Here is a 67,081-nt window from a genome sequence, read left to right as displayed (position 1 = left end):
TTATAGATTTTTTAAAATTAATAAAATAGTAAAACATCAAATAACGTGCATTTTTATTATAAAAGGCGAAGTTAGTGCCACATAGCATTATCTCCCAGTCAATCGTTGGGAAATTAGAGTAAGCAGTGCTTAAAGGTGATGAAGTTTTTCCTATGACGTAAGGAATATAGAATCAATTTTAGATGCATAAAATCGTAAAATACAAGATAATGTTTTTAATACATGTTCTTTTTAACTAAATTACAATAATTTACAAATACCTACTTTATGTAAATATTGCATAATATTCTCTTTAAGTGCCTGTAGTCACTACAGTGTAGTGGCGTCTATAAGCCCATAAGTCTGCAGGCCGGGCTAACTCGATTTGCGCCCTCCAGCCACATGCCTGATGCGCGTTGTCCCCGCGGCCGTACGCTGTTTTTAATTAACGAATGCAAACTCTTTAACTGTTCTTGGGTTGTGTAATGTGCGATAAAACCTACTTAGCCATAGCAAGTGTCTATAACTTCAGCACCAGAAGAACGACTCAAGATATTTCAATTTAGTGATTGCCTTGTCTTAGGAATACTCTCAACAAAAAATATCAACCTGCAAGAGTTGGATTAATAAATTCAATTGGCTCGTTGTTTGCAATAAAGCGGACATTAGGATCTTAATTTGAGAATTGTATAGTCGACACCACTAACCAATAATTCCAAGACCAATTTTTAAGAAATGGAAGAGATGATCTTAAGCTACCTTTACTACACTTTATGAAAATGTCGTATTTTGAAAGCTCATAAAAATTAAACAATGACAATTTACTAGATGTACGTATATTTCTTAACTGCCTTATTGTCGAGCCTTTGCAGCCTCCAGCATCAGATTGGCTTTTAAAAGGCTCTTAATTTTCCTGTCTTTATCATAAGTATTTTAATATTTTTATACATTAACCCTAAAATGAATATCAGAATTTATTCTCGGTTATGCTCTACAATATAATTTTTGGTCTGAGTTTTTAGAGCGATCAAATCACAGAACATCTACATCGCAAATGGCGTGTTATTTACAAAAAGTGCGTGTTTATCACGAAACAAGCAAAAGTTGCGAGTGGCAAAAAGTAGATTGTCCAAGGCGAAAGTGGATCCGCGGCAGTTTGATTGCAGGTCGCTAAGTGATCACATATTTTACCGCGGCGACTCTTGTTTTTCACGGGGACATTCGCGCAATCAGCGTCGTAGGCACTCGGATATGTCTCTACATATTTTAGTTGGCTCCAAGAACGTTGAATAGTTAAAAGGATAGAAGAAAATGTTGGATTATTTTTATAACTAATGCTGACAAAATTATTATGACTTTAACTTTGTTCAATTCAGTTTATTATTCGTATTATCATATTACATGCTACAGTCGAATCTATGGAATAGACTGGTACACCTGCATTTTATTTCGTAGCTTAACTATGTGTGAATTAAACATTTTATAAGATTTTGTTCAAACAGATTTGCAATTTGTAGTGATAACTTACGAAGATGAAAAGTGGAACATAACAGTAAAGTTGGTCCACGAACTACACATCTTTCAGGAAAGGTCGATGCTTGAGATCTTCTTGCGATAGAATAAAATCCGAAATAAGGTCATTCGATGGAAGATCGGATGACATCCCATCCATGAAAGTATAAATCGACATGAGCTCATTTTTTTTATTTAGTTACGTGGTATTGATGCATTTAAATATGTTATGGGATTCATTTACAATTTATAACCAAATAACAAAATTATACCTACTTACTCCCTGGACCTCTAAAATATCATTATTTATATATTTTTAATACGAAAGTATACAGCGAAACCTATATAAGATTTGGCTCAACACGAAAACCATCAAGCAATTAAGGCAGCTCTTTCGTAACTGCTGTAGTTGTAGTCTTTTTGCCTAGACGAGGGCAGAGACCAGAGGGACGCGGGGCGGGCCCGCACCTGAGCCCGATGATTGATGAGCTCACCCATCGCCATGATTGCTGACGCCTCCATTAGCGGCCCCACCTCGCCTGCAGACGTCACGGCACGTATACGTGGAAACTGTAATTATAAAAGTTGCCAACTTACGCTAATGTAGGTAGTCATTAAGACGCCTCGTGTAATTTGTTCGAGTTTACAGCGGAGTTAACAATTTGCTTAGATTGTTGTGTTTTAATGAAAGTTTATTGGTGGTACTTTTTTTCTTTTAAATGTTTAAACACATAGGTATCAATTAAAAAAAAGTAGTTCAAAGGCTATTTTCATTTAGTTGTCAAAAGACTTCGACGACATAGGTATAATGCGCAAAGATCATCCTACTGAAACAAATTTAGTTTCAAGAACAGCTTGACCTGGTTGGAGGTGTACGTCACCGCGGGGCTACTCCGTTTGCTTTGCGAATTCGCATTTCGCAGAAGAAAAACGTCGTTAATAAGTTTAATAATGCCTGACTGGTTCTACTAGTTATCTACTCGTAACTATATCTCAAATATCAACTATCTTCACATCTTTACTGAGCTATACTAACACTAAACAACAAACAGGTTGATCGTATATACCAGGGCATCTTTACACATAAAGTGTAAACATCAGACCGCGTGTTTGCAATCCGCCTTCCCGATAGCTCTTTATAGTTAGCGCTAGCGCAGTGAAGGGGAAGATCGGTCGGAGGACGGAGGACAGGACCTCGCTTGTCAAAGTGGCCGCCGGCTTGTTTGAACAACTAATGAGCGGGCCCAGGAGACGCGGTGTTTGCCCCCGACGCCCCGAGCGCTCCTCGCCTCGCTTTTTGGCGTTCCGCTGAACATCATGTGATCCTGGTGTAGTTTTTGTCGGGAATAATCGTATTATCTAATGTTAAAGCTGAAAATTATCATGGATTTGTCTAGGGTTCCCATTTTCATCGTTTATTTTCGAGTAGCTATTATTTAATTCTTTCGTACCTAAATGATATATTTATTACGTCTCTTTTGTGTCCCAAACTGAAAAACTTACCTATTTTCATGACTTGATTATTTGAATTTACCTATCTACCTACATTTTGTGTGAAAGATCATGAAAAAGCTTTTCAGTTACTCTAAATCTACAGATTTCGAGGTAGGTAGAGTTTTCATAGAGAAGATACTTACGAATTTCTTGAAGATATTAAGAAAGTATTTTTTAACGTAAATCATCTAATAAAATATACTTTACTAGCTCAAAAGATAATAAACGAAGGAAATGGCCAATAAATAGGCTGATTTTAATTTGCAGTCCGATGACGAGGGTTCCCACCAAGGTTATAAGTTGTGCTATTCATATCTGTGCTCAATTTAAAACTAATTAATTAATCCGTTAAATAAAAAACCTTTTATTATCTAGCTGAACCCGAAATTCGTTAACATATAAGGACTTGTCGATTTTCCCCGCAAAAGCGACGTTACCCGTGGTGCCCGCACCTCTGTTTACACGGCCCTTGGTGTCGTATCGGACTTTCAAGTGTAAATTAGAAAATTGTGGACGACTCAGACAGCGGATACCTACGAGTAGGCGTTGAGCCATGCGTATTGCGTACCTTATGTACACATCCATCAAATACCTCCTACCTCATTAAATATTCGGTATCTCAGATCTCAGATGGTATAATAATATGATGTAGTATACGGGTGGTAAACAAAATGCTTTATTAGATTTTTTTTATCCACTACGAGGAAGCTCTTGGCCTGTATCTCACCTGATGGTAAGTGATGATCAGCCGATCAGGCCGAAGGTGAAAGCGAGCTTCACCCGTTATCCTCAACCACGGAGGAACTGGCTATCTTCTCTAACTGCCTGAACACAACAATGCTGTTAACACTGTTTTTATGACGACAGACTTAGGTAAGATGGTGGTAGCTAGCCAGGCGGGCTTAGAACAAGCCCTACCACCAACCAAACCTAACAGAAAAATCTGCCCCCACTGGGAATCGAACCCGGGACCTCTGCGTCTGAACCACCACTAGACCACAGAGTCGGTAGATGTTTTAGATAAGTTTCTGCACATACAAACTTGTTTAATTCGATATCAAAAATCCTTTCATAAAAACTGCATAAATGTAAAATTTCTTGATCTAAACGAGATGAATTTAAACCCATTTCATTTTCTATTTAACCTCTTCAAGTTTTGTTTGAACGACAAAAGGTAGCCTAGGCTATGTTCTCATAATTATCATGCCTCACAGGTCTAAGCTACACCAAAATATGTCACCAATATAAAAGGCATCAAAGCATTAACTACATTGAACTTGAATTACATGAAGTTACACAATTATTACAATCTCATGCTCTACATCATACTCGTGCATAAAAATATGATCGAGTGATTTTCCAATATAAAATAATCATAATTATATTTCTCAATTACTTTTACCAAATTAGCGGAGCACTTGAACCTGCTCTCATTATTACAGGTTGACCATCAAACTGCGTCGTTTACTTTATATCTAAAACTAACAAAACAACAATTAAATATTTTCTAGATATCTCAAATTTTCCCGCAGTTCACATGCAAATGTTCATAATTCAGATACGGCCAGTGACATCTATCGCCACGCTACGAAATGTCCACCTCAAAAACAGTTGGAGCTTTCCGTAGCGCGATCGCTACGAGACGACAGGCGTGCGACGCAACTTTTTGGGTGCAGGGAACTAGTACCGAAAGCTTCGGCAGATGTCACTAGCAGTGAAAGCTCTCTTTAAACTTTTTATTGAATTCGGTATGTAGGTATGATGAAATGTTATTATAATTATTTAGTAAGACAAATAAAAAAAGTAAAGTAAAAAAACAGATTTAGGTGTTTTATGTTGTGATTAAAAGATTGCGTAAATGGCAATTTAAAATAAGTTTTTCTATATCATAACTTTCCAAATAAATTCACAACTATGTAGTACTTATTTCAGAGTCTTGTGAAAATCAATTACTACATGCTTACTTTATTACAACCCTCATATTTGACCACGTATTTCTGTTGCAATATAGCACGTATGACGACGAGATAAGATGCTAGTGATTAGCTTTACGTGCTATCGTATAAACCTTCATTTCTATTAAGAAAAGTAGTCATAAAATATTGCTACTAGCATTTACATCGTGTAATTTATGATATGGTTGTACTATTATGTATAGGTCAACACTATTAAATTGCAAGTACATTATTAGTAACTGCTCCATTGTAGAGATACCTAGGTAGTTTAACGTGGTTTAACTTAAACGTCTGTAGAAAGTTGTAATTTTAATAGCTTTTGCCCCCGGCTTCGCCCGCGTGACATTCAATTTGTCACAGATCCTTATACCTATAATTGTTATTCTATGTAAATGTTATTCTGATGTATGAACGATTGTATATTTTTCAAGTTTCATCAAAATCCATTTAATAGTTTCAGCGTGAAAGAGCAACAAACATACTTCCAGAGTTCCATAGACATCCTAGAATATTAGTAGGAATACCTACGCCGCTGCTGAGGTATCACTTTTCAGACAAAAATACTTTTAATTGTAAATTAATTTAATAATTAATTATGCTTTACGATACTTGTAGGTATGTTCCATTGTTTTATACTTACATTTATGGAAATGCTATAAAAAAGTTATAAATCCTTATTTAATTAATTCAAATTGATGCATGAGTCTGTGTATGAGACGTGGTCGTAGCGCTCTTGGGAATTAATATCAGAATCGAGAACTAAGCTTTATAAAGAAAATGGAAATACTTACGAGGATCAACACCATATTTATACATATACAGGTTGTCCCAAAAAGTAGTGTCAAGCCGAAGCCCAGAGGTAAAGCATTACTAGGGCTACCGGAATCACCGCGATTTTTGACAGTTTTCGAGTTATGATTTTTTTTTACAACATTATAGGATTTTTTGTTTTACACATGTTATGGATGTAAATACTTCTGAATCAGATAGGTCAGTCTTTCCCAAAGTGGGCGATAAGAGACCCAGAAAAAAAAATCGGGACGTTGTGTAGAGGCTTGGGAGGCGTCATTTACTAGGAGGACTCTTAGACACCGACTGAGCACTCGACACTCGACTACAAATGGGGGCGCTAAAAATATTTAATTCTCAAAGTGGGCAGTAGACAAAATAAGTTTGGGAACCTCTGAGAAATTTAAAACAATCATAACTCGAAAACTATCAAAAATCGCGGAACATACATGGAGGCCGTGATTCGGATAGCCCCAGTGATGTCTACCTCTGGGCTTCGGCTTGACACTACTTTTTGGGACATCCTGTATTTGAATTTCTAAAAGAAATGACGTTCCTTTTTATAAAAACGCTCAAAATTCGAATGAATGTCAGTCAAAGATTCTGTCATGTGATTGAAACACTTTAAGGTGTTACGATGAATAGGTATAAAAACAAAATATTTTAGGATTTTTAATTAAATTTATTTTTTTATCAATACCAGTATGTACATTGATATCATTATACAAAAGGGCCATCTTTTAGAGTGCTAATAACCTAAACGTCTAAACAATTTATAAAATTGATTAGTGATAACATGAATTTCAAAACAAACATTTTTGTCCCTATTTCGAAAGGTGTCGCTATTCTAAGCTTAAAACTCTTTTTACAGCGTGCAAAGTTACAAAATGTCAATAAACTGTGCTTAAGATTTTAAAAAAATCGTAACGATGGGTCCAATTAAACAATTCCAGTCGGTAAAATCATAAATTTTGTTACCTATTAAAAATAACGGTTATGAGTTGGTTTGATAAGAATAATTTAAATATTTCGAGGCAATATTAACATTTTTGTGACCCTTTTTCTCATATGATACGCTAACAATGTTACGTTACACGCTGATCACTCCACAAGCACTAATTAAAGTGGCGTACACACTTAGATATATGTGAAAGTCCCTTCCACGTTGTAAGAGAATTAAGAGAGAAACTTCAAAGCTCGACTTTTAATTTATTCTAATTAGTTTAATTAACATCGCGTAACGCCCGTCGCGGCTCGCTACTTTGACTTACACAATATTTACGATTACAATAATATTAATAATGAGTATTTTCTCTCCTAGTTCACGTTACAACGCCGGCATGGTCGTCTTTTGTTTTATTTACAATACATACCGCGTGATGTTAAAGTAATGAGTATTTTGTAGTACTTTATACTAGCAACACAAACTATCTATATCTATGTTATATTTATTTGAACTCTGCAATCAATCATGTTATTTCATCAGGGTAAACGTTTTTTCATAACTTTTAAATTTAACACATCAATCAATTTATCGATTGGAAAGTCCAAATAATAGAATAGACCACTAAACTTAGCTATTACATATAATTATCTTAATAACATCAAAGTTTGGTCGAAAACAGGAATGTGTAAAACATCTGACTAGAATTTACTAAAACTTAACATACACCTAAATAAATATAACATACATCAACACGTTCATTTGGAACCAGAAAAATTGAACATCAAAATTTACTACATTGAGATCTTACAAATTAATTACACGCAAAACACTCAAAGGATTTTAAATACAATATACACAGTAATTGGCATTTTTTGGAAACCAGAAATGCGTTAAATACGATGCCATGATGTATAATGAATGAGCGGTGATAAAAACCTTCAGATTTCATACATTAATAAAATTTTTGGAATGAACATTTAATTTATTTCGTGAGCATTCAGTCTTACCTAACGATTTGGAATTACGAGAGATCAAATTAATCTAAAACATCTTCAAACTATGATACAGTGTTTTAACAACTCTTAATAAATAAACATAACTCTATACTAGACCATTATTTTTACATAAATAATAATTTGAGATCAATGAACAATTCATCTACACAATATTAGTGAACATATTCCAACGACATGTATTCTATAGCCACCTACCTAACATTTTTTAGATATATCCTCCGTTTCTTTTCTCGTACCCAGGTGTGCGACAAAAAAAGATAGCAGCAACAATGAATTTCTTCACAATCCACAGTTTTACGTACAATACCAGTGAGATCGATTGATTCTGTTTGCTTAGGCGGATCTTTGTGCAAGGAAAAAAACTGTACCTAATAAATAAGACACGTGTGTTTCTTTACGACCGGGAGCTCGGATTCTACCCATGACCGTAGAGCAAAAAGCCTTTCAGGCGTCCCACAACTGGATCATTGAAATCAAGTTATCATTACAATGATGGGCATATCTCTCAAGGTCATCGCGCTAGCTAAATGATTTCATGAGCCCAAAATTGTTAAAGGCCCCGTTTTGATCCAGGAGCATCAAAGAAAAGTGCCTAAAGCCCGGAGCCATCTAAGTCTGATTGGATATCAAAGGATGTTGATTAGAAATGTATATCTTGAACGTCAGTGGGGGTGTCAGGTAGTTGTGTGTGTTCAGGGGTGGACTGTTTATGGGGCTGGACATGCCTGGCGCGCGGCTCCTGCGGCTGCGTCTCTCTCGCCAGCACACGCTCCACGTGGCGGGCAACCAGCTCCGCGGCGGCGGCGGGCGTCCGAGTCAACGCGCAGAGATCGTTAATGGACATGCGCACGCGCAACCCCCGAGCTGCGGCTGAGATGCAAGCCACTGCGACCAAAGACGGCGGCACCAGGAGAAACTCAGTCTCTGTGGACAAAAGAAATAAGCTTTAATAACCATTTGCAAACGACCCAATTGTCATTAGGCCGACCTTGTTCAGGTAACTTTCTCATTGTCAATAAAGACCACGTGCTATTTTTAATTTTACATCGAAAACTTTGTATTACTAAACCTGTTTCAAACAGTATCTGACGCGTTCGAGTCTTTTGTTCTATACGATCAACGCGAGAGGTAGTTTTTGTTGGCTGTCATTGGGAACGTAAAAGTTATGCTAAAACAATATTGTTTACATGCACCGGCCGCGTGGTTCGAGTAGATGCGTGCTGCAAGGATGTGCGCGGGCGCAGGTAGGATGCATCTGTTTTGAGATAATTGCCGCGGACAGGTGGCTCGCCCACCTTGCGCCCGAGTGTCCTTGGAGCCACATCCTTTAATATCTCTAGCTGTTTTTATTAAAACAATATAATCTGAAGCTACGTTATAGAGACACTAATGATCGCGATGGGCATAAACTGTCTCAAGTTCGTGACAAAGTTTAAAGATTATACTCGGTCGACTTGAAGGGCCTAAAAAACTTTGCGTAACATTTTGCACAATAAGCCTCGTCTATTGTTGACGGACGAGGAAGGAGAGCGAACAGCTGCCAGATTTGTGCATTTCGTCCCCGTCTACATCTTTGTGTGCCTGCCTCGGGACAATAGAGGCAAAATAATGGTAATTTACATCTTAAGTCGTCTAACTTAGGGCGCAGCTGCGATTTTGCCGTGAAGGAAGGGACTCAGTTTTCGTACACTTCGATCGATCGATTCAATCAATAAGCCCTCAAGTTCCGTTACCTTTAGCTCGGGCGTGACCCCAATAAATCGCGGACCTACTCAGATTTTGCACAATTTATGTTCAATTAAACGCACTCGTTAAATTTTTCATTGTACCTAATGTGTGCGACAAGGGCGTTTATATTTATTATTGCATAGTTTAATTTTACTGTCATCGTTTCTAACGGTGGAGGTATTGAAGCGAAACAGCTTAAGTGTAAGTCGCGATGGGTGTAGGCACGAAGGCAGCGCGGCAGCCAAGAAGCGGCAGATGTGAGGACACCTGGCGCGACCCTTCCGTGCCCACAGCGGGTCACTGCCCACCTACACCCTTCTTACACGATAACGACCTTCTAGTCTCCATACGCTTTTTGCTAAGGAAAAAACATTATCGCAACACGCGAATGCGTCATAATTTTAATCAGAAAAACTGCCCAAGCGGTCATTAATTAACGTTCTGTTGAGCTTGCCCAGTAGTTCTTATAAATGAAGGTCAATGAAACGGCAAGATAGGGTGAGCTTTAAAAAGATATGAAGGCATAGCAATCGTCTAAGGTTGAGTACCCATGAAGGTACTTACAATCAGAACCAAGGGTATATAGCGTAGCTTCTTAAGGCTTCGCAACATCTGATCATTCCTAACAAAACGGAATAAGGTTCAATTTTTCATTGAATACCAATGTTTTGTAAACATGATACGTATCACTGCTTAAGGTAGATACTAATTGAACATCTGATCGTAAGTCTATGATTTCAAATAAATCTTGTTTTCATTAAAGTCTAAAAGAATTCAGAATAAATGGAGTTATAGAGGGAACAAAAACACCAAATGAGAATTAGCTATGCCTCATTATTTTATCAAAACACGAACACGTCTCATTGAATCACAAACAAAGCTTTTGCAATCGAAAGTTCCATAACCTGTCGGCGACATACGTGTATCAGGGTTGGGTTAATTATGAAATCAAAAACGATCGCGGGTGGCTTATCGGCGATCTGCAGCGCGCAGCGGACCGTCGCGATCCGTTGCGCGACAGGTTGCGCGGCAGTTGGCCGACATCTGCGCACGCGCCGGCCGCCTCAAGACACCCCCGCGTCTTACGCCCTACCCCACTAATTGCCGCAATGCAACTCTAATGACTCGCCCAACAGTCGCACGAAACCGTTAAGTTCCGTTTACTAAACCTGTCCAACCCCAACACTCCTAATACATACAGACAAAAGTGCAAGGGTTGCAAATATCAATGTCTAATCGTGCGAAACTAGTTGCGATATCAAAGCTATCCCTTGTTTAGTTTTTATGTCTTATTTAAACGTGCATAAAAAAAGATCTTTATGGTGCTTCTTTTTTATGGTTAAAACATGAAGTGTTCGTAGATTATAAAGCTATAATGGATTATATTTCAGGCTATAAAATATTAGAACCGTTTGAAATTGCGCAATAGACTCGGCCGATTTTCAAAAGCTCAGTAAAAATCTTTAGGTAAAGTCTGTTTAGGCACTGTCTTCTACTGTGAGGACAAATCAAGTTACAAAAACGGTACCTATATTGTTATGATAAAACGACATACAATAATTTATGAGATAAAAAGACGTTATCACAAAGACTCGGAAGCTCTAAGGGCGGAAGCGCGAGATCACGCGAAATCGGAACATATCATAATCGTTGAGATTTGAGAAGTTTCGTGCGTTGTGTCGGGTTAGATAGGGTGGCCGCCAGGTGCGCGCCGAGACGGCATTATGGGGCTCCTTTGTCGCGGGACAGGCCTGGAGCGGTCGGGATTTCGGAGACGGAGGTACAATGGCCGCGGGACGTCTTCGCGCATTGTCGCGAGTCAGCTGTCGCGGTCGCTCCCCTGCGCTCGACGGCCCTGACACGAATGACTTGATTTTTGGGACTAACTCTACAACAAATCATAAGCCGTGCCTAACGTTTATTGCCTTTGATATCAAATACATCATATTGAAATTACGACTAATTCTGTCCACGAATGCCATTACGTAAATCTTTCCTATTAATATAAATGAATGTCCGTAACAAAACCCCCGTGTTGGTGGTTGAATTACAAAAACGAAGTGTGTAATCAAACGCACAATTTACTACTGTACAATTAATACACTTTGAGAAGAAACTCAAACAGAAAAGACGTACCCTATGTTTAGGATGAAGGAAGTTTAGGGGTCAAGAAGTGTTATTAACCCTTTCACACCTCGAGTAATGCACGATCAGTTACCAGCAATTATACCATTTCCGGCGAAGGCGCAGCATGGACATGCTACTTGAATCCCGCACGCTCCTAACTAAACATTTCACTTAGCGTAAGTAGTTATAGCAAGTGAGTAAAATGTAATGTATTTGCATACATTAACCGTATGACATACCTACCTAAAACAGTGCCTGAATTCGTGTAATTAGATTTTTTTTCAGTATATCGCTATGAGTGTTAACTGGAAATTCATTTACTCATTTAGATAAAACGTTTCTATTAGCATTGCCTCAAACCAAACGAAGGGCACATCTGACAGCCATAAATAACACTTATCGGGATTCGATGGACCATACGGGCAAAACAGGGTTAAGTTTCATCCGATTACGAGCCCTTCTCATATTGGAAAAAACATAGATTACTTTATTAATTAGTTGAGATGAAGCCAACATTATTTTGTTCCATCTTTTTAATAGCTCTGATATGATATGATTGTATTATGTCTGTTTCGGAGTATCCTAATTAAATTAGGTCCGAATTTGCTAATAGGCGATTAGGTCTAAGCTGTCTCATTAAGCATCAACAGTTAACACGTGACTTTTAGCTGTGCTTTTAGTGAAAACAGCAACAACACATTTTCAAAGCTCTGTTTAAGTTTATTTACTACTGTTGGTGAACCATGACCTTAATTAACCGTCAGTTGGTAAACCCTGGGCTTAGACTTTGCTTCTTAACCGTCATGCTTTTTCTACGGTGTTTATTATCATACCTAGCATATTTAATGTTCAGCGGTCAGTAAATACAACCCTTGCACGGCTTATTAGGGGTCAACTCTGGTCAGTGGCAATTACTGCATCACATTACGTGACCAGGCGAAGTGTGAACCTTAAATGTTCAGTGATATTTGGATCTACACACGTAAATACCATTTATATTAATAAAAAATATATACCCTATTGAATTTTTGAATAAATTTGATAACGTTTATGTAAATTATTGGATAAGTATCTTATGTATATAATCATGCAACATATGCTAAAGAAAGCTCTTACATAGTTTATATCTTTATTAATAATAATAATATGTATAGCACATATTTTCATTTTCTTGTTAATCTTCCACTGACGGTAAAATGCTATTTTTACGATGACAGACGTCCGTCTAATAAAGTGCAGCAGGTTATTGTTGTAACTGTAACGTTAAACACGAGCCCACTCTATTACACTCACTCTACAAGATTTACTACTAAACTGGTTTATTTCAATTGTTATCTATCCACTTTGTACATTTACGGCTCGAATATGTCTTTAGCCAGTATTAAGTGTTAGATAAATACAAAATAGGTAGTAGAATACAACGTGCTCCTTTTGTTTTCCGGAAATTTTAGGGGTATATTCTATAAATAAAAACTAGTTAAAGAGTCTTAGGAATATGTGTTTGTAAAAGCATATTTTTGAAGATATTGTGGATTCTAGATTTAGAAGATAAGTACCTAGTTGATTTAGATTATAGTATCATCAATCTAGTTTTTATTTTTCAAAATTGTCACCTAGTCTTTTTGTGCAGACTTTTTATTGATAAGTGTATGTAAATTATGAATTATTTTAGTGAAAAATTAAGTTTTTAAATAATTTCGTATGAAAAAATAAGTCGAAAAAAATTTTTGAATTTAACAAAAAATGTAATGCCATTCCATTCTTTGAAGTGGTCTTATGAATACCCTAGAGTTCCAGGAAATCAAAAAGAACACGTTGTATAAAATCCAGCGATTTTTAATAATCATAAGAATTTCCATGTATTGTCTAGTTTTATTTATCGTTGAATTCGTGCATGTTGTGTAATTTAACATTGGAAATTGTTAGGGTCAGTGGCTGAGGGGTGGTCAGGCGCAAGGTGTGTGATATCAGTGCGCGAGCGCGGCATGTGCGCGCCGATACACGCGACACCCCTGCGAGCTGCGCACTCCGCCCTAAACCAAACAATGGGAGGCCCAACACTCGCCCATTAAAATAACAATTCACTAAGTATACGAATTAGAGAGGAATAATTGACGCTAACACACTATCGATTAACGATAATTAACATAAGGAGGAAGAATCAACCCGCATGTATCACGAGCTTCGCAAATTGATAACGAGGTGTCAACGACTGAAAAAAAACTGTTTTATCAAACTTGTTCTTACCTGTATAGCAGATTGAGGTGAGCGTGAGGGCGTGAGCGCGGACGAGGCGGTTGGTGCGGCCCCAGGGCACTCGCGCCAAGAAGGGCTCCACGAAGTCGAAAGCGGTTGCGATTGACAGTTGCCAGTTGAGCCGCTGAAGGAGCATCACTTCCCATTGCTACAACAAAAAAACATTCATACAATATACCAGCTATCCCTTACACGCAAATTGCAGAATGCTTGCTGCAAATTCGTCGCCAGCACAAAAGGGCGCGACCCCGTGTGAAAAAAGATTCACGCACATGCATTGATTGCTTTAATTTATATGTAGAGCAGACCCTTGTTTGAAATGTCTTGAAAGGGACAAATATGTTCTCAACAGTTGAGTCGTAACCGTCATACTCGATGGGTCAGGCGGAAACCGCAAAAAGTAGCGAATCACGTCACAAAAGAAAATAGAAATTCTGTAAGTTTAAAGACAAAAGGGTTCCTAAGGGCCAAATATTTGCGAAAGGGCACGCTTGATAATATGAAAATAACAAAGATAAAAACTACAATTTCATTTACAAAACTCATTAGGTTAACGAGTTAACATTCATGATTTCTAAACATTAGTCATTGGGTTTAGCATCGTCGTCATCGGGTGTAGAGACGTAGTAAAAGTAAAGATAAGCCAGAACGACCGTTCTTATCAAACAAAATACATAACTATTGAAATCTGTCTCATGTGAAGTTCACTAACCCTCTAAATATACGTTTGTAGATAATGATTGAGATTTATCATATCTAAATAGTTTTACTTATAAACAATAGGAATTCTTGTCCAATTTGATAATGGTATAAGCCCAATTCTCTTTAATCTTAGTTAGTCTACTTACACCGTGGAACTATACCAATTACATACTATTGTGTGTTTATATGTTTAATAATCAGAAGAACTAATTGTAACATAAGTAGAGCTCAAGCATGTAAGGCCATGGGAAAGTACAATCGAATTCCGCGCCATATGACATCATTAGGTATGCGTAGTGTAGGCCTATCATGATCATCGCACGAATTAATTGCAAGGAGTTATGTGCCACGATGCCATACGGTGCTTAAAGAAATGGGTTCTCACGGTCAAAATTACATTTATATCGGAACATCTTTACGGGGTAACTACGAGGACATTGAAATTCTATACTGACACCTTATTCACATCATAATATCGGGACATCTGTATACCTGATGGGGGTGGCTATGCAAACGCGTGAGAATTGGGTGACACAAAGTCATGTCAGTGGGTGCTACCTAATTGATTAAATCGCACCTGCCCGCACTCGCTGACGATTATGACAATTTTGTCAGCATTACGACCGCGCTGTGGGAATTTATTCAATATTGTCGTAATTACTGAACATAGTCACGTTCATGCTTGATCTTTGGTGACGGTCACTGTCCTTTTCCTTTGGATATTAAGAACCCCGTTATCTCTGTATCAGTGTAGTCACTACCCACATTTCCGTCGGAAGCACGTAAACCAATTCAATACCTTCGTCACAGGCTGTGACTTACTTGAGGGCGACAATAAGTGCCTTGCTCTATAGATTGTGTTAAGGAAGGAATAATTACCGGATACTGGCATGTGACTTAAGGAAACGGGTAATATGAGGGCCGTCTCTTTGGGGTGAAGGAGTGACATTTGACTCGGCTAATCGAGTCCACCCGGCGGAATCAAAACAAAAGTAACTTGCGGTCGGGACAGGATGTAAGGTGAGTGATTGCTAAGGAACTATTTAACCTTTAATTGTATTGCGGGTGGTGAATGGTGATAAGCGAATCGAGTCAGATGTGTCCGGATAAATTTTGATAGCCCTATCAATTTGCATGGACCTAATTAGGTATGATGCAATTTATCCTTATTAAGCATCTTATTAGTATTTTAAGGTCATAATCTCAACTAGATTTATTGAACTGTCTTATATTTTTTTAATTGAAAGAGCTTGTTTAAGAGCATTTTCCTATGAACATTTTCTGATCAGAAATAGTACCTAATAAAAGTCACATTTAAAATTAAACATTCGGCAATTCGGCAATGCATCATTTCAACGATTTTCATTTATAGTTATTTATAAGTGTAATTAATTAAATATCTTATACTGACTAAAACTTGAAATGAAATGGTGACAGGACTACTGGATCCCGTAACTAAGAGATGTAGCGATGTAGAGTCTGAAAGACGCGCTGAAATCAAAAGTACTCAAATGTAAACATACCCTGACTTCATGGGGGTACACAGAGTTGTCGGTGTAAGCGCACAGCAGGTCCACAGACAGCGGGTGGCACTGGCGGAACTTAGAAGCCAGCAGCAAAGCCGTCACCGCCAGTAGTTGAAGCTGCTGCCGCGATATAGCTCGCTGCGCCAAGAACCGGTCCATGTAGCTCACCGCCAGAGGAAACACCTGCTCCTCACATTGCTGCTCCTCGCACACCTAGCCCAAAACAGTTACTCCATTATTTACTATATTTAGGTTACACAGATTCCACAGCATTGTTATCACAGCTTTTGAATATTGCAAGTTTCACACTAACTGTAACGTGAGGGTACTTTCTATTTGCTCCACAACTTGCAATGTTACAACACTCAATTGAATATGGATCCTATTGCAAACAGGATAAGGGAGAGTACTTGTTTCGAAGTCGCGTTCATAACACCATGATTTGTGATGGTTGTTAGCCGCATAATTTACGAGGGTTACTACAACTATTATCAACAGTATGTAAATAAATGCATTAGCCTGAAGAGCCTTGTTCGCAGCAAAGCAAAGTTTTTACCTGCAGCAATGCCTCTTTAAGCTATTAAGATTCCCGTGCGCATTGAAGAGGTAAGCTCGGCAAAAAGTGCATAAAAAAGCTTCCGTTGTTAAGTCTGTTATAAGGGCTCACTAACAGCAAAGGTTTCACATCTGAAGATTACATTAATAACTGGTAATATTGGGTTACTTAAACTGAGCGAATCTTGTCAACAAGTAGGAGTACCGAGGTGTGAGCATTACTTAAGTACATAGCAATCATACATAACATAATATTATGTACTACTCCTCTTCATTTCATATAAAGTTATTATGATAGGTATACGTTATGAGTTCATTTAAACAAATCGTGTACAATCATCATGACATAATGAACTCACAGAATAGTGTTATCAAATAAAAACATAAATAAATAATATGTCAAGTCAATGAATTAGCAAATATTGTGAATGACTGCCACAAACATAAAAGAATACCTCCCTGATTTATTTATGTAGGTATTTAAAATGTGAAAATATATCTGATTATTTTAAGTTGCCAATTTAATACCACCCCATATACCTACCAGATAAACACAAACAATACACTTTAACTAAAATAAAATGAATAAACTTGTTTTGGATTCGGGCTATTAAGCAAAATACTTATTTATGCAAAATCCAATTAAGTAATATCATTTGTCTTAATTACCCATATAAATTGCAAATAAGGTAATGGTTATGGTGTTTTCGAAAGTTTTGGAATATGAAAAATGAACAACGCTTACCTCCAACATCCAGGTAGTGACAACCTTCCTCATGAAAGGCTGGATATCCATCTGGACGTTCTGGAAGTAGTCCGTGTGGAGTGCGTGAGTCCTCTCCAGCGCCATCAGGTTCATCAGAACCCTTGGATCGCGGTCCAGCGCGCGGTCAGGCCCTGCTACGCACATGTCCTGCCTCCCATTGCGATTCTGGTTGCCGGAATTCTCCATGTTCTCGCCACAAGACAAATCCATTTCAGTTCACTTTCACCACAGTTTTTAAAAGTTCGAATGTTCGAAGCGGTCGAGCGTCACAAAGTTCGTTTGTTTACAAAGTTCGAAAGCTCGGAGCGCAGTCGCACAGCCGCCCCGCGAGCGGCCGACAGTAGAGTGTCGGATCGTAGTACGATGTATCGGCACTCGGCCTGCACTCCCCTCGCACATTCCCTTGAACCCTTGGCCGTAATGTTTGGGCCCTATTCATAATGGAGCCCTACATTTAGCATTCAGATAAGGTAAGCTTGTTACAAATCTTATTATTAGACAAAACTTTTATCGCGGACTGTGGCGCTCTACATTTTTTTTACTTCAGTGGAAAATTTGCGATTTTTTTGCGATGTTATGCAACATACGTAAATACCTAGGTAGGTATGTTGTACGTATCATCATTAAAGTAGACCTATTGACCTCAAGATTTCTGATCTATTACTCTAATTAATTTAGGTAGAGTCATTTTACAAAACGTATTTTGTTAAATACTTATTTAAATTAATTAAATATCATAGGATGAAGCACTATTTTGTCCCTAGTTTAGTTTTAGGACTTATTTATTACTTAGGTTTTATCTAAAAGTGACTTAAAATAATATTATTTACCTTTGTATTACCTACTTATATAGTATTAAATAATTTCACCATGGTCAATTATAATTTCAAGCTACAACTACCGACCTACCTCACTCAAGCGCTTATCAAAAACACAAGGATATCAACTGTGGATCGGAGGCACACAAGACAATAAACTTCAGTCGCACGTGGCGGATATGTCGAGACGAGACCCTTTTGTACGAATACCAATACTTAATGATAGGTGTGGAAAGTTCTAGTAAAAGTAGAAAGTAAGAGATGAATGTCTATTAAATACGAAAATACTGACGTGACATAGTATCGTTTTCAGGTGAAAGTGCGTTTAAAAAGACTCTACATTGTTACTAGCAACTTTGGTCTGAACACAGTAAAATAAAAAGCAAATAAACATTTACAATTTATTTGGTCCTCCGAAATTACTATAGCAATTATGAATAAAATTTGTAAAAAAATACAACAATACAATAAAAGAGGTCCTGTTTGTTCGGAGGGCGCGTGACTGGCGAGGCACGGAGGAGGGCGCGGGCAGCTGCGCGCGCGCCGGCTGCGCAGGACCCGGTTGACATTTTATTACAAATCCGAGCACACCTGATCTCGGAGACCAGTCATTATTATAATTCCATTCTCTTTACAAAGTCCAATTGTATTATATCGAACGCGTGCGCGCTGCTTACCCTCTTAACCCTCCGTAAATTTAAATAACTAGCTTCTATTTAGTAACACCACGATGTCAAACCAGAAAAAAACTATTGTTCCACAAGCACTGATAATATTGTTCTGACACGATACATATTTATTTATGCTTGAATTGACGCAGCTTCATTCGCAGCCATCTTTCTTTTTCTCTCCTCGGAACTTGCCATTGTAGTAAGGCAGATAGCCGACGACAGCTCGCCAGTCGGTAAAGTACACCAAGCCGACGACACTAGCTAGACCGAAGAAAACCCCAGTCGCTGTGAATGCGCTTAGCTGTTCCACTTGTTTTTTACCAAAGATCATAGTTCGTATCATGAACTGTATCGCGGCTCAAAATAAATATTCAGAAATAAATAATCAATCAATCAGGGGGTGCAAGACAAATGACAATTTGACAGTCATTTACCAGTAGGTATTCAATTAAAAATAATCATCAATGAGTTTGGATTATAGGAAACTTTCCATTATGCTTTTTTCAAAATTCATTAAATATATTTGTAACAAAATAGCGTTATTAAATTCAGAGTTATGTTCCTATTGTGGTTTCTAATCATTTCATAATATTAGTATCATAATTTGAATATAGAAATTCGTCACTTGGAGAAATTAACGAGCGTGCTCACTGGCGGAACCAACTTTAACATTTGGTATTCGTCTGGGATTCTTTACGTGGCCAGTTCCCGCGGGTCGGCCGATGACCAGGCCATCGCCACATGCCATCAACAAATTACGTCGCCACAACGTAACCACTAATTATAAAGTTATCAATTTGTCAACCCGTCCCCATCTTGTGCGATTAAGCGACTGATCAACGAATTGAATGCTGTCGTGTTATTTAACATTAATTATAATTGTGGGAATAGGAGTCGGAGGATTTTCAGGATAACATTGAAATGTTAATTTCCAACCTAATACTTACATAGGTAGGTACTTCAATCTCAATCTACCGCGCTGGTATGGATGGTAGAGCTGTTGAACTTGTTACTGATATACTTTGTAGACTTAGGTAAGATGATGTTAGTAGCCAGACGGAATTAAAAAGCCCTACCATCAACCAAACCGAACAGAAAAATTTGCCCTCACTTGAGAAACGAACCCGGGTCCATGTAGGGTGTGAAGCAGTTGGTCTTACCACAGAGAGGCGGTTAAAGTTGAGCTTTTGTCGTCTTCTAAGCTTTTTAGTAAAACTTTGGCAGCCCATTTTTTGAACCTCTACTTTCGTAGGTATTAGCACAGTTTTAAACAATTAGTTCGCTTTCACTCTTCATTACTTTTCTGTTAAACTTAGAAATAATGCTCTTGTCATACAAGAACAAACGGCAAAGCCACTTAGGCTTTTATAGTTAAAAGCTCAGCACTAAGTACATAATTAGGATTCCTTAATTATGGTGGTTTCGTCATGGTCACTTAACGTGAAAATGTTTTTGATGGGATTTCACTTCTTTTTGTTATTTGCAAGACAAATTTTCATCCCCTAATTTAAGGGGTTGAAGGATGCACATATTATTTTAACAAGTCTGTGTACTTGCTAGCGTGAATTAAGTATGAAGAAACCCATACAATCTTCCATCCCACAATTTAAAGGGAGTGATTTCGTAAAATTTGTGCAATGCCATCTGGGGACCATATTATGTAATGTACTTCTTTCTTTCGTCCGGGGTTTTCCCGGTAATTATTCGAATTTTTCCCGCCGTAAAAACAATTCTTGGACTTCAAGGAACATTAAAAAAAAGAATTGGTAAAATTGGTCCAGGCGTTGTTGAATTATGCGCTTACCAACACATTTTGCGATTTTATTTATTTTTAATCTATTTTTTACTTTATTTTATTTTGAGTATTTCACAAACTAACGGTGTTGCATTCCTTTGCCTATTTTTTATTTATAATGTGATGTCAACTGTCACTGGTTGTGCTGTCACATATGTCACTGTCGCTGTCATTAGCGTCAATAATTACGCTAAATTCGCATCTTCGATTGCTTTCAGTGGGTAGACACTTCTCGTACAAAAACTAGTCTCTATATGTAGCAATTGATATACAACCTTATCCCTTAAGCAATAAAGTGCATTTTGGATTGATTTCACTATAGCAGGGGAACCCGCGGATCAATACCACCATACTAAAAATAATTGTTAGTGTCCTTATGTTGGTAGTATTGTTAGTTTGACAAATGAAAAAAAATGTCTGTCAATTGAGTTTGAGTTTTTAACCGGCGAATTGATTCGTGTGAAGTTATTTTCTCAGATTTGGTGCAATATTACTGTAAATAAACTTTTCTGTCGTTTACGTTGAGTTGATTAAGTTCCTCCGTATCGGGCGTGATAAAGTTTGCTGTTCAGTGTTATGTTTTTTGTGAGATAGAGACTCTTTTAAATAAGCTGTGTTTCAACTTCTACAGAAGTTTAAACTCTTATTTACTTTTCTGTTTAATGGGTATGTTATCTACTTACTTGAAATATTAGATCTATTACAAATCTATTTTTCATTAAAAACAACCCTATGTGATGAAAATGTAAATGTACTTTCAAAACTGGTAAATGCATGAACCAGGGCATTGACACTGGTTGGAGAGAAATTATAGGCTTTGTTTAATTAATACCTATTTCATTTTAGGCTTCTACTGATAATGGAGAGTAGAAACAACAAGAAGTGCGTTATTTGTAATAAGAGGCGAAGTCGTGGTGGATCACCCTTACTTTTGAGTAGATTTCCTCTGGATTCTGACCGGTAAGTTTCTAATAACACTCATTTATTACAAGATAATTTTACTGATTGTGTAAACTTAAAGGCTGGGATTAATATTTTTAATCATACAGTAAATAACCATAACCAATTTTTAATTTCAGTATTTTGTTTCGTACTCTGTAAATGAATTGCATAACAATACTAAAAGAAATTAGTTGATGAATAAAATTCAGTTTGTTATTCTTTTTCTTTTCTAATAGGTATTTCTTATTTCAGTTGTCGAATGTGGGTTAAAAATGCTGGCATAGAAGACTTAGCATATGTACCTATTGAAAAGTTACACCAACTTAAGTTTGTGTGTGGTGGGCACTTCACTCCTGAATCCTTCAATGCCAAAGGAACTCGGCTGAAGAACTCAGCTATTCCAACACTGGAATTGAGCAATCCCATCTTGCCAGATGAAGTTTTGACAGAGTTTCCTCTTCATGTAAAAGACTCCAATAAAGAAAACCTCAAGACAGGTATGATGATGACTTCAATTATTTTTTTTAAATTTAATTTACTGTCTATCAATTTTTCTGAATTATCTAGATGTCTTAATTAAATTTTCTTTGGTTTCCAAAACAAACCAACCGAATGCAATTTAACAAGGTTCTTTCTTTGTAACCACAAACATGTGTTGTATGCTTATCAATAAATAATATACATATAATTTCAATTATTAATTATATCTATACTTTGTTACAGTTCTTTATGATCATTCATATTGCATTCCAAAGAAGTCAAATCCAGTTGAACGAGGTATGTTTATCTAAAATTATACTAATAATATAAAAAGGAAATATTTAATTGTTTGTTTGTATTTGATCGGCTCCGTAACTCGAAGCCAAGATAGCCTAAAGTGCGGGTTAGAACCCCACAGCTTGAATATTGTAGTAAACCCACTCGTAACACAATTTAGCTTAGAATGAGGTGTTGAGTTAGAGGGACTTTAGTAATTCGTGTAATACAAATTCTTCAAAAAAAGTACCGGACCAATTTGAAAAATTTTAGGCAATCTACATTAATTAGCCAGGTCAGCTAGTTTAATAATATTTATAAGCTAGTAATTTTTAATGTGAGCAAGACATGTACTAGACTGATTGTACCCTAAAGTTGGGTAAGAACATGACATTTTATTACCCAATTCACATTTCATTATCTGCTTTCAGTTCCCCTTACAACTACAACCAAACAACTAAATTCAACATGTTTGGGAGCTGTGGATATACCAGATTCTGGTATTTCTGCGAAAACAACTTTTGAACCTCTTCCTTCTACTTCCAATGCACCAGAACATATGACCTATAAACCCATTACTCATGGTAAGTGTACAAACTAATTATTTACCTTCTAAAATATGCCTTCCCTCAAACTAAAGAATGCCACCCTGGATGCGTTCTGCAGTCTGCAGTCAGGTCAAAATGAACTTATATGTACAACATTCTAGGTTTCTGTACATTTTATATTAATGCAATTTGACCGTGCGGATACGAACAAAGAACGCAAAGCACACGTGACTGATTGCCTTATCACGACCACTTACAGATTGTCTTGACATACCCGCAGACCGCATCCAGAATGCAGAACATTAAAACCTCTAAATGCCTTTAATTTAATATTATGTCATTGTAGGTGGGCCCACGCTTCATATTTTATGAGAAGAGCTATCATTATCCTGTCTTTGCATTTTTTTAAAACTTGATAATGATAAATGATTGATTGATTTGGAAATAATATGTTTCATAAAACAACAAAATAAATTTTAAACTAATTTGCATATTTATAATATTTCAGATGATAAAAACATTTGCCATCAAGATGCACAGGCAGAAATATTAGTCCACAGTTATAAAAGACCTAAGAAAAACATTGAAATGAAAGGTAAGATAAAACATACCTAATTTAAAAAACTAAGTAAAATTGCTGATTAATTAACCAATATTCAATTCAATTTGCTTTAATGTTGTTTTTTTTACTAATGGAAATGTTTTTATTACAGACACTTCATCAACATTTACAATTAAAGAGAAGAGGCTTTGGCGACAGTTACAAAATGCAAAAAAAACAATAAGGAATATAGCGAAGTCAAGAGTGAATTTAGACAAGTTAGATTCGGAAGTGCTGTCATCGTTAGTAAAGGATGTAGTGCAGAATAACAAAAAAAAGTCACAAGGAAAAAGGTGGACTGTAGCCAACAAAATATATGCTTTGGCTATATTTAAACGGTCCCCTAAAGCATACCGCTATATGCAAAAGCTGTTTACGCTACCAAGCACTAAAACGCTCCAAAGGATTTTAAAAAATATACCAATGGAGCCTGGTATAAATAAAAATATAATTGATATGTTAGAGGCAAAAGCATCAAGTATGCCAAAGGAAAATAAATATTGCTCGTTAATATTTGACGAGATGGCGTTAAAGAAACGGATAATTTATAACGAAATTGCTGATAAAGTGGATGGCTACGTGGATTATGGAGAGGGCGAGAACATGGGACGAGAAAAGAAAATTGCAGACCATGCGTTAGTGTTTATGATACAGGGTGCTAAACATAAATACAAACAATATATTGCGCACTATTTTGTGGAAGGCACAATACCAACAGCAAAACTGGCAAAAATTATATCGGACATCATCAAAAAATTAAAAGAAATCGGATTTGTGGTTCTAACAACAGTTTGTGATCAGGGATCTACAAATATAGGAGCTCTTAACATGTTAAAAAGAAACTGTGGACAAGGTATAGATAGCAACTTTTTCTCTGTAAATAATGACAAAATTTTTATAATCTATGACATCCCTCACTTGTTCAAATCATTACGAAACAATTTCTTTAAAAGTGGAAATATGTCTTTCGATGGAAAAATTGCACAATGGAGGCATTTGGTAGTTGCAGAAGAACACAACAGAAATTTTTTAAATTTTAAAAAACTGAATAGTACCATTGTAAATCCAACATTCAAAACTAAGATGAGGGTGAAGTATGCTGCGCATGCTCTGAGTAATACCGTGGCAGCTATTTTAAAAATGATGGCATGGAAAGAAGTTTCTGATTGCAATGATACAGCATTTGTGATTGAACAGTTAGATAAACTATTTGATTGTACAAATGGTCCATCATCTTTAAATGACGTAAAGAAAGGGATCCGGGAAAATGTTTCCACATCAAGTAATCACATTGAGTCTTGGACCTTTTATACTGATAAGTTAAAAACCATAAAATTTATAACAGCAGAAAACACGATACTAAAAAATGTTAAATGCGTAAAGGGATATCAAATATCTATCAAATCCTTAAACGATATTTGGGAAAAGTTAAAGAATGAAGGGTTTAAATATATGAACCTTAGACAGTTTAACCAAGACTCTCTGGAAAACTTATTTGGAATCATTAGGCAACACAGTGTAACCAATAGAAATCCCACTATCACGCACTTTACTGCAGCGCTTAAAACAAGCATGGTTACTGGGCTGAAAGTGCCTCATAGCAGAAGTGCTAATTGTGAAGCAGACAACAATAAACATATGCTGGAATATAAAGACATTTTAAAAACTAATTTAAAAACAACAGAAATAAAAATGAATGTTCAAGATTCCACAGACACTGAATTTTATCCTGTGTTGTCTATCCCGGACCCTGAAAACTTAGAACAGCCCATTGAAAATTTGTGTAGCCTTGAAAACCAACCAGTAGTATATGTAAGCGGGTATTTAGCTGCCAAACTATTACAGAACAGTTCTTGTTTAATTTGTGAAGAGTGTTTGAGCGTGAAAACTCCTGTTGACAATGATTTGTATGCATATATATCTCTTCGCGAATGGTGGCATGATAAAAAAAGTCTCGTTTATCCAACAATTCAATTATGTACCACCGTAAATGAAGCTAAACAATTTTATCATGACCATATTGCCGACCAGATATATATGGAAAATGTTGGAAAATTCATTTTCTTAATGTTGAGTACAAATTGTAATTTTAGTTGGTTTAAATGTCAACAACATAATAAAGAAATTTATGATAAGATGTTTAAAATATTAAATTACCTTTTTCTAAGAAAAAGTTGTAAAATCATTAATGACAGCTTCATAAAAAGTGAAAACAATTTTGCTGACAAAAGTAAAAAAGCACAGCAACAAAGCATTGAAAAGTAATCTTGAGGCTGAGGTTCGATCAGCTGATAAGAAAATTGAAGATGTTTATAAATAAAAATCCTATTTTTTCTTAGAAAAAGTTGTGAAAATAAAAGTATACAAAATTATCATTTCTGTACTTTGTTATAATATTCAATAATTCCTCATGCCTACAACTGCTATGTCATGTTCAATACTTATTGTAATATACCTATTTTATTTCGAAATAAATAATTTACGTTACAAAACTTCGTTTTACTTACACATAGTATAAAATAAAAATAGTAATCATTAAAATATTGAAGGTTCCTATACTAGATATCGATATGCAATTACAACCCTAGCAAAGTATCGATAATCGATAAGTTATTACGAACGTCACTAATACTGTCAGAAAATAAGGCATTATGTTGGTAGCTCCGCCTGTAGTTTGTGCGGTTGGTAAAGATTTGCGGGTCGTTCTCTAAAATGCATATGTGTGCGTGAGCTCAAAAAATATCTATGGAGTGCCGTCTCTTACTCTTTTATGCTCTTTGATTGCTTTCCGAGTTTGTTGTTGAACTGTTTTTGTTTATCCAGATTTCAATTTTGTAATTAATAGGGTAATACGGCCCTCCAATGTCTACGGAGAAAGACCCTTTGGTGAGCGAAAGGTCTGGGACCGTCCGTGAAGTAGGAAATAGTGCAATTTGGAGTCTATCATCTTGCAAACCAGGTTCGCATCTTTTGTTAATATTACTTTTACTGATGATATCCTATTAAGATTTTAATTCTGTATTACAGGCTATGGTATTGATCAATTGAGAGATGACTGTATGGACACATACTGGCAATCAGATGGACAACTACCACACCTGGTGAATATCCAGTTTCAGAGAAAAACTATGGTGTCTCATATTTACATTTATACAGACTACAAATTAGATGAGAGCTATACTCCTAGCCGCATATCCATCAGAGCTGGAACTCATTTTAATGACTTACAAGAAATTGAAGTGATAGAACTTGTTGAACCAAGTGGTAAGTTTATAAAGTTTTTAAGTGTTTTAAAACAGAATAGTGCTTACCTCAATCTTTTTTATAATAAATGAGGTGTTCACAAAATTAAATACTGTTGCAGGATGGGAGATGATTCCAATCAAAGATATTCATGACCGACCAATAAGGACGTACATGATCCAAATAGCAGTGCTGAGCAATCATCAGAATGGAAGGGACACTCATATGAGGCAGATCAAGGTGCACTCTCCGTGTGAACCAACGTCATTTGACATCAACAAGTTCAGAAACTTCTCCACAGTTCAGTTCCAACAGTATGCTACTATTCGCTAAAACCAAAAATTTATATTTTAGATTTCTTAATAAAAAACTAAATAAAACAAAGATAAAAATTATATGTATTACAAATTTATAATCTTTTATTTACAATAATAATCATTATTTCAGTCTGATTCAGATTCCTCACTAGCTTCTTGAAGCCATTCAAAGAATTTTACAACTGAGACCTGTTTTGCCAATGGACTCTCGTTTTCTTTTAATTCTTCGTACCATTCTACCAGTGAGTCCTCATCTAATACGTCTGATTCATACAGTAAATGGATGATTTGTCCTGCTCTGCCTTCTAACCACTGACACTTAGTGCAACTATCCTGTAAATTAAAGTATTTTTTTTAAACTTGTTTGAGAGATATTTTTTTAATACCAAAGAAACAATAGATTTTCCTGATCTTACCTCAATAGCTTTCAGGCAATCCAATATTGAAGATTTAGTTTTTATGTAGTTTGCCAATACAGGGTGGAAGTACTTGAATATATCTTTAATAGCACCTAGTACATTCTTGGTATCTTCTAAAACAGGCATACTCAGAAGTGCTCTTACAACGAAGAAATTTACTTCATTCAGCTGAATATTGTATGCATATCGGGATGAATTTATCTCCAATATAAGGTAATCACACTTCAGTTTCTCTTCATAACCTCTGGCTAAGCTGTCAATAACTTCTTGGAGGAATACTGAAATAAAACAAAAAGAATATTAGATATTTTGTTTGTATCTAAATATTTACTGCTGTTGCCTTTTTTGAGTTTGTTGAATAATATCTAAGAAAATAATCATCCTTACTATTGGTGTCATCTAGTACATCAGACTCTGGCAGTGACGATGCAAAACTGCATTCAGAAGAGTAACATGATTCACTGTCACTCCATTCCTTCTCAAATCCAATGAACTCTTCATCCTCGCTATTAGTAGATTCATTTTCCCATTCAGTACCACTACCAGATGTAGATTTTAGTAATTTTTTATCTGAAAACAGCAATAATAATTCAATATGTACCTAAAAGTATAAAATAATTTGTGAGCTTTAATCCTAAATATTGTTTACTCACCATTATCTTTATCTGAATTTTCTATAAGGTTGCCTTGTAGTTCACTGCCTGGTTGAATGGTAACATTGGAGGCAATGATAGAACCTACCGCTGTAGAATTTTCAGAGATGACAGCATTATCATCAGTAAAGGTGTTATTAATCTTGCAATTATCCTTAATAGTAACATCATTCGTAATATGGCTTCCCACAATAGTACAATTATCTCCAATAATACAGTTTCTCCCAATAAGGGAATTTGTAATAACAGTATTATGACCAATGTGAGTACCAGACCCAACAAGTGCACCTTCAGTGAGGCGGCATGTTCTGTAATTTATTGAAAATATTCCAAGTTATTTCTTTGGAGTAATAAAGTAGGTACAGGTTTTTTGAGTAACCTTAGGCTCTTATTATTAAAAAAAGTATGTTTTACCTGCTCAAAACTGAATTCTTATCTCTACAGTTATTATTTTCCAGGAAGACATAGTTATTTTGATAAAATCTTCCTGTCTCAATTGACAGAGGATGTGCCCAGTTCTGCATTATATCACGACTGAAATAAAAAATATATTTCAGTTATAAAAAGTAATAACTTGCATATTAGGCAATAAGATAAGACAAAATTATTCACTATACTTACGAGATAATTTGATAAGTCTTCCAATTACTTACAGCTGCTGCATAATCATTGCCTTTTAATAGAGTGTAATACAAAGAACTGGCTAATATTTCTTCATTTATTAATATGCCATGAATAAAATCATTTCTGGTTTGGAAGTCAAAATTGTCTGAAAAGAGTGGAAGAACAGAAGGGGAGCACAAGGCTATATTTGGATCAGCCAAGTTGTGATGCAACTTTACTTCAGAATGATTCAACATGATCTCCTGCAAGAAGAAAACTTTCAATAAGATTTAGTTTGGAAGACAATCACACAGGCAATTGAAAGAATGTGTATTTGTTTACCAAAGGTAGGTTGATGGTCTTTTCACTTGATTTTGGCTTGTACTTCTGGTGAATCAGCACTTTCCCAGTATTACCATCAGCAGCTAGAAATGTAGGCTTGTCAGAACTAATCAGAGGATGTTCCCATGAAACTTTTTTGTATACCAAAGTCATAGCAGCACCTTTGTCTTTTTTACATGTTTGCCTGAAAACCAGGGAAGCAATCGTTGTGAATTTTAAGTAACAAAAGATCAAATAGTAATAATAGTAGGAAGAAGTCATTACTTGTGCTGCTCCAACAAAGTTGCATAATTTATGTTAGAGACACTATTGACTCCTAATAGAATGAAATATCCACGAACTAATCCTGCTGCATCTATTTCCCTCATTACATCACCCATCGTCTGACACGTATCTGACATCAATACTTGGACATCCATAGTTGAAGTCCAAGGAGCTTTTTCATCATTACATTTCCTGTAGAGCAAAAATTTGGGATATAAACTAATATCAAGAAATCAAGTGCAGTCAATAATATTATTATATTTTATTGCGTAATTGTACCGTAAATGATCCTTTATTTTGGACCCATCTTGTGTGCAAAACAAAACAGTTTCACCAACACCACCAAGTGATAGGCTCTCCAGAACATAGTCGATTAGAGGAACTCCTGCCACTGACAAGAAAGCCTAAAATAATGAGTACATTAAGAGCACTTGTTTTAGTTAAAAATTCTGGTATCTATACAATATTAATAAAAAATTATACGTACCATAGGTTTGTAATTACTGATAGGATGGAAATTGTTATTGAAGGTGTCCATTACAACCACAGCTTGGACGACATTCTCTTTATCGATCTCCATTTTAATCAATTATGGAAATTTCTCTAAGAAAACTAATTTATTTACAAAATTCCCTTTTTCCCTTTCTACTTTTCCAGTTTATTGCATCAGTCAGCCAGCAAATCAATCAAAATTTTTAGGTTATATAAAAGTTGACAACTAACTTGTCATTTTTGACATTTAATTTTTTTTTAGGTAAAAAAAACTAGAGAAGGAATCCATACATATAACGACAAAAAAAAACATAACTAAAAAAATATGTATTTAACGACTCTCAACGGCTTCGTTATTCGGCTATTGATGGACAATAAAGTCATAAAATTAGCACAGCGCACACAAAGTGCAAATCCCATTCCGTTGGGCAGTGCACAAATATACAGTGTGCTCTCAAAACAACAAATCAAATAAATTAATTCATTCCAATATTATTCGTTTAGCCAAATGACGTCCATAGCTGGACAAAGGCCTCCCCCAAGGACCGTTCCTGCCCCGCCCGCATCCAGGCACCTCCCGCGCGACCCACACCAGATCGTCTCGGTCTACCTAGTGGGGGACATGCCCACTATTGCCCACACTACGTCGGCATTCCAATATATTCATATTCAATAAGTTCATGATTCCAAATAGGTATAACATTAAACCACAACGAACCAGTCTCCAGTGTGCTCAGTCCCATGGGACACCAAGACACCAATTTATACCTAAAGTTATAGACTGGTTTAAGTAGGCAGGCGGAGGCGCATCCATCCTAATTTAATATTAATTTAGAAACTTCAAATTGATACCACCTAAGTAGGTACCTATTCTTGAAGGTCCTTTTATCGTTGCCTTTGTTGTTCTCCTACGTTGCTAGGCGTTATCGATTTGGTTAGATTGCAGGTAGCCTTAGTTCGTAATGACTAAAACAAACCACGTTATTTCATTCACATGTTATTTTTAATAATTTTTAATCGACATCATTGCAAGTCCCGCAATGGATTACGATCTTTCACGTGTTGACTACACCATCTGTGGTATTACATACCCAGATACATTGAAAATATTACCGGCACCTGGGCCACGAACTCAGCAAAAGGTAAATTAATTAATATACATCATCATTTTACACTTATTTACGTACTTAAGCAGTTAACTGTAGCAACCTTTAGGTACCTAACTAACGATGATCATTAATTACAGAATATACGGAATCTTCCGTGTTTTATTTCACAGAACCCAGACTACCAAGTTATCAATGCATTTCATTTGTTTTAGTTTGTAATAGGAGATAAAAACGGAGTTTTACAATGTCTAAGTATAAAAGATGAAGAGCCGATCGTTCAATTTAAAACCCTGCCCGGGAAACCCATTACTTCTGTTCAACTAGCCTCTACTTATGGTAGGTATTAATTTACGTAGGAAGTATGTTGCTTTCTTATTTTATGTTATGTATGTAGGTCCCTACTAATAATCACACGTGTGTTGGTGGATATAGGTCCTACCTACATACCTACATGATGTCCACTGCTATGCTATGCATGAGCCTGAAATACAGCACCCTAGCTCGATAACTCCTTCAAACAATTACTTATGTATCTACCTAACTATAGGCTATATTTCAGGACCTTTATTTACTTTAAACTTAGCTGCATATACATATTTTGCAGGTACTCCGTCAGACAAAATATTTGCTGCATCTGGTAACGAAGTTAAGGGCTATACAAAAAAAGGAAAAGTATTTCTTACAATCGAAACCTCGGTGTCTGAAACAATCACTTCCATGTAAATATTTTATTTAAACTTTTAATTATTTATACTTAAGCTTTTTATATGATACCTATAACTAACCTGCTCTATGTTTTTAGATGCTTTTTGTGAGTGATTTACCTACTTACTTAGAACATGTTTTCATTTAGGTCAGGTAAGCTAGGGAGGGACGCAAGTTTGGGACCTTGCAATTGTTGTAATTGTGAGAAGGATTTTTTTGTTTAGGTGTGTTGTCGGAGGCGATCTGATTCTATGCAGTGGTCGTACCGTCACCTGCTACAGGGATTTGAGGGAATTGCACTCTTACATCTGCGAAGATAGAGTGCTCGACATCGCTGCGTTTGCGGCGCCGAATGTAAGTCGATATTGTAATAAACTAGACATAAGCTTATTTACAAGCTCTACTTATGTTCTTTAAGTATTTTCACTGGCAATAGCTGCTTACTTTTGACGTGCAGAGTACCCGCATTCGACTGCTCGCATTGGTCGCCAATAAAGGCGCAATCTTATTGGAGAATGGTCAATTGATCACTCATGCAGCGATATCCTCGGGGCCGTCTCGCCTGGCCATACCTCCATCACTCCACACGTCTGATATCTACGCCTACTATGGAGCGGCTGATGGGTGCATAGGACTTATTGTGTATGAAGAGTAAGTTATCTTATTCATTCAAATACAGTCAGCACATTGTTACTACAACGATTTAAAGTGCCACAGTTAACTTAGTGCTAAGCTTGGTTTGTTGTCTTCCACACATTCTTTCTTTTATAGTTCGGTGTTAACAAATAAGTGCCTAATGGAAGGAAGAGGCTTAGGCTCGGTGGTGTGCATCGGTTGGTTTTTCGGCAGCGGCGGTACTCACTTAGCAGTTGGCCGCCATGATGGTTCTATACAGTTATATTTGATTGACATGGAAAACTTTTCTGAAAAGCCACGCCTTAAGTTTACTTACGTAAGTATACAAAGTAACCATGTTTATGCAGGTAATTATCAGAATACAAAGAACTGATGTTCGCATGCTTCGTTGCAGTTTTGCGGCGAGCCCGTCACGTCAGTTACTGGTGGCTGTATAGGTACAGCAGAAGAACCGGAATTAATAGCCACAACATTTTCTGGTAGAATATTTGCTCTAAGATCACGACGTCAGGTTTCAGGAGCGTCACTAAACAATCTGTCCTTGGATGCTCTTACTGCACGACGATCTAAACTCGAGTAAGTATGTAAAAATACTATCATATTGATTGGTTTGGCATCATGGTTATTATGGTCAATTTCTTTCGGCATGTGTTATACAGAAGTAAGTGCAGACTTCAAACTTTTTAATAATTACAGAACAGAAGTTGCACGATTGGAGAAGCAAACGGCAAATGAACGAGAGAAATACCAACGAAGTACACGATCTTTGCAAGCGGGCATTTCAGCACCACCGTTATTAGATATTCAATGTGAGGTGAGGTAGTCTGCCCCACGTCTGCCCTGTACTTACTTACTTAAATGAACAAATGGTGTGTGAACTTTAAACTTTCTTGTAAAAATATAGCTTTCGGGAGCCACAGGCGACGGATGGCAAGAAGCGAGGATCACGTCGGCTGTTCCACTTGATATGCTATTCATTTACTGCAAAAGAAAGCTGGACATGCAAACCGATAGCGCTGCCGTTTTGAGCGTGTGTTCTTCTCAGGTAAAAACAAACATCAGATACCTAAACACTCAGTAGGATAATTAACTTAAACATAACACCACTCCTTCTGCTTATTCCCCATTTTAGGGAAAAAATCAAGACCTTTTAGCCACAGTAAGATGCCAAGCAGGGACCAGACGCCTCTGGGTGAAGATTCGTCTCACATTGGATCCTGCAACCAGGGCTTCAGACTCAGTGAGAGTGCTAATCTACGCTCTGCCGGCTGGAGCTCCAAGAGTAGCTCGTCTGATTCACCTGCGGTTGCCAATTTTACCCTATTACTCTCAACACGAACATCCTGAACTGGATAACGAGACAAGGTAAATACGGCTGAAACTCTTTGAAAATGAGGCTTAGAAGAAACAAATTAATGCTATGTATAAATAAAACATGCCTAAAGACTAACAGACTCTCTACCATTCCACGTCTTCAAAATTCTAAACCGCGAACTTTCAAGTAATATCGTGTTTCAGATCATGGTGTCAAGTCCGTGTGTCAGGCAGCTTTTCTGTAGCGGAAATTACTTCATGGCTAAATGAAGCGCTCCCAGGAGATTTGCCAAGACCATCATCGAATGTGGTTTTTGCTCGTTCTCATGCTCTCCTCAAAACAATTCTTGTATGCCAATACCAGTAAGACACCTAATTACAATTCTGAATGTCTACTACGCGTTACGCCACTCTACTACTTAATTCTTAATTAACATAACTTTTCAACATAAAAAATATATTTCAGACGGGGAAATGCAGTATTTAAATCTGATAATATTACTACAATAGCTATTTTACGAGATATGATGTCTAATTGCTCAGTAGAAAAGAGCATTCGAGTAGAAATATCTTGTGGTTTGTAACGAATTTTTTAGCGTATTCACTTGAGTTTTTAGTGTCACATATTCCACATGATAATTATGAACGTATTTTGCTTTAGATATTCCAGTTGACAGTTGTTTGAAAGCGCTTATTCGGATTCAAGACTATTACGAGGTAGAGTATAAGAAATATCAGGACCTTGCTCTGAAAAAAGCACTCAGGTAAAAGCTCTATCCAACTTACGAGTTTGTAGCCAATTTATATTTTAGGTCCTCATTGAACTTACAATTTAAGTTTAATTTTAGCGCCTTAGATTTAGACGACAAAACAGTAAACGAAGAAGAGTTAACGCTATGCGAAGACTATCGACGTGTATGGAATATTGCGGACGGCGACATAAACAAGACGCATTTTAAAGAACTTTTGGGTAAGACGGTAGATGAACTATTTTCGCCCGGTGGAGTAGTGGACGGCGCGGTGCATTCACCACTTCTGCCTTTATCGCTGTGGGTCCTAGGTTCGAGATGTTTAGTCGATTTAATCTTACGATCTTTTTTTATAGCGGTAGGTACCAGTATAGAAGACATTTTTTAAATCGCGAATGCAGTCTAAAACTAGAAAGCTTTTTAATGACTAATGAAAATTGAAATACTGCATTTCTTTTTCAGAAACTATACATCGATGGTATGCTGATTGGCATGAGTTATCACTGCATAGCAAAGATTTTCATAACAATAAAAATATTCTTTATGATGCATTGCTGAACTGTAGACTAAAGCAAATTAGGCAAATATTTTCCAATGAACAAATGAATTCTAACTAAGAAATCAGTGTACATACTGTATTCAACAATAAAAGTCTTAAAAAATTAATATGATTTTCTTATGTTCCCAACTTCAAGAATCAGATTTTTAATGAATAAGGGTACAGCTGGCCGAGTTTTAAATCAAACTGGTAGAGTGCATCTTTATCATCACAGAGTCTTTTCAGCTTTGTGATATAATGAGACAGATCATTCATAGCATATGCCTGCTCGAGCAGAAACTTTGATGTGATAAGTTCCACAGATTGATAATCTTCTGATGCTTCAGCAGTGTTTACTATATTTTTCAATTCCTATCAACAACAATAGAATATGAACTTGTGTAACATTATCATAACAAACTACTGAAACTAAATACAAGTGATTACTTACCTCAGTTACTTTCTTCTCTTTTTCAAGAGCTAAATTGAAAGCTTCAACCAGTGTCATATTTGGATCAACTGGGTCCACTGCTCCAAAATTTAAAATGGGGATACCTCCACGGATTATTTGATAGTTGATAAGAATTTTCATATGATGTAGCTCTTCTTCATACATTTTCATAAAAAATCCACCAACACCAGGATATGAAATAGTTGGGTGAAGAAAGATGGTAGCCATATTCAGATAGCTAAATGCTGCATTTTGTTCACTTTGAATTTGTTTGTTGATGGCAGCTTCCACTTCAGGGCTATATTTAAATTTGCAATTAGAATGCCTCCTGAATGAATTTAAAATAACATTCATATTAATACAATATGTACCATGTAAATATGGTTTACAACATGAGAAAATATTGGCTGTTTTTAAGAAAGATCCCATAGTATTTACAAGAATAATTTTGATGAACATAAAAATAAAAATTGTGTCATTACATCTAGTAGGCCAAGTTACCATGCATTTAATTAAATAAAAAACATATTTGCATCTTTCATTTATTGCAAATAAGATAACTATAACTAATTAAACTACTGTACAATTTGACATACTGAATAAGGTTATTTCTGGAATGGATAGTAGTCCAAACCAGAATTGTATTTAAACTTGTGGGTGAAGCGATTGACTTGAGTTTTTCCTATTTTGATCATCTTTTGGACATCTTCACGGTAAGCTGGAGGAAGTAGTTCTTCTTCCAATGTACAAGGAGAGGTTTCTGAATCGTTTGGTGCCTTATAAACTCTCTGACGAATAATATCAACATCACGACTGTATTCCTCCTTCAGGTCAGCAACAGCTTGAGTGGCCGTATCTACTTTAAACACAAAATAATTTGCTTCACGATGTACTAATCCATGAGAACTGGTTTTGTAAGGCATTGGCTTGAAACCTAAGTTCTCTATATTCTTTATGATTCCACCACGGTCAAAAATAGCGTGAGAAACCCTTTTGAGAACAGTCTTCAGTTCCGACTTCGGCATTGCCCGAAACATAATAGCAAACTCGTATGCAGGCATTCTTGTAGGATTATATTGGAAAGTTTTTAATCACTTTTCAATTCAACAGTGATAGAAGTTGAATTTGTTCTGCTAACAAAATGAATAACTAACTAAAGAAAATAAGGATTTGAGGTTATGAAATTGTTTAGATATTCGCTGTCACTTTGACAAGATTATTTTAACGTTCGTATGGTAAATCTATCTTGCAGATAAAAAAAATACTTGGCTTATAAATAGTTGACAACTAATAAAAAAGATAGTCAATAGCCCGATTGTAATTTTGGTTATGTTGGTATTACTGTCTATCATTTTTATGCAGAATTCAATCATTCATTCTTTCATTCATTCATTCAATGACAGAAATGGCTGCAGCGTGAGTTATCCTGCTGCGGTTTTATTTTCATTTAAAATTTATCAAGCTCTCAAATTATGGGATCATTTGCTAAGTTTGTAGCGGAATATTGTAAAAATTGGGAAAAATCAGGAAAAGATCAATTGTAAGTACACGAAATCTTGTTTGCTTGATTTTGAAAATATATTTTTTTATCTTGTAGGTAAATACCACATGTTGAACCATAATAATCCATTGAATATTGAATTACTTTAATCAATTGTTACCCTAATAAGCTTGTATGAGCATAACTGGTCAGAGACTTAAGTTTTTTTTACAACATCACCAATTTTATTGTAACTCTCATCAAGCTAATGGATTGACTTATTGTTAATCACATTTATTCCAACTTACTTATATCATAATTACCAGACTACTGAGTACCTACCTACCTTATGTACTCAGTAATCGGATATTCGTTACAGTAACACGATATCCGATTCTAAAATATTAAGTTTACTAGCTTTTGCCCGCGGCTTCACCCGCGCGATATTTAGAATTTAGACAGTCACAGATCGTCATAAATTATAGCCTATGTTATTCTGGGTCATAAACAACAATACTGTAAAGTTTCATCAAAATCCGTTCAGTAGTTTTTGCAGGAAAGTGTAACAAACATGTTAACATCCAGACATCCATACAAACTTCACATTTATAATATTAGTAGGATTTGCATGTAGCAAAGCAACTATCTAGAATCTAGTGATTCCTTCATAATAACTTATAACATTAATTTAACATCATCGTCTTTTAAAACAGGATATTAATTTCCGACCATCCCTGCTAACTGATAATAATATTTTTTAGTATTAAATATGTGACACAATCTATCAAAGATGAAGAGAAAAGTCCACTTTTTACCAAATCTGGAAAACTTTCTGGTTTATCCCAGAATGTATACGACTTACTGCTTTGTGGTCTTCGGGGTAACCTGAAGAGAGATGCAGTGCTTGCAGTTCTTCGGGAAATTTGTGTAAGTATTCCATTCTTTATTGTTACTTTATTGACAGTAATTTGTTGGCATATAAACAACAATTACTTAAATATTTATTAATTATTTCTTACAGGCATTGCATGCAGATATACCATCAATTGTGTTAGATGTAATCTGTGTATTAGACGCTGAGACATGCACTGATGTTCAGAGTGAAGAACGCACAAATTTTTGTTATGTTGTGAGAGAACTCGAATCTTTTATGTCTGACAAATTACTAAAGGAAAGATTAGAAATCGACACATTACAAGATGTTGGTACATTGAAGAACAAAAACTTTTATACCAAATTCATTAAAATCAAGACAAAGTTGTAGTAAGTAAAATAGATCAGTGTTTAGTGCAAGTTTACACCAAACGTCATAACTAGAGACTGCATAAAATAATGACAGAATGTTCAGCGTCCCTAGCAGAGCAGATACTTTAAGGAACTAAAATCTTCATAGATTTTTATAAGCACTCGCTACCAACAATGTTCACTGCAAACTTGCACTAAGCACAGTTAAAATTCAGATTAGATGTGAACAAAATTGTAATTTTCATGTTGTTATTTTCAGCTATAAACAACGTAAATTTAATCTGTTTAGAGAAGAGAGTGAAGGATATGCTAAATTAATTGTTGAATTGAATCAAGAAATAAGTGATGATACAGAATGGAAAACCTTACTAGAAATCATTCAGTCACTTATAGGTGTGTAAATAAAATTAGTCAATCTTATCTCATTCTGTTTTACTGCATGAACTTCATATACTAATAATTTTATAACTTCTTTCAGGATGTTTCAATTTAGACCCCAACAGAGTACTAGATATTATACTAGAATCATTTGAAGCTCGACCACATTTAGAGGATCTGTTTATACCATTGATTAAAAACTACATGGGAGATCCTCATGTGATATCTGAAGTTTTAGGGTTTAAGTTAGGCAATATGGAGGTCCTGGATACGTACAAGGAACCACCACCGATTATGACTGTAATAGCACTGCTTTTACAACATCGTGTCATCTCTCTTGATGACATTTACCCATGGGTATGTACAGTTCAGTTATCAATAAATATCCTGACTTAACTCCTGGGCCACACACATTTTTACACACAAAATTCGCGTAGCTTTTCTGAATAGCTCGGCTGTCGCACGTGTTATCGTGATGGATGTGGCTCACAGGTAATCGGTAAAAAAAGAAATTTATATTTGTTTTCCTTTTTTTTAAAGCTACGTCCTGATGATTTGTTGATGGCCAAAGAAGCTGAAAAAGAATTCAAAACAGTTCAAGATTATATTCGGAAACTTAACATAGTGTCTACAAAGGGACCTCAAGCCAATGGACCCACCGAGTTTGTAGAAGAGAAAGCAGATCCTCAGGTTATTATTAAAGCCTGGTTTTCTTCACAGGCACATTATTTTTTCCACAGGCTGTCTAAAATTTCTTGTAACTAATTAATTATGATGACCATTTATTTTTTTTATAAAAGAAAATTTTAAAAAATCCATGTCTTTCAAAAATGAAGAGTCAGAGTGTTTTGGTTCAATTTCTCCAAGTCAAGATGAACATGATGTTTTCCTCAATATGTTTTGTGTTTACATGAGGTCATTCAACCTGTCCTCATCGATTCATGTTTCCTGTTACTATCTAATTGTTTTGTAAAAAGATTAACATAACATTTGCCAACCAGGAGTACTGGAGCAATCAAAAGCTGGTCCTAAGCGAAGCGTTGCTGAAGGTGACCGCGTGGCGCGAGTTCGCAGCGTTGTACGCTCGCCTGCACACGTCGTCGATGCCGGCCAGACCCGCCACCGCGCTATGTGCCATGTTGCACGCACTAGTGGAGCCTTTGTACAGGACGTAAGAACTTTTTCTGGCATTTTATTGATGTAATATTGTTTTAATGACGCAATGCATATTAGTATGCGCCATAATCTTTTTGTTTGATTTGATGATGTATTTTTTAATGTTTATGAACATTTACAGCCACTGTCGTGTAGCCCCTAAGATTTATGGTAAACCAATACCACCGTTGCCATCGCCACTTGCCCCGGCTGCATGCAAAACATTTGAAGATATGAAGGAAACAGTCATCCCTGCATTGATTTTGTTGGGGCCGTCACTTCATTATGACCCCATTTTAATGTACAAAGTAAGTATTTGTAAAATGTTTTTGTAGACATAAATTGGTAGACTTAAACAATGTCTTAAATGTATAAATCATTTCTTTTATTCTTTCTAGATAATCCGTATTCTTAGAACATCGCGATCTAAGCCTGATGATCCTCTCCAACATGAGGCATTAACAGTTCTTGATGTTGCCATTTTACCGTCACTGACTTTGATGGAGGGAAACTGCTGCATGGCTGAAGAAGTTTATACCCTCCTCAAGTTATATCCCTACCAATGCAGGTATGTATGATACATTATTTGTTACAAAATGAAATCAGAAAATTTATAAATAATTTTCACATTAATTTTTATACTTTTGTTTAGATATTGCTTGTACTCCCGTTGGAAAAACGAAGCCGGTGAAAGAATACCGGCTCTGATGAGAGTGCGCGGCAACTCTCTGCAAAGGATCAAGCACATAATGAAACGTGTTTCGAAAGAGAACATCAAGCCTCAAGGTCGCTTGATCGGAAAACTGTCGCACGCGGCTCCGGCGTTCCTCTTTGACTATATGCTTTTACAGGTAATTTATATTTATCATGAAGTTGATGTTGTAGGTTGAAGCTGATAGCCATTGTATTTGGTAAAGCTGGGATTGATACGTTCGCGTTCTAATTTAGATGCAGAATCCTCGTGCCAATCCGACTTGTGCATGACGTAATAGTTCACACTACATAAATGCGACAATGTGCTAAATATTTATGCCTTGAATATTAAAACTTGCCTTGAAACCTATCAAATTCATTGTTGATTCGTTGATGAGGGCGCCAACATAGGCGCCCTGATCATTATTTAAACCAATTTTCTATTGAGAACTTTTTTCAATACATTTAGATTAATCCGTGTCCACTATCAATGCGATTCGTCATAAAGCGAAGTCAGCCTGCTACACTTAGGCTGGGTTGCACCATCTTACTTTGACTGTAAAAAACTTCAAAAATCTGTCAAACTCGATACAAAAATCACCGGTTGTCGTTATAGTTACGGTCAAACTCACTTCTCACAACCACAAAACACTTTTGGTGGTGGAACTCAGCCTTAACGTATCTTCCAGATACAAACCTACGACAACCTGATCGGTCCCGTGGTGGAGTCGCTGAAGTATCTGACGTCACTGTCTCTGGACGTGCTCGGCTACTGCCTGCTGGAAGCGTTGTGCGCGGGCCGCGGCGCGGCGGGCGGCGCGGCGCACCCGCCGTGGCTGCAAGCGCTGGCTGCCTTTGCCGGCGCCGCTTTCAAGAAGCACAACATCGAACTTACAGCGCTTTTGCAGTTTGTAGCAAACAGGCTGAAAGCGCAACAGAGGTGAGTGTTTTGTTTCAATTTCTGAGTCTGATTGTTAAGGCCCTCGCCCACGGCGACTTTTTTTAGCGATGCAGTCGCACTGCTGTAGCGCGTTGGCATCACTTTTGTAGTGCGTTGCAAATGCGACTAACGCGCGTTAGTAGCGATGCTGTCGCGCGTTTCGTAAACGTCGCCGTGGGCGAGGGCCCTTACTGTGGGTCTAGTCAAAATGCCATCGCAAACCAATAAGAAGTTTTCACTAATGTCAGTCGCCGCGTCACCAGTAATTCGATTCGATCGGAAAATGGCAGCCAAAATGCACATTGAACCACCAACGACGCGGCGATATAAAAGTTCATTCAAAATCGAATAAAAGTTAAAAAATGTCTATGACTTTGCGATTGTTTTAACTTTTTTTAGCTTTTTTTTTTTAATTAGTTTCTTCCTTCTTTCTGCTCTCTGTTTACGTCTATGCTTCGCTGTCAAACTAACTGTCATAACGACATCGCGATACGGATTTGTCAAAACAGCCTTTATTTTTTTTTTTTTTTTCGTCGGGAAATGCTTTGCGCATACCCACTGGTCTATGGGGACGGCCAGTGGGTTATGTGGGACTCTCCCCACCTACCCACTAAAGGCGGGGCCTACCCACTAAAACCCGACGGTTTCCACCAGAGCCCAAAGAAACGGAGCCGCGAGTTATTGTCCTGGTTGGACATTCGTCCGCAGCTCCGCCTCAGGCTAGAGGCTCGCTCACGAGCAAGCCTCTCTGGCTTCGAGGGAACCCCCAGTCCCCTCCTCCAGTTGTTTTTTATAGAGGTTTTCTCCTCGCGGCCCTGGTATAACAGGACCCCCGGCCCGCCGTAGCGGGTTACGGTCTGCTCTATGCCGCTGCTCGGTCAGCTCTGCTGATCAGAGAAGTACCGAGAGCGGCCCTCCAAAGAATGGGCCCGGGCAAACGCCCCGCCAGCCTCCACCTGTGGGGGTTTTTAAAGATGTCCCCTGCATCGTGGCCCGGGCAAATGCCTCGACGGCCCCCGGCCCACTCAATTGTGGGTTACGGGTTGCCCGACAGGCCCGCCGAGTTGACGAGACCTGCCGCGCAGGTGAGAAGTTAGCCGCCCGCGTGAACAGACCACGCGGACGTTGCCCAGGGTGCACCACGAGGAGGTCGCTCACCATCGCACCCCTTGTCAAAACAGCCTTAGGGTGGGTTGCACCATCTTAGTTTAACTTTGACAAACGTCTAAAATCTGTCTAACTCCATACAAAAAACACCGGTTAACGTCATAGTTACGGTCAAAGTTAGGTGGTGCAACTCACCCTATTGTTTTTCGATCGAATCGAAGCTTATCACCGGGGTTTTAGTAATCGCAATGAAAATGGCGGGTGTTGCGAATCGATTCGATTTTGATTGAGTCTTAAATGCATGTTGGCTAAGCCTTTGTATGGGAAATTTCAATCCAGTCTTTCGATTATCGATAGGTAGGGCTTTGCGATTCGATTTTTTGCCGTTTGACTAAGCCTTTTTTGTTATCGACCTCTTTTGCGATTTGTTTATTTGTTTGCGACTGGTTTGCGATGGGTTTGCGATTTTAAAGTGCGTTTTGACTAGACCCACTGTTGTTCTTATAGCTTTAAACATTTCGTTATGTATGCGAACAACTGCGCATCAAGCTAACAGATAAGCACTCTGTACGTAACGTGTAACTGATACGTAAAGTAGCTTTGTTACAAATGTATTCCAGCCAAAGAAAAATGGTTTTAAATTCTTAGCCAGCAGATCCATGAATAAAATGTATATCAATCCTTTTTCAGCCAAGACCTTCTTATTTTGAAAGAAATTGTCCAAAAGATGGCTGGAATTGAAGCAGTGGAGGAAATGACTTCAGAGCAACTAGATGCTATGGCTGGAGGTGAACTACTAAAGGGAGAGGTGGGCTAACTTGACTATTATCTTTAACCTTTGTCATGAAACAATGTTAATTAAATTGAGGACTGATTTGCAATTGTTTTGTAGGCTGGATATTTCTCTCAAGTCCGCAACACACGCAGGTCGTCAGCGAGATTAAAAGAGGCCATTGTTGGCAACAATTTGGACATTTCACTATGTATACTCTCGGCTCAGCAACGCCACTGCTGCGTATGGAAAGGTATGTTCTCTCAAATATAGTTCAAATTATAAAAACGTTCAAGATCGTGCAGTAATGTTTATCTCCTTTGCGCAGAGTTGGAAGATGAACCTGCTTCAAGTGGAGAACCACCAGGGTCCCAACTCAAGGTGGTTGGTAGACTGGCAGATCAATGTCAAGACGCTTTAGTACAGCTCGGTACATTCCTGGCTTCTTCACACGCTCCCGATGAGTATGCGGCCAGATTACCACCTCTACAGGTAACTTAATCTGCTTTTTAATTTTACTTGAATCATTCCTATCTAATATTGTTAGCAAGCAAGCTTCTAGCAAGAATAAACGTTAATTTTGTCCTACAGGAGTTACTACGCGATTATCATGTAGATGCCGACGTTGCATTCTTCTTACACCGTCCAGTGTTGGCTCAAAAAATTGGCGCCAAAGTGGAATCTCTCAGAAAGAGCGCCGAAGTGAAGAATGACAGCCTCGAAAAGAGTATCGAACGTTACACCGCCGCTTCTAAAGAGGTTTTGGAGCCGGTTCTTTTGTCTGTGACACCGATGCTGCCGTCGAGAGTGTGGGAAGATATTTCCCCAGAATTCTACGTGACATTTTGGTCTCTATCTATGTATGACTTGCGAGTCCCGGTGGAAAGCTACGATCGCGAAGTGGACCGCTTGAAAGCAGCGGCTGCGATTGCGGCGAAGGATACCTCGCAGGGTACAAAAGGCAAAAAGGAGCAAGAGCGTTTTAACACCCTTATCGACAAACTGCAGGTATGTGATTTATAATTCCAATACCTACATTTAAAAAAAAAGAACACTACTACCTAAGTAGTTATGCATACTTGCGTTTTCTAATACTACAAGCAAACTGAAGTGCCTGATAGTAATATCAGGTTTAGAATAAGCTGTATTTCTTAAGTTACTTACTACTAAAACTTATTAAGCTGTCGTGACGCGCTCTCTGCCGTCACGGCGTATACTGAGCTGATGCCATTTTGGTGCTTGTACCCGTTCTGTTGTCTTTTTTAAGTTGTTATCTTGTGTCCTTGCATCGAATAAATACTTTTCTTTCTTTATTTCTATTTACCTGGCGCCAATTCGCAGGAGGAGCGTCGTCGCCAACAAGACCACGTGGCGCGAGTGTCAGCGCGGTTGCAGCGCGAGTGTAGCGGCTGGTTCCCGGCGCGCGCAGCCAAGTCCGCCAAGAACGAGACCGTTACACGTCTCATGCAATTATGTCTGTTTCCGCGCTGCGTCTTCACAGCCACTGATGCGCTGTACTGTGCGGAGTTCGTGCACACAGTACACTCGCTCAAGACGCCCAACTTCTCGACGCTTCTGTGCTATGATAGGGTGAGTCGAGTTTCTAAAGTAAGCTCCCAAAACAGATAAAAACGAGACCGTTACTCGTCTCATGCAACTGTGCCTGTTCCCGCGCTGCGTCTTCACAGCCACCGATGCGCTGTACTGTGCGGAGTTCGTGCACACAGTACACTCGGTCAAGACGCCCAACTTCTCGACGCTTCTGTGCTATGATAGGGTGAGTCGAGTTTCTAAAGTAAGCTCCCAACATAGCTAAGAACGAGACCGTTGCACGGCTCATGCAACTGTCTCTTCCCGCGCTGCGTCTTCACAGCCACTGATGCGCTGTACTGTGCCGAGTTCGTGCACACAGTACACTCGCTCAAGACGCCCAACTTCTCGACGCTTCTGTGCTATAATAGGGTGAGTCGAGTTTCTAAAGTAAGCTCCCAACATAGCTAAGAACCAGACCGTTGCACGGCTCATGCAACTGTCTCTTCCCGCGCTGCGTCTTCACAGCCACTGATGCGCTGTACTGTGCCGAGTTCGTGCATACAGTACACTCGCTCAAGACGCCCAACTTCTCGACGCTTCTGTGCTATGATAGGGTGAGTCAAGTCTCCAACGCTAGCTCCCAATACAGTGAAGAACGACATGACTTATTATACCTTAGTGAAGGATTTCCTTTTTTACTCTTTGTTATGTACTCTATCTTTCCTGCTACTCCTGTGTTTATTAATCTTACTTTTTGCTTCTTGTGTGTCAATGTGTTTTGCAAATAAACCATCATATATCTATCTATCTATCACTGAAAACACTACCCCCTTTATTAATAAAAAGTTACACCTAGGATGGACCCCAGATTAAAATGTCATTTCCATACAATTCCAAACAATTTAAGCCAGAATTCAACTAGGGTGTAACTTAAATTAATAAGGTGATACGTGCATATTCCCTGAAAATACTCACCGATGACATGACGTTGTTGAAATCTCCATTACACCTTTAATATGACCTCACATTTCCAGCTGTTCTGTGACATAACGTACTCCGTGATGTCATGCACGGAGGGCGAGGCGGCCCGATACGGCACATTCCTGTGCAAAGTGTTGGGCACAGCTATGCGTTGGCACGGCGACAAGGCCGCCTTCCACAAGGAGTGCGCGCACTACCCCGGCTTCGTCACCAAGTACCGCGTCTCCAACCAGTTCACGGAGGCCAATGACCACGTCGGCTATGAGAATTACAGGTACAGGACTTAAAAAGTCATTTATCTGCAAATAGGCTTTTATAAAGCGCTTTTACGGTTTGTCAAGCCGCCAACACTTGCTTAATGTATCGTAACATGCTTAAGGCAACGCGTTTTGTTAACAATTCAAATAACATGACAATAGCACGTTTAAGCATTTTATTACCGTTTAATGACTATTTTGAGCGATATTGCAGGTTGTGTTACATTCTACTAGTAATCACATCTAGCTAAATGAATAGCGATGCCATTTCCCTTGCCTCATGTCAGCAATTATTACTTATTTTAATTGCTTCCAGACATGTGTGCCACAAGTGGCACTACAAGATCACCAAGGCTATGGTGGTGTGCCTGGATTCAGGCGACTACGTGCAAATCCGCAACGCGCTGATTGTGTTGATACGCGTCCTGCCACATTTCCCTGTGCTTGAGAAGTTGGCACAAATCATCGAGAGGAAAGTGGACAAGGTTAGCTCCTTACTGTATCAATAACTTGCTTCCTGTGTATTTAAAAAAATAAATATTGCTGTTAATTCTTTTTTACTAGAGAACTCTCGCGAAAATTTGCGTGAAGTGCACAAAACTTCTATTTCATTTAAATCCCTTTTGTACTTTTATATTCAAAAATAACCTTCTATCCATGTCATTCCATTGTTAGTAGGTAAGATAAAACTGATTAAACCTTCGTTTTCTTATTAGGTAAAAGAAGAAGAAAAGACTCAAAGACCAGATCTGTATGTGCTGGCCACCGGATACAGTGGTCAACTACGCAACAAGGTTCCCAACATGATGAGGGAAAGTGACTTCCACCAGGTTAGTTTTACTCTAGAGTAAAAGCATCATATTTTGAATAGCTTTGGTTGATTTATACATTTAAGTTCTTGAAGCTTTCCTGCATGCAACATTGAACCTTACCTGCCCTTCAAATAGTTTCAATATTTATTAAAACAAGAGTAAAATATAATATTAGGTGGGCGATAAACATAAAGTAGCGGCGGCGGCGGCGCCCGCGCCCGCGCCCCCAGCGAAGGAAGAACCCGCTTTGAAGCACGACCAAGGCGTCGCCTCGCCGCAGCAGGCTGCAGGTAAACCCACGAATCAATCGCATTATCATTCAATATTGTCGAACAAGATAACATACCGCTTAATGTAAAATAAACTTAATACTATATTTCGAGTAGGTACAGTCAGCCTCAAATAGTTCGTGGCCAAAAAGTTGACAACACAACCTTATACCAACTGTAACAAAGACGTGTTGCGAACTTATTGGCTACTTTGGGTGTCACGGCCTATTTGGCGCTGACTGTATATGAGCTTAAACGGTTATTCCATAATGCAAATCGAAGTACCGTTTCAATCTTTTGGTTGGGACATCTCCACTCGCATTCAGGTTTTGCGTCGTAAACGACTAAATTACTTGTATTCTAGAGTTTTGAATTCTTTAAAGAAATAACTGGTTTTCTAAGATAGTGAACAAACCGATATTTGTCTATGTATGTAGGAAAACTTTAATACAGAATGGAATTGGCAAAATAATTTAAGGCACCATGTATTTTATAGATGACAAACGCGAAGCTCGGAACAGTGACCGGCGTAGAGAGGAAATTGAACGCGAAAAGGAGTCTAAACGGGAATCGCGAGCGTAAGTTCCAAAAACCTTTGTAATTTAATTACACTTCTACGCTTATCGGTTCGATATTTCTGTACTACAATTTTTTGCACAGAACTGTGAAGGAGCGCACGAAGGAAGAGATCAGAAGCAAAGACAGATCACCTCGAGAACGATCACACAGGGTAAATAAAATCAATAATAAACAAATATCGAGATTTTTTTATGATGATCGAGGATGTATTGATTTATTCCATGTTTTAGGAGGAACGTTACCTGGAGACCGTATCCCCTCCGCATGAGCATCGTCACCCCTCTTCCGATGACGTTGAGCGAGGTACAAATTGCCTATTCGTTTATATGTAAAGTTCGTTTCTAAAAATGTATTGTTTTTTTACAGATAATAATAATTAATGTTATCGTTACAGATGTGAAGCGTCGTAAAGTAGAAAACAGCGGCAATGGCAAGGTGAGTATCGTTGTAATAAGTCGCCGTGGCGCAGCGCTCGCGCCGGACTGAGGCTGGGCTGGATCGCGACCACGCACACGACGCTCTGTGTATCTGCTGCCAGAACACACTCCAACTGCGCGTCACTGTGAAAAAAGTGAATGGAAAGCGACAAGAACTCTAGAAATAAAACAGTGTAAAATTAAATCAAAACTTGATAACGACGATCTGATGAAATTATACGATGGAAATCAAAGCCAAGATTTATACAACTTAATCAAATGCACGAACTTGCTTGAAATCATAAAAGTGAATCGGGAGCTAAAATCTTATTTCTTCTACTGATTGTTGATTGAATACAAGGAAACAATGATACAAACCAAGGAAACAAAATAATATGGATGAATAATTATAATATGAACACCAGAATTTAATTAAAATGTTCAACATTCTCCCGAACTAAACACGTTTCTACTATTAATCGAAGAAGACTACTCTACCTAGCACATTAATCAACTAAGATTTCACAAAATTATTCCCAAAATATTTACATCCACAAATATAAAGCTTGCTGCAAATCATTTTAAGATACATCTACTTACTCATTTTGAGAAGATACTTTGGAGGAAATTCAGCTCTATCTATATCAACAAGTCAACTGAAACAAGAAAGAATTCAGGAAGATTTTACTTGAACAATACTCAGGAAATGGGTTCAACGGTGTGTTGGAAGATTTCAATGAAGAATTAGAAACTTGAAGACATGAAGAGAGATTTCAAAATATAAATGCATTCTGATTATCATGTATTTATGAAATAAAGCGAGGAATCACAAGCGTGTTGTGAGTCAGTTTATTCAGCCCAGTCCATTGTATTTGGGTAAGATTATTATTTCTATGAATCAAAAGCTGCACTGAATGAAGTTTAACGTAAGGGCAAAAGGAACAGCGATAATTCCACAATAGAGATGGCGTACAAGAAAGAAAAGGGAAACCACTGAAGACACAATCGAGCATATTATGTGAAGATACTATGATGTTATATTGAAAGTAAGAGTACGAGTGATGGAACCTTAGTGTTAGTGGGATATAAAATGAATTTAAAGGAAGACATCTTGCAGACAATACGACAAGGTCAGCTACAGAACAAGACAGAAGTTCCCACATCAATGCATCTTCAGAAAGAATACTAAGACCAACTACATTGGATATTGTGCGCGTCAACCGTAAATCAAACGCCAAAATATCAAGAGCGAGCTGCACGTGACCTTACGTTATCTTCACTCGTCTCTTTTGATTCTATTAATTGCGTATCTTTTTTTTCTTAAATGTATTTATTTAATATCTTAGTGTTCAATTTGAATTTACGTTTTTTTATATTGTATGCTAACATGAATTTTCTGCGTGAGCAGGGTAGCAAAGAAATAGAGGAACGTTCGCCTGAAAAAGAAAAGCGGAAAGCTAAAGTCCGAGGAGATGAACGTAAAGAGCGTAAGATGAGCCGAAAGAGGGTGAGTATTCACGCAATTGCTTTGGTAAATATGTATTGTATAGAATACGACGGTTTCCGGCCGCTCGTTCAAAACATTTTGTAAACACTTGACTTCACGATTTTATACATGTCTGACGCATCTATTTTACACCTGTTGTAAACAAATATTTAACTTGACTAGTCTTTCGTAATATCACCTTTTTTAAATTAGGCGAGGTACGACCGAAACCGTAAAACCACAGAATAATAATAAGTATTGCGTACAGAAGGTTTTCTTTGCGAAGGTATTTAAAAAAATTATGTTGTAATATTGTTCTTAACAATATGGTGTAATTTAGCTTGTCTCAAGAGTTGAGCATCATTTTGTTGACAAACGTCAGCGGTTGGTACTGCGGTGTCGTGAGGTGCCAAACTGCGGAAAATGGCGGAGGAAACACATGAATAAGCATATATTTTGTGTTTCTATTATTTTCAGGCAGTTAAAACACTGCACAGTGTTAATTACACCACCGTTTTTACATACATATTTTATTGTCTTTATAATGCAAATGGGTGAAGAATACACGTGCGTGCTTCAATGCTCGCTCGTGATTATCCTTTCGATTAGATATCTCACCCAGGAGGTGTAGTCGCGCGTGTTTTGTTTTCAATGCAAACTCGCGAAGATGAACAGGCCTGGTAAAACTTGTATTATAATAAAAAAACCTCCCTCCCACATCGGGTCGTATGGAAGGGCTCTATGTTTAACATAGATTTTATGTCCTACTGGAATCTATGAAAATGTTAAATAAAATCTGATAAAAAATAACAAATTACTAAAACATTTTCCCATAATTGAAAACACATACATTATGTAATTTTATATTTATTTACCACATTGTTTAAAAAGTTTAATTTTATTAACATTTTCACTTGGATTTACAGGACAGAGTTGAAGAGACTGCTATCCTAGAACAGAAACGTCGGCGTGATGAACAAAAAGGTGAGCATCAATTCATTGTACCTATTGCTTAATCCAATTCAGTTATCTATACTAATATTATAAAACTAAAGAGTTTGTTTTGTTTGTTTGTTTACTTGAACGCGCTAATCTCAGGAACTACCGGTCCGATTTGTAAAATTCTTTCAGTGTTAGATAGCCTATTTATTGAGGAAGGCTATAAGCTATAAACCATCACGCTACGAGTAATAGGTGCAGAGCAAAAATGAAAAATGTTGCGAAAACGGGTTTTCACGCGTACGAAGTCGCGGGCACAGCTAGTATTGAAATAATATCATATTGCTGTAATTTTAAGCTTAATTATAAAACGATAATCAAACTAAATTTATTTCCAGCGGTCGTAAAAGTTGCGAGCCACCAAAATGGATCCCAAGAAGATCATCACTATGAAAAATATCATAAAAGGGTATGTTCTAGGATACATACTACAATGTTTTATTATTAGTCGTCTTGTCTATAGTGAATCTGCCAGAGACGAATTTGATAAGCCACGCCCACTATTATTTTTTAATATTCGATCTCGCGCCATGAGCCACTATACCTATTCATAAATTGAAATTCGAAATTTAATTTTTGTTGCAGGAAAAATCACCATTCCGAGATCGTTCGCACGAGGAACCCAGAGATAAACAATATCCTTTTTAATATTTTACTTATTTATAATTCCAAACGATCGACTGTGTCGAGTGGAGTTAGAGTACGGATATAGTTCATTTCATCCACGAGAAGACGAGCTCCACCAATTTTTGGTCGAGGTGGTTTGGTCGGGGTGCGGGGAGTTTGATCCGAGCAATCCGAGCGTCATTATTGTAGTGTGCGTGTGCACTCATGGATGATTTAGCGTGTTTTGACCGATAACACTCAAATTAGCGGAAGAATGGTGGGGAACGTCTTCGTGGATGAAACGATCTATACCTAGCGTGGTGCTTCTGACTGCCAACGAGAACGCGACAATAGATCTAATACATTTCGACTTGTCTATTTTTCACCATATATTTACGAGTTACCGAGTGTATGACGGTGAAAGGGGCTTATTCCACTATTCCCCGTTGACAATCCCCGTCAACGGGGATTAGTGAACTTTTTGTTCACTATTCCCCGTTAACGCCAATTGGAGCTTATAATAAACTAAAAAGTTCATTAATCCCCGTTATTATAAGGATTTTATTTAGAACGTAATGGGGATTAATGAACTAAAAAGTTCATTATTCACAAAAGTTCATAAATTAACAGTGATCGTTGAACAGTTCGAAGTTCGAACTTTTACTATTAAAAGTTATTAAATCTTAAAACTCAATACGAAACCTAATAATGACCAGCATTATTGTTTTATACTACCGCGGTTACTACCATGAAAATTTATTAGGTCGGGATTTCTACTACCTTTTTACTGGGTTACCTACGCGAGTGAGTGCGAAAAACGTTACATACAAGTAAAATCGTTCGTAGTGTAAAGTTTTTCGATGTAACGTAACATCGCAGAACTCTATACTGATGCAGAAAGGTTTTCGAAGCAACAAAATACTATGTAACGTTTTTCGCACTCACGTAATGACCCCAAATGACTGTATTGCATTGCTTAGTTTAATTATTTAAAGTTATTTTTCCTTAACCACAATATACCAGACGTTCGAATGAATCTAAAATGAGAAGATGAATCCTAAAGAAGAATTCAAGCAAAGAAGAAGAAAAGGTGTATTGTAGAAGAATGAACTAACTTGGCATAAAATGTGACTTGCAGGGATGATTTACAATAAAAATCTTAAACTCTGAACATCGTTTTCTTTGGCTGCTAGAAGCTGGTACCTACTTATTTCTCAAAAGAATGATTTAAACACGATATCACAGGTTACACTAAAAAAAACATACATGCTTAGAATTTACAGAAATTATGCTGGAACTACCTACGCGAGTAAAAAAGAAGGCACATCGGATCAAAGTATAGATTTGTGTTCCAAAATCGCACTTACAACGAAGCGTATGTGGTTTAAGTGTTCTTGCCTGTAAGTACATACATACTTACACTGAATCCGAGAAAACTGGCTAGATAATTATAACAATCTTATGTTACAAATTAATGAGATCCTAAAAATATGTTAGTTAATAGCCTAATGGTGTTGGTTGGTGTCGGGTTGTGGTCCGACGCGGGTTCGACGTTCGACTATTTTGTGGCACAAATTGTGGTGAACCCATTCGTAACACCTTATCAGCTTGCTAACCAACCCCTCGTGGGTTACTGAACTAGGATTATCGGCTAAATATTTCTGATTTTAAGTTAAGTAAGTTGGTAACTAGTGATGTCTAATAATAGGTAAGTAAGTAACTTCTTTTTGCTATTTGTAGGTAGATGAAATTCCACAAAAAAACGCGCGCACGTGCTGTAGTTACAAACAAGTGTTTGCTTTTTTTCCTGGTAGGTGTACCTAAGTACCTAGTTACTACAATATACCGTCCTCGCACCAAAATAGGCAAGCGCCTGATAATAGTACCTACCTAGTAATTACCTAAACCTACCTCCAAGATTGCTAAATTAGTACCACCAGGTAGGTACGTAGGATTCTTATTTCTTACGCCATGAATAAATCTAGCTAGTGTATTAATATTATGTTGGGTTATTATGGGTTTCCAAATCCGAAGAAGAAGGTGACAAAACGTTAGTGCCATTTTTTGTTAAACCTATCAGTTTATTACCAATATTGATTCTCTGTTGTTAATTTGAAACGTTATACTTACACGCACGCAAGATAAGATAACCCTTATAATATCCTTTTAACTTAACATTAGGTAACACAAAACGACAACAATTTATATGACTATAAATACGTTAACTTATTGATTCGTTTCGAAAGAAAGACCACGTGTTGGGCGATTACTCACGCTTGCATCACGTATTTACTGAAAGGTACATACAATAAATCAATACGTAGCCATTTTGGTACGCGAACTCCTCAACAGGTACTAGGTGTAGGTAAGGTATGACAGTCAAAGCACATCAGGCTATACATTTTTGTTGCAAAATCGCATCTATTACGACTAAATAAGACGCCACAGTTTTTACGTTGACGTGCCGTCGCGTCTGTACCTACCTATCTACTCATAATATTAAAACTACAAAAATTATATCGATATAAAGGAATCTAAAGGAATAAAAATATTGGATGGTTTTATAAATATGTACTTTTTTTCATCGAAGATCATTACTTCCGGTCTAATAGTGATAAACAGAATGTTACCATTACAATAAAATTTAATTTACTAGGATCGTGTTTTTAATGAAAAGTTATATCTCAAATAAAAGAAATGAATAGTAAAATCCAATCCAAATACATATTTAAATCTACGTGATATACATAAATCTACATTAATTCGTATCCAGTTATTGATGGTCTGACAAGGCTTTAAACTTATTTTTTTCAATATTACTGCATTCATCTTAGCTTTACGAACACACGGGATGAAATGTCGAAAATATATTTTAATTTATCACTATTTCATTATTTTATAATCATCATTTCAAATAAAAACATGAATAATTTGTAAAATCATTGTCACAATTTCCGAACGAATTTGTAGTACGATTCGGAACATAGCATCGCGGCTTGCGCTGTATGATTTGAAGCGGAATTTCAGAACGATAAATAAAGACGATAAAGTGAGGTTAGAATTACGTTTGTTTTTATAAAAACATTATCGGTGTTAAAAAAATAACTTCAGATTCTTACATATAATGTTTTGTATTAACTGTGTATTTTCTGTTTAACGTAATAACATGGACAATAAATCTGATTAAAATGGGTTAGTTTAGATTAAACTTGAAGCATTGTGCTCATATTTTCGTCGGCCATTTTGTGTTAGAAATCATAAAAGAAACAAATATTAATACTGCGAGACTTTAAGGTGGGTACATTAATGATAGTATTACTCTTTACTTAGTTTGTTTACTGGACATAATGTAAACTCATTGTCTGCTTGTGTTTTGTTTCAATTTGAAGCAGTCTCGTTCAATGATTTAACCGTTCGCCATCTTGGTGTTCATATTTTTACAAAATCTTAACATTTCACTTAATTTTTTCAATAATTAACCTAACTTGAAGTTATTCATAGCTTTAACTTTATAAAATTCCGATATAATATTGACTATCCAATAAATTTCTAGATGAAAAAATATTTACTATCTTTTGTCTGCCTTCCTGGTTTTTCGAATTTCTCTCTCAGTTTACCATGGTTAAAATGTTTTCTATCACGCATGTTGAAACTATGAAATGTGCCTAAATACATCCCCGTGATATTTGTTAGTGTTTGGTATCGTACTATCGTATGGTAGTTGTGTACTTAAACGTTTTTATTTGATAAGAATAAAATGTAATCTGAAGAAAATAATTACATATCAAAACTCGTTTATGTTTTATCAAGTGCCTGAAAGTGTTTTTGAAGCTTTTGAGATATTGATTATATTGATAATAATGGATTTAAAAAAAAGTACTTGTTCTTATTTAGAAATCATCGTGGCAACATGTAGGTCTTGTTTGTTTCCGCCGCTAGAGGGCTTTTCTACGTGTGAAAGAATTCACATGGCTTAGCTTTTTAAACGGTGTTAACTTTTTTTTAACAAAAGGCGAAATAATTCTAAGAGAAAGACTAACCACAGCTCTAACGATGAAATGAAAGAATATGAACAACAATGTGGACATTGCAGCCCTCCTAGTCTCCTAAGACCCACACTTGAAATAACGCGGTAGTCGTCAAAACCCACTGTACAAAATTATGCACAAATTAATTTATTGCTGTCAGACCCAAAAACTCTTCTAGGCTAGAAGTTCTAGCATGAGGCCGCGGCATGCAAAATGACATGTTTCCTCGTTCGTCACAGCTGATTTTGACAGTTTTTACTTTTTTTGGTTGGCGGCATTGATGCCATAGGCAATATAGACTAATCAAGTAATTTTGAGTAAAACTAGTCGCGGGAAGATTTGAAAAAAAAAAAACTGCACAGTGGGCCGTTAGAGTAGGCGCACACCGTTGATTTTTCGTCGGCCGATAGTTTAGTCGGGCTGTTGATCAGTATGGGCATGTATGGGAGTGCGCACACTACGCCGATTCGATTTGGCCGATTCTTCATACAATTTGAAATCGGGCACAACTATCGGCCAACTAAAAATCAACGGTGTGCGCCTACTCTAAGTTTTCGTGATTATCACGCTGTATTGACTTCTGAGAAATACTGGACCACAAAGAAATAAAAAAAGATTAAAAAAACTTCCATAGCTTCACTTGACCTAGATTTATGAAATAAAACATACCTACTGGAAAAACTAAATTCGACTATGCATAGTATGCATATTTATTTATTTTACATAATATTCAAGCTTGAATTAGGTAATTTAGTCTTTATTTCATATAAAACTAGGTCAGAAGATATTGAAGATTTTTTAACCACCACTTTTTCTTTGCGGTCCAGTGAACATAAGTTACCTACCTACTTAAAGTTTGAGTGTAGGTAGCAAAAATGTCGCGGGAAGAGCCTGGATGCGGGCAGCGCAGGACCGTTCATTGTGGAAAACCTTGGGGGAGGCCTTTGTCCAGCAGTGGACGTCATTTGGCTGAAACGAACGAACAAAAATGATTTTATGTTATACTAGCTTTCCGACCGCGGGTTCGCCTGCGTGGAATTTTGTCTGTCACAGAAAAACTTTATCGCGCGCGTCCCTGTTTCAAAAACCGGGATAAAAACTATCCTGTCCTTTCTCGGGACTCCAACTATCTCCATGCCAAATTTCATCAAAATCGGTTCAGTGGTTTAGGCGTGAAAGAGAGACCGACAGACAGAGTTACTTTCGCATTTATAATATTTAATGTTATATTCTTTTATTTTAATAATAAATCTTATTAAAAATAAAAGTAAGTCCTACTTACTTACTAATATTTGCATTAGTAGATAACTGTTACCACATTACACATTTAACCAACATGCTATGGTCGTTAATATTGTCTTTTGTTTCAGGATAGAAAAATAGCAAAATGGATAAAGTATTTTTTACTAATATAACCAGGACATGTATCAAACCAAATGACGATCTCTATGAATTATTAAAAGTCGATCCAGCAAAACCCGTCCCCATCAACCCTGTTCAAAATACTACATGTGATTTTCTGCCCACCAATGGTAAACAATATGTATCAACGAAAAAAAGTAAACTTAAAGTGAAAACTGTCAGAGATATAAGAAATCTCTTTGAAAAAGATATAATGAGTGAATTGCCATCAGAGTTAGAGAAACAACAAAATCTGCTTTTAAGAAAAATTAAAGGCGGTACTTCAGGAGATGAAAAAACTAAATCACTTGCCAAAAATATGTTAATATCCAACAAACCTTTGACAAAATCATCGTGGCAAATGCTAATGAATATTAATCCTGAAGGTCATACAAATTCCATGCAATATGTTCTTTGGAACGGTAAACCTATAAGGATAAACGGTAGTAAAGGTGGTAAAAACAAATTCATATGCAACTATGATGTCGGGAAAAAAAGACAACCTTTCAAAACCATTGCTGCTGCGAAAAAAAAATTTTGTAAAAAAGGTTTACTACAGAACTCCTTGTCTGTTAATTTCAAGCCTGGGCCACTTACACGGAAGATGTATCTTGATAAGTCCTATCAAAAATATCACGTTGGAAGTATTGATATTGTAAATTTGCCAAAACCTGGATTAGAGATACAACCACTGTACGGTAGTGCTCTGGATCCAACCATTTGTAACTTCGTGAACAGCTTACGCGAAGAAAACGGTACCATCACAGAAAAATGGGCAGAATTTGCAGTTTCAGTGGTAGGGTCTCTTCATGGATCGAATATTCGTCAGATAAATGAAGATAACTCTGTAACTTTTGACTTGAACTATAAACACGATCAAACAAGATTACTTATGAGACAAGATGGAGAGAATAAAAACGAATTTCGAAGTCTTAATGGTGGTACTGATTTAGTTTATAAGCATGACCATGATTTTGATATTATTCCAGAAGTACGTGTTATTATGAACAAAATTATAGAAACAGTGGAAATCAGCCTTGTTCAAGACGATTTATTCATGGAAGATAACGAAATAAGGGATGATATTCAAAACGATTCAATGCACCACAATAATAAAGATAAATTGAAAAGAAAATATGGTGAGTTAGATAGGCTTGCTGTGACTGTCATAAGATTATCAGACGATACACCAACAGATGTCGAAGAAAAATGTCAGAACTCATTTTGTGCATTGGGATGCGTTTGTAGCTCATTGAAATCAACCGTCAATTTAAAAGGTCATTGTGGTCGCTTGGATTGCATGTTTAAATGTAGATGTGACTTCTCAAAACATAAATGGATTGAAGGTTTGGACAATGATTGCCCAGATTTACTACCCGGTTTGTTAAATTTGAACAATAAAATAAATTGTAACCTATCGAAAGAGGAACAGAAGTTTCACCAAACGGTAATATTAACTGGTGACAAAAGCATTGTGCTCAAATCTAAAAAGAGAAATACAAAATCTTCAAAAAAGTATGCTGAATTTTATAGCAGCTTATCTTTAAAACCTGAGCCAAAGGCTAAGCATGCAGTATTAGCTATTATTGAGCCAAGGCTGAATTGTGATAATATTGAACCTCTGTGTATGGTTCATAACTTATACAAATGTTTTTGCAAAGGAAGGTTTACAGAATGTTTAATTCCTAGAGAAAAAGAGGTATTGCCTAATGTCACTGGGGTAAAGGAAAAAGAAGTAATCACATCGACTAGCGATATCACAAACTCTGATTCATGTGTTATTAGTGATGACCAAGAAAACACCCAAGACTCGATTAGCTCGTATCCTTTCAAGACCCGTACAAGAAGAGAAACTTTCAAGAAAGCTGGAGAGACAATTGTAACTATAGAGCTTGATGACGAAGATGATTCCTGCTCCAGAGTTAAACCTTATGAGGGAAGAAAGTTCAGTAACGGTTATTACCAGAATGCAAACAGTAAAATTTTAGATATGGAGATTAATGACACCAAATTACGCAAGAGGTTGGCGCATCTGGCTGGGATAACTCTTAAAGACACTACCAAATCTAATGTGAATTCTGACTCTCAAACAATAGCATATTCTGAAAATGAGGTAAGTCGAGGAAATAATTACAATCTCCGAAGATCAAAATCTCAACCAAAACCCAATGCTATTGTTGAAGAGACGGTATCTAAAGGAACGCTTTCTAAAGAGACAACTTCGAAAGTGGTGATCCCTATGGAGATGACCCCTAAGCAGGTGGCTTCTGAAGTGACGATACCTATAGAAATGACCTCCAAGCAGGCTCCGAAAGAGATGACTTCTCAAGAGACTGCAGCCTCATCATTAAAAATGATTGTCGATCCTTTAACTAAGAAACGTTTATTGAATCAACCCAAAGTAGTTAAATGGCTTGAATCCAGTTATAAACAATTTAAACGGCGATTAGAATTGGGACCTTTTAAAGCTACATTAGAACCGCCCAAAAAAGGAAAAGTATCGCTTTATCCCTGGGAATTTATATTAAGCAGATACAGTGAACGAAAAAACCTTTTCTTAGTTACGAACAAAGTCCCATATCGTATATTCATGGCGGTTAATGCAAATAATCCCTTTTTTGAGAATTGTATAAATATTGACGACATACGATTCGCAGACTTATACAAATATCCTACATCAGTAAAAAATCTACTTACAAACGCACGTGATTTAAAGGAAAACTTTTGTATTTTATTTGGATTAAGTCATTGTTGGGAATTCGTGGGGTCAGTTACAAAACTTAGCAGTCCAAAAGAAAATAATTGTGAAGATGAAGAAGAAATGGAAATGTCGTCGGCTCAGGATACTGATGAAATTCCTAATTATGACAGTGACTCTTACTCTGAATCGGTCACATTAGAAGATATAGACAGATTCTCACTAGCATCTGAGGTTCGCTCTAAAACCACGGAACTAAAGTTTTCTGAAGAAAGCCCAGAACAAAATAAATCACAATCTTCTAAATGGTTCATTATGACAATTGAAAACGATTTCACGGAAATACAGTTTTATAATCGGGGCTTTTTTGTAAAGTATGCGAGCATCATTCAAGCAATACATGTGGCCCGAACCTCTGGAAAAACGGTTCGATTGTCATCTCAAAAGGTGGCATATACTAATGGACCTCAATTTGGGATTTATGCTGTTCCTAGTACAAGTAGTTACTATGTTTTCGTAGGACCTTACGAACTTGATGAACCCTTAGGAATAGAAACTTTGAAACCTTCGCTCATCAGAAAGGCTCCAAGAACAAGAGGTGTTTGGATAACAACCAGCAAAGTTGATAATATAAAGGTTATTGATAATCCATTGTCATTTTTACCTGCTAAAACAGATATGGTACCGATAGAGGAGGACTTAAAAAATAACGAAACTCCAGAAATAAATGAAACTGTCAATCAACTAGATACAATCACTAGGCGAAATAGCCAAGATGTTGCTGCAAACAGCAAAGCCAAAGACACTATTAAAATTGTGAAACCGATCAAAATAAGAAAAACAAATGGGTTCTACCATTTAACACAACAATCTATTCTAAAACCACTTAACTTGTTGCAAGCGAATCAACACGCATCAGAACCCAATACTCCTACAACAATAATAATGACACAACCCAATCCAAACGAAATAGCTGGGGCTCTGTGTGATATGCCAGTCATAATAGCGGGCTGTGAAACTCTTAACACTGATGCAAATACTACTTTCATACCTATTTCACGTGTGGCAAATATACAAGTACTAAAACAACCGAGACCAGTGGCAGAAGTAGCTCCACAAATTAAAATAGCTGCTGTATATTCTGAAGCGAAGACGCCGGAAAAACAAGTAGAAATGAAAAAAAGGGAAGGTGGCATGTTTATCTTAAAGCCCGAAGAAATCAATCAACGAATAGAAAAGAAACTAAATTCAGCAGCAGAATCGCTCGAACCTATTTTAATTGGTGATGATGAAAATACAATGGATGTTGAATATTTCCTTGATAATGCGGATGTTTGCCCTGCTCCAAGTAATCTAGGAAATATCAATTCACAGACGGACGCAGTATTCATAGAATGTAAAAATGTAGAACTGGGAGCAATATGCGGTTATCTAGATCGAAATAACCGTGTAAGTTTTCAATTCCCTCTTCTCAAACCTTCTGAATTTTATGAACCTGAGGTGGCTTTCACTAAAATTAACCAGTAAGTAATAATTTTGTTAATAATGTAAATCATATTTTTGTTCTGTTTTTCCAGATTACTACGGGTCATATCGGTACGACCGCCCAAATAGCCCAATTTTTTGCATTTATTGTTAATTAATTTCCCTAATGTGTTCATTGTTTTTTCTATTTTCCAAACATTAGACTTTTTAATAATGCCTAATGCTTTGTTATTTCAGAATTATTTCACGGAAGGTCTACATACCCCCATTTTTTACTTTGGAGTGGCACATTGTTGACTCTTTTACCAAACTGAAAGTTCCAAAGGTATTAACAGAGAAGGATTTCAGAAACGTTTCCGTAAGTATTAGGTATAGCCTACCTACCTTAAACAGACAATAGCAATCCAGATTTAATAATTAAAATATACATTACTTAACAGATTGTAAATATGTGTGATTGTATATTACTGCAGAATAATAGTTATCTTCTCTTATTTTATTTTACAAATATTAGGTCCCTACCCATGAAATTAGCGTTTTTTCTTCTTCAATATTCATTACTAGCTTTCCGCCCGCGGCTTCGCCCGCGTGGAATTTTGTCTGTCACAGAAAAACTTTATCGCGCGCGTCCCTGTTTCAAAAACCGGGATAAAAACTATCCTATGTTCTTTCCCGGGACTCAAACTATCTCTATGCCAAATTTCATCAAAATCGGTTGCGAGGTTTAAGCGGGAAAGCGTAACAGACAGACAGACAGACAGACAGACAGAGTTACTTTCGCATTTATAATATTAGTTGGGATGTATTTATGTATAATTCCTTTTATAAAGCAGTGTTCATCATTCTTTTTTATTTGAAGTTTGATTTCAAGGACTTCTTCTACGTATAAAATGTTTAACTATTTTGATTTTTTTCAATTAGAATTAAATCTTCAAAGACACCTCGTGCTATGTAGCGTCCGTTTCCGTTACAAAAATTAAAATGTTTTTATACAGATACCAATTTTCAAAATTTTTCTTAATGTTTCCTATAGCTTAATGTTGTTTTAATCTACCCACAAAATTTCATAAAAAAGTGAATTTTCGTGAAATTATCCATACAAAACGCTAATTTTATAGGATATACGGACCTAATAATTAAGTATTTATTGTAAATGACTGCTTTTGTTACTGATTACATGTTGTTTTCGAGTACCTACGCGATTATTATTGATTTTCCGATATTATGATAAGTAGGATCTTAAAATTGTATCTATAGAATTTAATTGCTTAGAGGTTTTTTAGATGATATCGGAGCGAGGGTTTGAAAAAATACCAGATGAGGCTGCACCAAAGTATTCGAACATCAAAACTTATTCTAAAAAAGATCGATCTACCCAGGGTTTGCAAGAGACGGAGGCTATTGGTGAACAGGTAAGACATATTCGACAATAGGTAATGAGTAACGACATATTTTTCCTTTAGGTAAGTACATGTTAAACCTCCATGTCTCCATTATTACAAAAAGTTAAACTCGCGTTGATCACTAGTTTAACGTATAACCTATACATATTATGGAAGTGCCATTTTTAACGCAGTAGTCGATTTTTTTATTCTTAGCTAAATTGTCTTAAATTGCTTTTGAAGATTTTTCCGATCAAGTAATTTCTAAATTTGCAGAATAATGAAATTTTGCAAGAATGCCAAACAGTAGAAGATGGATCTCAAGAGCTTTTGGATGAAACTGCAGTAACAAATGATGCAGAACTACCAATCGTCGGGACAACCGATAACGACGCGGAAACAGAACTAATTCTTCCGTAATTATCGGTCATTCGTATCTTGTATATCGATTTTAATGTATATATTTAGGTACGCAATTGTTGTAACGTTGTCTTCGTGTTGTAAATGTGTACGAAGTAGGTACGTAAACTTGTATTTATGTACATGGTGGAGCCCGGTGCACTATGGGACAGAACTGTATAAACCATCTCAAAAATCTGAAAGAAGAAAGGCGTGGTTTTCATTGTGTCATTTAGTTCCTCCAGCACCGTTTTCAGCGGATGTACAAAGGTAGAATAGTTTCTGGGAATAATTACTTTTACTTTTCTTACTATTGAATCAATTTTTTTTTACTATAAAAAAAACAATTTATCCACTTTTCAGCACAATAAATAATAAATATATCAGTTGCTCTTAATCACATTACCTTCACATTAAAACGTCATATACTGTACCCAAGTTTAATTTATTTACAGCTTTGAAGGTAATACAGCAGGGACATACAATAAGTACCTAGATTACTTACGACTGATTAGGGTTTATTGTACAAAAAAGACTTAGGTTGGTACATATTTTCATGTATCCCCGTATTTAAAAAGAAAATTGTAAATATTTTAAGCACCTGAGTTTTCCTACAAATTCCAAGTTTATCATTACTAGTTTATTTTTTTAAGAAGTCTGTGATATTATTATGTATCTATGTATGGAAAATTCACATCATTTAGTTAAGTACTTTATTTTTTATCTAATATTAATAAGTAAGATTCTATCTTAATGCTTATGTTAAAAATCACAGAAGACAGTATGTGTGTAGGTACCTAACCTACTCTGAAAGCAAGAATTTTATCTGTTAAGCAGCTCTTAAGATGGAAGCGAGGCGATTATTATTTTGTTTTTTGTTTACTTCTTTTATTCTTTGTTATATTTGGTTATTGGCACTCCTACTAGCTGAGGTTTCAAACGACGTAAATCAAAAATATTACCACATTTCACCATCTTATGAAAATTTTATTTGAAAATGGTTAGTTTTTTATCAAGCTAAGAAAACTTGATGACGAAAAACTTTCAAAGTGAAAATTATACATTATTGTAATATTTAGTTTAGTTATACGGCTTTTCATTACTAGTACAGTGTACCTAGTACTTTATGGAGTTTCCAAAAAAAAGAAATTAGTAATAAAAGTCCACATTTAAAAAATTAGATTATTGACTTTTTGATTGTACGTATTTTAAACCCATCTTCATTAGAGGATAACCCAAAGACAAAAAATAATAAATATATGATCCAAGTAAGATGGAGTGGCCGATTTAAGCGGAGTTATATTACTCCTTGGCTTATAAGTTTAGGCTTTCTTTTTTTTGTAATATTTAGTTTATTTTATTTTCAGTTATATTTTTTTTCACCAATTTTAGACAAAAGCTTATCAACCGTAACCGAAACCGATTTAAAAGTTTCGGATAAAGGCGGGAGTCTAAATCTTAATATTTTTAATATAAAGTGGCTATGTGGGTCGCGCAGCATCTTGCTATTTGAAAAGGTAAACTTTTTAAAATTCTAATATGCGTAACCGAAATTATCCGAAACTTTCAGATAATCCGAAATGATTTACTTTCCGTAACCAAAGGACCGTAACCGAAACCGGTATAATATTATTCTAGTATCCATAACCGAATTCACCGTATCCATAACCTAAACTTCATTATACATACCATCCCTGGTAGTTAGCAAGTAGCAACAGATCTACATGAGTGATCCTGGTTCAGATGTTCCGCTTTGTACCGCCAAAATGACATCACTGTGCAGTGTTTGATGCGATGATTTAGCAACCACCAAAGATATGTATTTTAGATTTTGCATGGAAAATCTGTACAATTAATGGCAACATAGAGAGAGCGATTTCCCTGTACATTTCTCAGGGTATGCCAAAACGAATGTCCAGAGCATTGTAGTAGCATCAGCGAAATGAAAAATGTTCGTAATAGGATTTAACTATTCTACTGTATATAGTAGGTATGTAAAAAGACATTATGTAAAGATATTTTTGACCACTTTGAATGTTAAGATGTTTTTGATGTCGACTGTACCCAAATCCGGCTTTTACCCGTGGTCCCCCCAACATGTCCCCATTTATTTTAACCATGGTGGGGCCCAGAGGGCCCACCCCCACCGTACTAAGTGGCAAACATTGCTTGTCACCTAGCCTAGGTATCTATAATATTATAAAAAAATCTATAATTAATATAGAAAATAATTATAGGTAGGTACCATAATACCTTTATAATATCTTCACATCACACATGTGGGTTAAAGTCACTCATATCCTACTCGGCGTTTGACATTTCATCCCAGACATAGGTGACATGCAATGTTTGCCACTTAGTGCGGTGGGACCATGGTTAAAATAAATTACCCGTAGACCCACTGGCAAACACTGTTCAGAACGGTGGGACAACGGGTAAAAAAAATTACCCGTGGACCCACCAGGGGGACATGTTGGGGGGACCACGGGTAAAAGCCGCCCAAATCACGTGTTTTGCAATATCTTCTAGCGGTGTCATGTGTTTTGCAATATCTTCTAGTTTTCAATAGCAGCAGGAAATACATAAAAGCTTCTCAATGTTTAGTGTTGCATAAATTGTTATGTACGATTAGTAACGATTTAAGTCTACTTTAATCCATTGCAAATAATACTTTCATGTCAAGTAGGTGTGTCTTTAATTTTAGTTTCAAATAAATGTTTTAAGAACTCTTATGAATTGTTTTAATATTTTGGACTTGATTATATTCTATAAATTACCTTCGCGGAAGTATTCGATTCCTTAGTCTACCAGGGGGGGGGGGGGGGGGGGGGGGGGCGGTCCGCCCCGGGTGCCAAGCCTCAGGGGGTGACACAAGTCGCGCAGATTAGTAGGTACTCACTGGTGCATCTGCATGGCAAGTCTGCGGGTCTATGTCCATGATACGGGGGGGAGGGGTGCGATTGTCTTTCAATCTCCGAATTGGTAGATAACCCCAAAATCCCTGGGGGGTACCAGGGGGTGCCTTAGGACTTATGACGGGGGGGGGGGGGGGGTGATCGCCCCGGGTTCCAACCCATGCTACGCCGCCCCGCCACTGTGCATGTGGCTTCTTCTTGTAGGTGGCTAATTAATTTTTTTTTTTGTGACAGTAGGTATGACGAGCTAAGTGGTAAGTAAGTACTGCAGTTTTTTTATTGTGGTCGTATTTTGTTTGTATTATTCTCTTGGCTCGTCTTATGACCTCTGAGTACCTATGCATGTGTAACTCCCTAATGCTTATATCATTTTACTGGCTTTAGTACTTAATACCTAACCTAGGTATTCACTTAAGTATTACTTACAATTGAATTTGCTTATCTTAATAGGATCTTATTATACGGTACTGCCGATATTGTTGCAGATCGCAGCGTGTTTACACATAAACTATTCTTTCATTCGTTCGTTCGTTTCAGCCGAAAGACGTCCACTGCTGGACAAAGGCCTCCCCCAAGGATTTCCACAAAGACCGGTCCTGCGCCGCTTGCATCCAGGTACCTCCCGCGACCTTCACCAGATCTTCTTTCATACATCTTTCATACAGACACATAAAATATGGTTCTATCTACAAAAGGGTACGAAAAAATTGCATCACTAGCAATTTTAAACTTAGATAAGTCTAAAACTTAGGTATTTATTGCCATGCTTTTCATTTCCCACTACTCACTAGAGGAAAGAACCTTGCTACGATGTTTATAGAATTTCGATTCGAAGTTTTTAAATTTCGATGTTGGTCCTATTAGTCCAGTAGAATTAGCTTTTAAATCGGAAATAATTCCTACAAAAGATTTTATTGCTTTAATGGCTTCATTGGTTGCCCTTTAAGACTCTCCTAGGTTTTCGACTTCGACGGAGTTGTGCTTAAGTGGTGGGGGCCCCCGAAAGGGGCGCTTTTTCGGTTTTCCGATTATATCGCGTAAAGGACTTACCCTATCGAAAAGTGGTCTTCCTGACGGTTGAAGGGCATTTAATCCTGCATTAAATAAGACCAAATTCATATTTTTTGGACAAACCGTTCTCGTGCAAATGTTCGGCAAAGTAGAAAATATGTGTATAATTAATGACCCTCTCCACGTCCAATAGCTCGTCACCCATCTGCTCCCAAGCCTTGTAAAGGGTCGCCTTAACCAGCGTATCCCTGTCTAGGCTCACTAGTTGGATTCGCTTATCCTTGTTCGTTCCAGTCGTTCCTTAACTGCGGTTGCTGCTCCTCTTCCTGGCACTCTCCTGAACGACTCTGTTTTACCTACTGTGGCTGCCTCTCTTCCTTGTACCCTCCTGTACGATTGCATTGCTTAGCCATATGCTTGGTCTAAGGTTCGACGCCACAAAATCAACTTCGTACGCGTGAAAATAGTTTAAATACTATTTTCCGTGCTTGCAACATTTTTCTTTACTGCTTCGCCTCTATTAGTCGTAGAGTGATTGTATATATCCTATAGCCTTCTTCAATTTATGAGCTATTCAACACAAAAATAATTATTTCAATCAAACTAGTAATTCTTGAGATTAGCGCGTTCAAACAAACAAACAAAAAACTCTTCAGCGTTTTAATATGAACTTGTTGTTGTTGATTTTTGGCGTCGAACCTTAGACCAGGCATACGGCTAGGCAACGTGGTCGTGCA

The 67,081-nt window shown here is 37.0% G+C and overlaps 7 protein-coding genes across 7 annotated transcripts; 4 read left to right on the top strand and 3 right to left on the bottom strand.

Annotated features, from left to right (window-relative positions):
• Positions 1 to 6,699: 6,699 nt before the first annotated feature.
• Positions 6,700 to 17,919, bottom strand: LOC135073604 (G1/S-specific cyclin-D2-like). Its single transcript, XM_063967765.1, has 4 exons — positions 17,331 to 17,919; positions 16,028 to 16,243; positions 13,794 to 13,950; positions 6,700 to 8,615 (listed from the first exon to the last, which is right to left on the bottom strand). The coding sequence occupies exons 1-4, from the start codon at positions 17,559 to 17,561 to the stop codon at positions 8,332 to 8,334; spliced, it is 888 nt and encodes a 295-aa protein (XP_063823835.1). The 5' UTR covers positions 17,562 to 17,919; the 3' UTR covers positions 6,700 to 8,331.
• Positions 17,920 to 26,262: 8,343 nt separating this feature from the next.
• LOC135073229 (anaphase-promoting complex subunit 10) lies at positions 26,263 to 27,122 on the top strand. The gene is made up of 3 exons (XM_063967328.1): positions 26,263 to 26,441; positions 26,510 to 26,746; positions 26,847 to 27,122. Exons 1-3 carry the CDS (start codon positions 26,345 to 26,347, stop codon positions 27,056 to 27,058), a joined length of 546 nt encoding a protein of 181 aa, XP_063823398.1. The 5' UTR covers positions 26,263 to 26,344; the 3' UTR covers positions 27,059 to 27,122.
• A 2-nt stretch (positions 27,123 to 27,124) lies between these two features.
• Positions 27,125 to 30,028, bottom strand: LOC135073228 (translation initiation factor eIF2B subunit epsilon). The gene is made up of 10 exons (XM_063967326.1): positions 29,811 to 30,028; positions 29,603 to 29,727; positions 29,324 to 29,515; positions 29,060 to 29,243; positions 28,736 to 28,980; positions 28,529 to 28,648; positions 28,115 to 28,422; positions 27,849 to 28,031; positions 27,459 to 27,739; positions 27,125 to 27,375 (listed from the first exon to the last, which is right to left on the bottom strand). Exons 1-10 carry the CDS (start codon positions 29,901 to 29,903, stop codon positions 27,169 to 27,171), a joined length of 1,938 nt encoding a protein of 645 aa, XP_063823396.1. The 5' UTR covers positions 29,904 to 30,028; the 3' UTR covers positions 27,125 to 27,168.
• Positions 30,029 to 30,663: 635 nt separating this feature from the next.
• LOC135073226 (Bardet-Biedl syndrome 7 protein homolog) lies at positions 30,664 to 34,989 on the top strand. The gene is made up of 15 exons (XM_063967324.1): positions 30,664 to 30,957; positions 31,137 to 31,260; positions 31,529 to 31,643; positions 31,854 to 31,983; positions 32,087 to 32,280; positions 32,401 to 32,581; positions 32,660 to 32,841; positions 32,962 to 33,079; positions 33,170 to 33,310; positions 33,398 to 33,630; positions 33,784 to 33,942; positions 34,046 to 34,155; positions 34,241 to 34,343; positions 34,428 to 34,549; positions 34,791 to 34,989. Exons 1-15 carry the CDS (start codon positions 30,856 to 30,858, stop codon positions 34,943 to 34,945), a joined length of 2,169 nt encoding a protein of 722 aa, XP_063823394.1. The 5' UTR covers positions 30,664 to 30,855; the 3' UTR covers positions 34,946 to 34,989.
• Positions 34,990 to 35,845: 856 nt separating this feature from the next.
• LOC135073227 (small ribosomal subunit protein bS6m) lies at positions 35,846 to 36,543 on the bottom strand. Its single transcript, XM_063967325.1, has one exon. The coding sequence runs from the start codon at positions 36,376 to 36,378 to the stop codon at positions 35,923 to 35,925; it is 456 nt and encodes a 151-aa protein (XP_063823395.1). The 5' UTR covers positions 36,379 to 36,543; the 3' UTR covers positions 35,846 to 35,922.
• A 171-nt stretch (positions 36,544 to 36,714) lies between these two features.
• On the top strand, positions 36,715 to 52,196 carry LOC135073224 (THO complex subunit 2). Its single transcript, XM_063967322.1, has 29 exons — positions 36,715 to 36,857; positions 37,559 to 37,724; positions 37,819 to 38,060; positions 38,302 to 38,435; positions 38,521 to 38,777; positions 38,961 to 39,110; positions 39,422 to 39,591; positions 39,718 to 39,883; positions 39,974 to 40,143; positions 40,228 to 40,426; positions 40,958 to 41,208; positions 43,006 to 43,123; positions 43,208 to 43,340; positions 43,416 to 43,579; positions 43,679 to 44,095; positions 44,429 to 44,677; positions 45,655 to 45,875; positions 46,175 to 46,343; positions 46,575 to 46,688; positions 46,846 to 46,960; positions 47,436 to 47,517; positions 47,600 to 47,669; positions 47,749 to 47,821; positions 47,913 to 47,953; positions 49,343 to 49,441; positions 50,347 to 50,404; positions 50,758 to 50,828; positions 51,005 to 51,054; positions 52,046 to 52,196. Exons 1-29 carry the CDS (start codon positions 36,790 to 36,792, stop codon positions 52,077 to 52,079), a joined length of 4,251 nt encoding a protein of 1,416 aa, XP_063823392.1. The 5' UTR covers positions 36,715 to 36,789; the 3' UTR covers positions 52,080 to 52,196.
• A 1,852-nt stretch (positions 52,197 to 54,048) lies between these two features.
• On the top strand, positions 54,049 to 62,712 carry LOC135073223 (uncharacterized). The gene is made up of 5 exons (XM_063967321.1): positions 54,049 to 54,319; positions 56,424 to 60,675; positions 60,875 to 60,995; positions 61,921 to 62,049; positions 62,296 to 62,712. The coding sequence occupies exons 2-5, from the start codon at positions 56,441 to 56,443 to the stop codon at positions 62,437 to 62,439; spliced, it is 4,629 nt and encodes a 1,542-aa protein (XP_063823391.1). The 5' UTR covers positions 54,049 to 54,319; positions 56,424 to 56,440; the 3' UTR covers positions 62,440 to 62,712.
• Positions 62,713 to 67,081: the final 4,369 nt, after the last annotated feature.

This window comes from Ostrinia nubilalis, chromosome 7, assembly GCF_963855985.1.
Source record: "Ostrinia nubilalis chromosome 7, ilOstNubi1.1, whole genome shotgun sequence".
Taxonomy (NCBI): Eukaryota; Metazoa; Arthropoda; class Insecta; order Lepidoptera; family Crambidae; genus Ostrinia; species Ostrinia nubilalis.
This window is presented reverse-complemented; position numbering and strand designations above follow the sequence as displayed.

Excerpts from the sequence above, each read along its gene's own strand:
- LOC135073223 (XM_063967321.1), top strand. The coding sequence starts at position 56,441 with ATGGATAAAGTATTTTTTACTAATATAACCAGGACATGTATCAAACCA. Across the intron at positions 60,996-61,920 it reads AGGATTTCAGAAACGTTTCC|ATGATATCGGAGCGAGGGTT; the intron begins GTAAGTATTAGG and ends GAGGTTTTTTAG. Across the intron at positions 62,050-62,295 it reads CGGAGGCTATTGGTGAACAG|AATAATGAAATTTTGCAAGA; the intron begins GTAAGACATATT and ends CTAAATTTGCAG.
- LOC135073226 (XM_063967324.1), top strand. The coding sequence starts at position 30,856 with ATGGATTACGATCTTTCACGTGTTGACTACACCATCTGTGGTATTACA. Across the intron at positions 33,631-33,783 it reads GAACTGGATAACGAGACAAG|ATCATGGTGTCAAGTCCGTG; the intron begins GTAAATACGGCT and ends ATCGTGTTTCAG. Across the intron at positions 34,344-34,427 it reads GCTCTGAAAAAAGCACTCAG|CGCCTTAGATTTAGACGACA; the intron begins GTAAAAGCTCTA and ends GTTTAATTTTAG.
- LOC135073229 (XM_063967328.1), top strand. The coding sequence starts at position 26,345 with ATGTCTACGGAGAAAGACCCTTTGGTGAGCGAAAGGTCTGGGACCGTC. Across the intron at positions 26,442-26,509 it reads TCTATCATCTTGCAAACCAG|GCTATGGTATTGATCAATTG; the intron begins GTTCGCATCTTT and ends TCTGTATTACAG. Across the intron at positions 26,747-26,846 it reads AGAACTTGTTGAACCAAGTG|GATGGGAGATGATTCCAATC; the intron begins GTAAGTTTATAA and ends ATACTGTTGCAG.
- LOC135073228 (XM_063967326.1), bottom strand. The coding sequence starts at position 29,903 with ATGGAGATCGATAAAGAGAATGTCGTCCAAGCTGTGGTTGTAATGGAC. Across the intron at positions 28,423-28,528 it reads AAGAATTCAGTTTTGAGCAG|AACATGCCGCCTCACTGAAG; the intron begins GTAAAACATACT and ends AATAAATTACAG. Across the intron at positions 27,376-27,458 it reads ATTGCCTGAAAGCTATTGAG|GATAGTTGCACTAAGTGTCA; the intron begins GTAAGATCAGGA and ends TTTAATTTACAG.
- LOC135073227 (XM_063967325.1), bottom strand. The coding sequence starts at position 36,378 with ATGCCTGCATACGAGTTTGCTATTATGTTTCGGGCAATGCCGAAGTCG.
- LOC135073604 (XM_063967765.1), bottom strand. The coding sequence starts at position 17,561 with ATGGATTTGTCTTGTGGCGAGAACATGGAGAATTCCGGCAACCAGAAT. Across the intron at positions 16,244-17,330 it reads TCACTACCTGGATGTTGGAG|GTGTGCGAGGAGCAGCAATG; the intron begins GTAAGCGTTGTT and ends GTTTTGGGCTAG. Across the intron at positions 8,616-13,793 it reads CACCTCAATCTGCTATACAG|AGACTGAGTTTCTCCTGGTG; the intron begins GTAAGAACAAGT and ends TTTTGTCCACAG.
- LOC135073224 (XM_063967322.1), top strand. The coding sequence starts at position 36,790 with ATGGGATCATTTGCTAAGTTTGTAGCGGAATATTGTAAAAATTGGGAA. Across the intron at positions 38,061-38,301 it reads AAAATCAAGACAAAGTTGTA|CTATAAACAACGTAAATTTA; the intron begins GTAAGTAAAATA and ends TGTTATTTTCAG. Across the intron at positions 46,344-46,574 it reads TCGAGAGGAAAGTGGACAAG|GTAAAAGAAGAAGAAAAGAC; the intron begins GTTAGCTCCTTA and ends TTTTCTTATTAG.